This window comes from Sciurus carolinensis, unplaced genomic scaffold, assembly GCF_902686445.1.
Source record: "Sciurus carolinensis unplaced genomic scaffold, mSciCar1.2, whole genome shotgun sequence".
NCBI lineage: Eukaryota > Metazoa > Chordata > Mammalia > Rodentia > Sciuridae > Sciurus > Sciurus carolinensis.
The window spans coordinates 1486256-1558344 of record NW_025920139.1 but is presented as its reverse complement, the minus strand read 5'-3'; the positions used below and the strand labels follow the sequence as shown (position 1 = coordinate 1558344).

General features: G+C 35.9%; 1 pseudogene; it reads right to left on the bottom strand.

The window, feature by feature from the left end:
* Positions 1–27053: 27053 nt before the first annotated feature.
* On the bottom strand, positions 27054–68410 carry LOC124974237 (coiled-coil domain-containing protein 138-like; annotated as a pseudogene).
* Between the last annotated feature and the right edge of the window lie 3679 nt (positions 68411–72089).

Sequence of the window (72089 nt, the reverse complement as noted above, 5' to 3'; positions counted from 1 at the left end):
CCCTAATCACCTGAGGAAAACCTGTGTACTCACCTCAGTAAAACCTCATAATACACCACAGAGAGCCATTACAACATTTCAGAGATCCATTTAAACACAGCACAGAGGCCTTCCCATTACAATCCAAATACTCATTTGGATCCTAACACTAACACTGAACTGAAACTTAACCCTCTAACTCTAACACTAACCACCTAATGCTAATGCTAACTCTAAATATAAACCTAATCCAAGTCCTAACCTCAAAAACTAACCTTCAACCTAACAGTAACCCTCCCTTCTCAGCTAAGAATCATCTCCATACAAAATCACAGAAGCCTCCATACACATCTGAGTGCTTTCCTGACACATTAAAAATGTCCTCACTCTATGTCTCAAGAGAAGTCCCTACACACCTGAAATAGACATACCCCTATATAAATAAGTGGGTACATACAATACTCCTTTTCAAGTCCTTCTAATCACCTGAGTGAACCTTTCTATTAACCTCATAAACTCCTCACTACACTCTTCAGAAATCCCTTTTGACTGGCCTTCCATATACACTAAAACTAATCCTACTTCCTTAAGTGAGCACTCACACTCACATCAATTAGCCCTCCTATGAACCTCATATAGCCCTCCTACACCCCTCAGAGACCCCTCCCATGATACCTCTTAGAGCCCTCCTTCCTCAATTAAAACAATCCACCTCAGAGAAATTTCTTATATGCCTCAAACATATCTACCTATTCATCTAAGGATTTCCTCCCTACTCACATTAAGAATCCTTCCTACACAACTCTAAATCCAATCCATACACAAATTAGGGACACACCATCCACACTTCATTGAGCCAACCCTAAACAACTCAAAAAGCCATCTTATACACCCCAGACAGTAATCCCTAAAAATGCCAGAGAAAGGTTATTTCAAACCTCATAAATCTCGTGCTACATACCTCAGCAAACCCTACCCACACATCTCAGACAGACCTCAATATTCACCAAAAACTCTCCCTACTCACCTCCAAGTGCCTTACATACACACCTCAGAGTTTCCATCTACTATCTTAAAGAAGAATCTTCCACCACAGGGTGTTCTCCTTCCTTGTATCAGATGGATCTCTGCATTTACTTCACAGGGCCCTCAATACACAACTGAGATAGCACTCCTGCATGGGCAAAAGCCATTTTATACACCTCATAGATAGCTTCTGCAACAACTAATGGAGACTTCTCTACACACCTCAGAGAGCCCACACAACAAACCTCATAGTCATTCCCTTTCTACACACCTCACAGTCACCTTCCTCCACATCTCAGAAGGCCCTCCACACTCAAATCAATCACACTTGCTACACAACAGAGGGCCACCCATTCACACTATAGAAGCCCATACTACACATATCATTTATTGATCCCTACACAACTCAGAGAACAGTTGCCAAATACTACATACCACCTCTCTACACTCCTTTTACAATTCAGAGGACTCTGTTACACACCTTTCAAACCTCAGTTTGTCCTCCTTATTAACATCAGAATTCTCCTCTTACTCACCTTAGAAATACATATCTACACCCCACAGAGAGTGCATACCTCTCACCAAAAGGACACTCCCTAAACATCCCATTCAGCTATCCTCTCTACAAATCTCAGAGAGGCTTTCATACAAACCTCAGAATGCCATTTCATTTAACCTAAAACCTCAAAAAACACTACCTGTGCATCTTAGGTAGCCTGCACTACTCATGAAAAAGTCCTCTCTATTAACTGCCAAAGACCAGAACTACAAAATGCAGAGTCCTCTTCATACTCCATTGAGTCCCCGCCAAAACACCTCAGAGATTCCCTATACTATCCTCAAAGGATCCTCCCATCAAACTTTAGTATGTTCTCCATACTCAAATCAAAGATATCATAGTATTCACTTCAGAAGGCCTTCCCTACACAACTGAGACAGCATTTCTCCTCAGATATAAAGCCCTCTTACACCCCTCATTGATTCTTCTGCACACCTAATAGGGACCAACCTACAAACCCTTGAGAGACTTCCCTATTCTTATCAGAGTGCCATCCCTATGTATTTCAATGAATGCTCACTAATAAACCCCTCAGGGAACCTACACAACAAAGCTCAGAGTGCCCTCCCTATTCATCTCAGTGAATACTACCAACACACCAAGGAGATATCCCACTCCATACCTCATATTGCCTACCTTTCTGTATGAATTTGCCCTTCATACTCATCTTAGAGAGCTCTCTCTGCTCACCTCAAATGTTTCTCTGAGCACAACTAACTAGAGTTCTTTCTACTCATTTCACTAAATAATCTGTATAGATCTGTGTGAGTCCTCTCACTCCATCTAAGTTGGATCTCCTATACATGTCTAATAGCCCTCTGACATGTCATAGAGTTCTACACACCTCATAGCGTATTCTACACAGTTCAAAGACCATGCACTATTAACCTCCTTGACCCCCCCAAAAACAACTTAGAATATCCTCCATGCACATAAATAAAAGCACTCCCTAATCACCTCAAAGCAATCTCTACACACCTCAGAGAGACATCCAAACAAACATCCCTCACTGAACTCAAACTATTCTTGTTTTAAAGCCCTTTATGCTAACTATACTTCTTTGCAAGACCTCTCTAAATACCTCAAATAACCTATCTATGCACCTCAGAGAGCCTTCAATGCACACCTCAGAGAACACTTTTGAGTCACTACATAGGCTTTCTATGTACACTACAGACACTGACTCTTATCCTGAATCAAACCTTAAACCTAATCCTAACTCTAACTCCAAAATCTCTCTACATAGAATAGAGGGCCCTCCCTGACCATGATACTGACCTTGATTATGACCTTTACCCTAAACTCTAACTCTAAACACAACCCACACCCTAACCTCATAGTTTTCTCCTTTCTACATCAATTTGCCCTCCCTACTCATCTCTTAGAGATCTTGTTCTTCCCTCAAAAGGCCCTACAAACACAAATCACTGAACCCTTCCTACACATCACAAAGCACCTTTCCTCTGCACTACTGTGTGCCCTCCCAACTCACATCAGTGGTACATCTACACATGTTAAATTGTCTTATGACTCACATCATGGAACCCTCCTCACACCTCATAGAGCCCTTTTTACACAGCTCAGAAACCACTTGCTACCAACCTCAGAGGGCACTTGCTACACACCTGAGTGTACACTCAAACACATCAAAAGTAGCCATCCCCACCCACATCAAGAGTAGTCCCAAAACACCTCAGAGAACTATCCCTACACACCTCAGTGAGGCATGTCTACATAACTCACTGTGTACCAAATATACTCCTTTCCAAGCACTCCCTACTAACTATTTTCCTTGGCAAGTCTTTTTTAAACACAACAGAGAGCCTGTCTACTCAGAAAACTTTCAATACACACCTCAAAGAGTTTTTTCAACTCACCACTGAGTCATTCTTTATACACTGAAACTACTGACCATGACCCTTAATATAACCCTAATCCTAACCATAACCATTAACACAATCCCTCCCTACATACCACAGAGGGCTCTCCCTGACCCTGACACTGAGCAAGATATGGATGCTGACCTAAAACTGTAAGCCACACCCTAACTCAAACAAAAAATTTGTAGTTCTTTCTCTTTTCTATCAGTTTGTCCTCCCTACTGATCTCACAGGGCTCCCAATACTCACCTCAAAAGACTGTGTGTAAACAACTTACTGAGGTATTTCTACCCAGCAAAGGATACCATCCCTATGCACATCTGTGAACTCTTTCAACTCACTTCAGTGAGCCCTCCCACACACATCAAGAGGTACTCCTACAACCATCAATGGGTCCTCCCCATTGCAATGAAGAGAAACAATAGAACCTTTCCTCCACACCATAACACACCTCCCTACACATCTAAATAATCCCTCCCTATTTAAATCAAGAAACCTTTATGCACACTTAAAAGTTTTATACATTCACACCATATGGATGCTTCCTGAACATGTTTTTGAGCAACACCTAAATAAAGAAATCCCTCTTTATACACCCCAATGAGTACACCTTAGAGATTCCAGAGAAATGTTAATTCAAACTTCAGAATGCCTTTGCTAAACACCTTAGCAAACACTGCCTACACTTCTCAGATAGACCTCACTACACACCAAAAAGTCCTCCCAAATTACTTCCAAGTGCTGTACCTATGCAACTCAAAGATGACTTGTGATACTCCTTGGATTGGCCTTCCTAAACAGCATTAATATCCCCTGTAGCATCCTCAAAGAACACTCCCATCACACCTCAGTGTATTCTCCCAACTCATATCAAACGGATCTCACTATTAACTTCAAAGGAACCTTGTAAACAAACAAGATAGCTCTCCTACACAAACAAAAGCCTTTTAAACCCACAGAGATTTCTTCTGCACACCTGATACCTACCAATACATATTGGAGCACCTGAACTACAAACCTCAGGGGAATCTCTGCCCATACAGTATCCTACCTACACACATTACAAACACCTCCCTATAAAACTGAGAAAGCCCTCCCTGCTCACAATAGGTGCCCTTACACCTCAGGGCCTTTCATACACATTTCAGAAATACTTCCCACACACCTCATTGAGAAATTTCCACACATCTCAGAGAACTGTCACTGAACACCACACAGCACTTTTCTGCACACCTCACAATGCCCTACTTTCAAAATTCAGTGGGCCTTTAACCCACTTCATAGAGCTCTCCTTTCAAACCTCAGTTAATTCACCCAATTCATTTCAGAGATCTCTTCTTATTCACATTAGGGGGACATTCCTACACAACTTGGGAGTTCTTAATATTCAACTAATGCCGGGGTCCAGCCCTAGCAGGAGTCCATGGGTTCCACACCGGTAAACCGGGCACAGGGAGACAGCATCAGCGATGGATGGAGAATGAAAGACACAGACTCTAGTTCTGGTGCAATCAATCCCACTTTATTCTGGGGAAGGCTGGGTTTATATACTTTTTTTTTCAAGCTATAATGGCAGTCTTGTGGTTAATATTAAAGAAGTTTCCAAAGCATAGGCAGAAATTGTTTTTAACAAGGAACAGAAAATTATGTGAAAACAGTAACCTTACAGATTATCCTTACCTAATCACAATTGTTGTAAGAATATCTAACTATGTCGATGAACTAATACAATATTTACTTCCTTAATATCTAAACTCTATGTGACCTAAGACTATTCTTATTATTCTCACGGTTAAAACAATAGACAAGTACTCTCATGTGACCATCTCTATTAGGTCCATCTGGTTAATATCTAAATTGCTGAGTTAAGGGTTACAGTAGGGCAGAGGTCCCAATTGTAATTGTGTACCAATGTTTATTATGGGGTGACATATTCTTTGTAGGAAGGAAGGAATGTTGTGAAACCTTATTCTCTTACCTCACCACCACACATGAACAAAACCATCGTTAAAATTTAACCAGCCTGTTGGAGACAAAGGCAGATCTACAACTATTTTCTCCAGAGGCTTTCAGGGACTCATTGTATGGTTGCAAAATTATTTTTAATTTTGTTAGTGGTAAAGACCCATTGTTTTTCAGATTGTAGGTAATAGTTTCTGGAATTTTTGTTGTATTCCCCTCATCCCCTTAAGCAATGCATTCAGACTGAAATGAGTAATATATTATCAGAGAAAACACCATGCTTCGGAGCAAAACATCTGGCAATTCCTTTTAGGATGAGCCTTTGCAATCATCCTCCAGAGGATCTTTGTCAAGCACTGGATGGAATTCCAGATGCCCCCACAGTTCCCCTTTTTTATTTTGTAAAGTGAAGAGGCCTTCTTGAATTTTTATTTTCTTGACTAGTCTGAGGATTATTCGGAGGATGACTGGAAGACAAAGAATTAAAATTAAAATACATACTCCAATCAAGCCATATTGTAATATTGTATTTAGGAATTTACTATTAAATATAGTTGTTTTTATATAATGAAACATTTGGGAGGCCAAATTATCTGCTGGAACAACCGAGAGATGAGCCTGACTCAACATTCTTATTTGTAGTTGTAAAGCATTGATATCTGGTGCTATATTAGTATTATTCCAAACTCCTCTAAGGTGAGTTTTAACTTGTTCCCAATTAGTATTATTATCAACCTTTAAAGGAGTAATACAAATCCATTTATAGTTAGCATGACATCTAGTGGTCATTCTAGTTTGAATATTTTGAATCTCATTTCCCATAAAGAGAATAGCTTCTTCAAGAGCATTAATTCTAGTTTCTAATTTTTTATCAATTTGTTCTTGTGCCACGAAAGCCACAGAGACATTATGAGATAAATTATTTATGTGTGAAGCAGTTTGAATTTCCTGTACAAGTGCTGTGGTCGAGAGAGCTAAGGAAGTGATTATACTGATTAAAGCTGTTATTCCTAGGATCAAAGCTGCAACAAATCTTTTTGGTCTTAAAAGTTCATTAACTGTTTTTAAAATTTCAACACCTGGGTCATTCATACCAAGATTCTGTAGGATTTAGTGGAAATATAACATAATTATGCTGATGTACAATTAAAAACACCTTTAAATCTTTAGACATGGTTGAATTAATATAATTAGTAAGAACACAATCATGGCAATAAATGTTATAATCTTCCTTATTTTTAGTGATATTGAAATTATTTATGGTAGACATAAGAATAGCATGAGGAGCATTTATACAAGCATGTACTGCAAAGTCATTAGGTTTACTTAACTTAGGTCTTTGTAGTTATACTATATTAGTAGCCGCTAATAGTTTATACAAGTCAGGAAAGTAAGAGAATTTACCATTTATACGGTCACTCCGATAGATGGGTGTTACCCATCCAGGAGTAAACCATCTATGAATAGGCTCATTGGTAAGAAAAGGGTTAAAATTAGAATGTACTGTTTTATTTCATCTTATCTTTAACCATAGTTTATAATCAAAATCAGGAGAAGACACAGAATAATCTGTAATAGTAGTAGCAGAGCCTTGTGGCTTAAACTGTAATGCAGTATGATGAAAACCACATTCAAACCATTTTGGGAAATCTGTTTCTAAATTGAGTAGATTCCAAGAGCTGTCTTTACGACTGTTAAAGTCGTCAAACAGTTTAAAAGGAGGCGGTAAAGCCACTGAAATATTTGTATCATTATAATTAGCATATCCAAGTGAGATTATCTCTAGGGACCATATATCTCTTTCGTTGTCTTCTTCTCCTGGAGAATCAGTAATGTAAGTCCTATAACTTAAAGGGAGACATCCCAATGGCACATGTAGATTATCTGTACTAAAGCACATTGGTGTCTCTTCAGTAATTCCATGAAATGTAATTGTAAATGCTATTTTATGTGGTATTAAAGAATCTGAAATCCTTCCAAGTAGTTGAGGCTCATTAGTAAATACTTTAATATTAGATCTGCTCCAAGTAGTTGGATGCAGTAAGGGAGGATTTGGAAAATAGGTCCAGTAAGCTTTCCCTTCATTATCATAAGCATGAATAGGCAGTACCTGAGTCGAAATGAGAGCAATCAAAGCAAAAAACAAAGCTTCTGGGGTTTTAGGTTTTCCAGAGCTGTTCACCATGTGTTCAGCAGTGGCAGTCAGGCATTTCACTTGTCCCCAAGTCGGCAGGTCTGAGTTGGGAGTTGGGGATGATTGTGCAAGACGCAACCGTCTTATCTTAAATACTAGCCCATTTTTGTCTGTCTGATTGGGTTGGTAAGGAATCCAATACTCTTTGCTCTTCCTCCTTTGAATAGGGCTCATTGTAGTGATGTATCAATCTGTCTGGAATACACAAAGGTGTTTCAGCATCCTGTGGAAATACACAAGCATAACCTCAACCAGATGTCAGCAAGACATCAGGTCCTCTCTATTTACCAGATAATAAATCTTTCCATTTTACTAAACTTTGTTTTGACCTTTTACTTTCCCAATGTCTCATCATTGCAGTATTTCCCTCCTTGTCAGTATTTAGATGATTTAAAACAAATAAAGCATGTCATAAAATATGATGTGGGGAAGAGTATTTAAGCTCTCCCTCCTTTAGCTTATTTATTTGTATTTTTAATCTTTGGTGGCTCCTTTCTACTATTGCTTGTCCTTGTGGGTTATAAGGAATTCCTGTAGAATGAGAAATATTAAACCTGGAACAGAAATCTTTAAATGGTTTTGATGTATAAGCAGGAGCATTATCAGATTTTAATTTTTTAGGCATTCCTAAAACAGAAAAACAAAGGAATAAATGTTGAATCACATCCTTTTAGGCTTCCCCAGTTCTGGCTGAGGCCACAATAACATGAGAAAAGGTCTCAACTGTAACATGAACATAAGACAATTTTCCAAATTCTGATATATGAGTTACATCCATTTGCCATAAGACATTAGGTAAAAGTCCTCGAGGATTAACTCCCATCTGTGGAGAAGGAAAAAATTTAGGACAAACATGACAATTTTTAACAATAGTTCTAGCTTCTTCTCTAGAAATATGAAATAGTTTTTGTAAGGTAGATGAATTTTGATGATGATTTTTGTGTGATATAATAGCTTCTTCTATAACTGTTAAAATGAAATTTTTAGTTAAGTGATCAGCATGGGTATTCCCCTGAGCAAGGGGACCAGGTAATCCGGAATGTCCCTGAATATGACCTATAAAAAAATGTGAAGTTCTGTTATGAATTAGATATTGAAGTTCTTGTAACCTATGTATAATTTTAGATGAAAAGGAGAGCATTGCTGTTTCTATGGTTGGAAACAGTTTAACAATGTATAGTGAGTCTGTGTACAAGTTAAAAGGTTGAGCAACAGTCTTGAAAGCATAGATGACTGCTTCTAATTCAGTTCTTTGTGCAGAACTTTCTTGTGTCCATAGAACTGTGGGTTGAGTATTAATTATTGTAACTGCTTTTCCATTTGATGACTCATCTGTAAATATTAACATAGCATTGTTAATTGGAGTTGAGGAGCACCATTTAGGAAATATTATTTCTGTTTGAAGTAAAAAATGTAGTAAAGGATTATTGGGCAAGTGGAAAGAAATTTTTCCTGTAAAATTGAGAAATGCAATAGCCCATTGATCATCAATTTGTAATAATTGGTCAAATTGTTCTCTTGTGTAAGGAATAATTATTTCATGCATTTCACAAGCAAACAATTCTTTACTTCTAAATCTGGCCTTTAATACCAAAGAAGCTACCATAGTAGGATAAGACATTAATATTTTCTTTCCTGATACTGGTAAGTGTAGCCATTCAAGTGGATCATTTTGCCATAAACAACCTGTTGGAGTATGTTTCATTTTTAGCACAATAAAAACCCAAGGCAAGTTATAATTAACTTGTTGAAAATAATGTTTTTGAATTGCAGTTTCAACAACTTGGAAGGCTTGTTCTCCTTCTTTAGTTAATACTCTACTTGAGTTAGGATCTGATTCACCCTTTAGTATTTCAAACAAAGGTTTTAAATCATTAGTTGAGAGTTTTAAATAAGGTCTAATCCAATTTATGTCTCCCAATAATTTTTGAAAATCATTTAATGTTAATAGTTTGTCTTTTCGAATTTGTAACTTTTGAGAGTTGACACAATCTGTTTTTATAGTTATTCCTAGATAATTATAAGGAGGTTCCTGTTGAACTTTTTCAGGAGCCACTATCAGACCCCACCTCTGTAAATCTTTAATCAAATCCTGTAATATTATTTGTAACAAATGGCTTTGAGAATGTGCAATCAATATATCATCCATATAGTGAATCATATAGCAGTCTGGATGCTTTTGTCTACAATTAATTAAAGCTTGATCTACAAATTTTTGACATAATTTAGGACTATTTTTCATTCCTTGAGGTAATACTTTCCATTGAAATCTTTGATAAGACCTTTGTAAGTTAGGCGATGGTAAGCTAAAAGCAAAATGCTGTCTATCTAGTTTAGCTAAAGGAATAGTAAAAAGCAATCTTGTAAATCAATGACTATAATATGATAGCTTTTAGGGACAGCCACAGGAGAAGGGAGGCCAGGTTGAAGTGCCCCCATAGTCTCCATTGTATTATTAACTGCTCTTAGATCCTGCAGTAATCTCCATTTTTCTGATTTTTTCTTTATAACAAATATAGGTGTATTCCATGGACTATTAGATGACTCTATATATCCTAACTGTAATTGTTCCCGTTCTAATTTTGTGGCTGCTTTGAGTTTTCCTATTGATAAGGGCCACTGTTCCGCCCATATTGGTTGGTTGTCCTTCCAGAAAATTGGGTCAACCTGCCTGGTAACAGAGGCCCCTATGAAAAATGTGTACTTTCCTCCTGTTCATCAGTTAAAGTAATATTAAGTTGTTCCATTAAATCTCTTCCTCATAATGTAAAGGGGAGAGAAGGAATAACATATGGTTGAAAAGTCCCAGTTTTCTCTTTGTCTCTCCATTGTAACATAACAGAGCTTTTTGCCACATTGGAGGCTAATCCTAGCCCCATCAAAGTTGAAGGGGATTTAGTAGTTGGCCAGCTAGGAGGCCAATCATGAGTTGCAATACAAGTTACATCCGCTCCTGTGTCTAGCAGTCCTTTAAATCTTTTGCCCTTTATTTCTATAGCTTTCATAGGTCTTTGTTCTGAAATATTTTGTACCCAGGCCACAGTAGTAGTTGATCCAAAACCCCCTTTCATTTCTGGGGCTAGTACTTGATTTGGAAATTTAAGATAGGGTATTAACAATAACTGAGCAATTCTCTGTTGAGGAAAAATCTGTACTGTCTTATATGGTGGATAGACCATAATTTTCATTTCTCCTAAATAATCTGAATCTATTACACCAGGTAATACCTGGATTCCTGCTTTTGCTATAGAACTTCTCCCTATTATTAGGCCCATATGTTCCTCAGGCAAAGGGCCAAATATGCCTGTTGGGATTAAAGTAACCTCTGAGTCTGGAGTAATAATTAAATGCTGAGAGGAAGGTAGATCTAATCCTGCACTTCCTGGGGTTCCTCTGGCCAGGTCATTAACTGTTGTCCTACAAATGGATTGGGGGATCCCCAATTGTTTAGAGGGGCCTGAGGAAGGTCCCTCATCCCATTTTTTGGATAAGATTTAATGGCTTGAAATCCTGGATAATTTTGCCATGACTGTTTTATAGGAGGTGTGTTTGAACCTCCTTGTCCTAGTCCATTAAGCAAATGGCCATCTTTATGAAATCTGGATCTACATTCATGAGCCCAATGAATTCCTTTTTGACATTTAGGACAAATTGTTTTAGGAGGATCTCCAGTTCCCCCAGCAGTATTCTGAGGGGCCACTGGAGCTGGCACAATTGGATTCTTAAGATTAGGACAATCTTTAGCAAAATGCCCAAGTTGTCCACAAGAAAACCAATTACCTTGAGGCCTGCCAGAACAACCAGCAGGCCTAGAAGCATTAACATTTTGATTAATACCTTTAAGATATTGTGAATAAGTTTTTCCTTGTAAGGCAGCAGCCATAGCCATTCCTTGAATATGAGCTGGGCTACTGTCCATACAGGTTTTAATATAGTCTGAAAGAGAGTCAGTTCTTCTAATTGGTCTTAATAGATCCTGGCAAGTAGGATTAGCATTTTCAAAAGCCAATTGTTTCAGTAATATTTCAGCCGCTTCTGAATTAGTAATGATTTTAGAAATATTTTCCTCTAATTTTGCTAAGAAGTCTTCATAGGGTTCCATGCTACCTTGTTTAATATTACTAAGAAAGGTTGTAGGAGCATCAGCAGAAGGCAATTGCCTCCATGCCAACTGAGCAAATTTAGAAATTTCCTCTAAAACCTTTCTAGGAAGTTTAATTTGTTCTGCAGGAGTAAGCCAATTCCCTGTTCCTGCTAACTGTCCTAAGGTTATTCTATTTCTTTTTCTGTCCATCTGTGATTGTACAGAGGCTTTTGCTAATTCTTCATATTCTGTTTTCCAAAGTAAATATTGCCCTGGTGTTAAACACGACTTTGTGGTTTGTTGCCAATCAAAAGGCGTCAGCCACTGTGAGCTCACATTCTTCACTAGCTGCAGAGTATAAGGGGAAGTAGATCCTAAATCTTTTACAGTTGCTTTTAGTTCTTTTAATATTTTAAAAGAGAGAGGCTCCCAATGAGGCTCTCCTCCCTCATCTATAGCCCATACTACAGGGCAACAAATACTAACATCTCCCTGTTTTTGTGCCTCACGAATAGCACCTAGAAATACTACCTTTTGGGCTGGGGAGATAGCTCAGTTGGTAGAGTGCTTGTCGTGTAAGCACAAGGCCCTGAGTTCGATCCCCAGCACCCAAAAAAAAAAGAAAAAAAAAGAAATACTACCTTTTGAACTTTCCTTTTTATTTTATCTGGGGGTTTAGGAAGGGCTGGCACAACAGGAGCCACCAAAGGTGGATCCTCATTATGATATCTGAAAGCGGCTTCTTCCAAGTCCTCCTCATCAGACAGGGAGAGCTGATCAGGTAGACCTTTCTCCTTTTCCCCATCTTCATCATCATCTGATTCACTTTCACTTTCACTCTGAGTTTCCTCTGTATATTTTTTAACCGAGGCTGTCAGCAAAGGCTCCTTTTCTGACATTTCGTCTGGTGATCTTACCCTTTTACTTAGCTGCTCACTTTCATGTCTAGGGTCTAAACAGTCCCTAAAAATATTCCCCAATGCAAAAGCATCCATGGGGACTCTTTCATTGCCATATAATCGATGATGTGCATGCATAGCATCGCCTACCTTTTTCCAGGTTTTAACATCTAAAGTACCCTTTTCAGGAAACCAAGGTGCACATTCTTGCACAAAATGAAAAAATCTTTTTAATTGAGTTGTTCCTACATGCGTTCCTCTTTTAGTTAATAAGTGCTTGGCAATATCAATAAATAATGCTCTTTGCTTTCACTACCTCCCATGGTAGCTGTTCTGTCTATCCCTGCCTATCCTTTCTCGGCCTTCTCTACCGAGGGGTCTGCAGCACCCCAGGCAGGATCCTAACTGTCTCAAAAAGGAAAGATATTAATATTAATAAAGGGGGGCTTTACCAGAGTGCCCCACATTGGGCGCCACTTGCTGGGGTCCAGCCCTAGCAGGAGTCAATGGGTTCCACACAGGTAAAAGGGGCGTGGGGAGATAGCGTCGGCAATGGATGGAGAATGAAAGACACAGACTCTAGTTCTGGTGCAATCAATTCCACTTTATTCTGGGGAAGGCTGGGTTTATATACTTTTTTTTTCAAGCTATAATGGCAGTCTTGTGGTTAATATTAAAGAAGTTTCCAAAGCATAGGCAGAAATTGTATTTAACAAGGAACAGAAAATTATGAGAAAACAGTAACCTTACAGATTATCTTTACCTAATCACAATTGTTGTAAGAATATCTAACTATGTCGATGAACTAATACAATATTTACTTCCTTAATATCTAAACTCTATGTGACCTAAGACTATTCTTATTATTCTCACGGTTAAAACAATAGACAAGTACTCTCATGTGACCATCTCTATTAGGTCCATCTGGTTAATATCTAAATTGCTGAGTTAAGGGTTACAGTAGGGCAGAGGTCCCAATTGTAATTGTGTACCAATGTTTATTATGGGGTGACATATTCTTTGTAGGAAGGAAGGAATGTTGTGAAACCTTATTCTCTTACCTCACCACCACACATGAACAAAACCATCGTTAAAATTTAACCAGCCTGTTGGAGACAAAGGCAGATCTACAACTATTTTCTCCAGAGGCTTTCAGGGACTCATTGTATGGTTGCAAAATTATTTTTAATTTTGTTAGTGGTAAAGACCCATTGTTTTTCAGATTGTAGGTAATAGTTTCTGGAATTTTTGTTGTATTCCCCTCATCCCCTTAAGCAATGCATTCAGACTGAAATGAGTAATATATTATCAGAGAAAACACCATGCTTCGGAGCAAAACATCTGGCAATTCCTTTTAGGATGAGCCTTTGCAATCATCCTCCAGAGGATCTTTGTCAAGCACTGGATGGAATTCAGGATGCCCCCACAACCTAAGAGCATCATCTCTCTTCATCCCAATCAAGAGTCCTCCCTACATATCTCAGAGAGACTTTCATACAAACCTTAGAATACCCTTTAAACAAACCTCAAAAAACTCTACCTGTACATCTACATAACTCTCACACCCAGCAAAATACCATTCATATTCACCTCCAGACACCATAAGTACAAACCTCAGATATTCCTTTAAGCACGCTCCCAAAATGCTTCCAATTCCATCCACTATCCTCAAAAAACAATTGCATCACACCTCACTGTATTCTGCCTATTCATATTAGATATATCTCACTGTTGCTTTGACAGAACCCTTCCTACACAACTGAGATAGCCTTTCTAATCAGTCATAAAGTCTTCCTACACCTCTCATATATTCCTCTGCACACCCTAATAGGGACATATTTAGACATCTCTGAAAGCCCTCCCTACACATATCAAAGTTCTGTCCCTATGTATTTCAATGACTCCTCCTTTTACACCTCAAAGAAACTACACTACAAATTTCACAGAGTCCTCTCTACTTATGTCAGGGAGTCCTACTTACACACTATTTAGATCACCCAATCAACAACTCATAGGTTTCTCATTTCTATGTCATTTTGTTCTCCATATGTATCTCACAGAGCTCTCACTACTCACTTTAAATGGCCTTCCAAACACAACCAAGTCTTCTCTACTCAACTAAGTATGCATTCCCTATGCACCGGGATGAACCATCAAATCGCTTCTTAGAGGTCCCTCCCACACACATCTAAGAGACCTCTGACACACGTAACAGAAACCTGCTACACTCCTCATTAGTTCTTTTTACTCATCTCACAAAATACAAGTCTGAAAGCCATTCATACAACACAGTACCCTCCATATACATTAAAGAAAGTCTTCCCTATTCAACTCAAGAGCAGTCCCTACATGCCACACAGAGTCATCCCTACATACTTCAGTGTGAACAAACTATACTGCTTTAGAAGCACTCTCTACTACCTATACTTCTTCACAAGCCCACTCTAAGTAACAGAGGGCCTATTTATGCACTTTTGAGAGCTCTCAATACACATCACAGAGAAGTCTTTCAACTCACAACAAAGGCTTTTTCCATACATTACAAATGCTAACCCTGATCCTGAACCTAACACCCTAGGTCCAACCATAACACTAACCCTCAACTCATAGTGCCCTCTCATTTACATCAGGTTGTCCTCTCCTCTCAATTCAATGAGTTTTCACTAGTCACATCAAACAACCCTCTGGAAACAACTCACTGATCTCTTTCTATCATTTACAGAGCACCATACCTCTGTAACTCTGTGAGTCCTACCAAGTCACCTCAGGGGTTCTTCCCAGAAATGTAAAAAGCATTCAGAAAAATATCATGAATCCTCCTAAATACCTCATCAAGTTCACACTACACAAACCAGAGGACACTCATTACAAATATCAAGGAGTCCACCCTCTAAACATCAGAGTGCATTGTTTACACATAAAAAAGCCTTCACTACTTATATTGCAATCTGTACCTACAGATTTCAGAGAGAAAACCCTACAGAGCTAAGTAAGTACACACCTTACTTCTTTTCATGTTGTACATACATACCTTAGCAAACCCTAACCAAACATCTCAGATCAACCTCACTGCTCACCAAAGAGCTCTCCCTACTTACTTCCAAAGTCTATACCTAGACACCTGAGAATTCTCATGATTCTCTTTTGACTGGCCTCCCTAAACACCACAGTGATTCCCTCTACTATCCTCAAAGAAAACTCCCAGAACAACTTGGTGTTCTCCTTACTCATATTGTATGCACCTCTGTGAGACATTCCAACTCAAAACAGTGGGCCCTCCCACATACATAAAGAAGCTTTCCCACACCTTTCAGAAGGCCCTTTATACATGGCTTAGAGAGACCTCACTACACTATGAAAAGAAACCACTTTTCCACCTCAGAGAACCTTCCCTACTCAACACACATTTCCCTACATTTCTAAGTAATCCCTCCCTAATTAAATCAAGAGACCTTCCTACACACTTGAAAGTGTTGTGCTGTACATACTCACTTTAGAGACACTCCCTCCACACTTCTTTGAAAAACACCCAATCATTTCATAAAGTCCTCCTTACCCTCCATCCAATTGATAAATTAATCCCCTGATGGGATTAACTGAGTGGTAACTGAAGGAAGAAAGGGTGTTACTGGCGGAGTTGTTTCTTTGGAGGCATGTGTTTGTGGTATACATTGTGTATCTGGTGAGTGTCTCTGCTTCATTCATATTAGCCACTTCCCTGCACCACACACTTCTGCCATGATGTTTAACCTCATTTCAAAGCCCAAAGAATGGGCCAGCTATCTATGGATTGAGACATCTGAAAATGTGAGCTCTCAAATAAAATTTTCCTACTTTATATTTGGTCTGGTCAACCTTTTAGTCACAACAGAGAATAAACTGACATAAACACAGTTATAGCCCTTTTTATAGGACCATTTGCATAAAGTACAAAGAAGGCACACTGAAAACACATTATATAAAGGTTAATGCACATGCTCCAAAATTAATGATTGGGACTGAATCAGAATGTTTCTGCAATTGACTAACCACAACACAGTGAATCCCCAGCCCTGACTACACAATAAAAGCAAAAATTAGGGCAGTCTCATAATATTTTCTGCCAGCTTTCTAAGCAAGGGAGTCTTGGTAAAGCTATTTTGAGACTGCACCAACAGTGTGATGGAGTTTTATTAGTAAAGTCTATAAATTATAACAGTTGTGCTTGTCTAACTGAACTACAGACACATAATGATCCCTTTCTTTGGATACTGTATTTTCCATATTTTATACCTGACTCTTACTCACTCCCCTGACATTGTTACCTTTGAGAATTTTTTTGACTTACAAGGTGCACCTCCAATAGTGTCCCCTATTCTAATGGCTGAAGAAAGTTACCCTGTGTCCGGATCCATGTGGGCCATCAAGTGTCTTGACCAGTGCAACCAATCTCCCAGGTCCAGTCAGGAGCAAAGGAGAATTGGAAAAATATTCACAGATACAGATCTTGAAGATTAAGCTGGGATCAGGTGGAGCTCTGCTCTCTGATGGAGATGCAGATCTAAAAAGTTATGCCAGCAATCTTTATTTACATATGTCTCTTTATGAGGTTAAATACTATGCAACATTTATTCTTTGTATTCAAGAAAGTTAAAGAAACTAGAGCATCCTATGTTGCTTTTCTGTAGTTGCAAGCCACAGTTGAAAAGTGCAATGTTAGGAGATTTGTGTAGCTCTCAAGAAAGTCTATTGCTAAAAATTACTATAAGGTAGGCAGAAACTGTAGAAGTGCAGCTGGTGAAACAACATGGTTATCTACCATAAGAATTCCTTTCTTCCCAGGAGCTGTGTGCCTGAGGTCAAGGTCAGAGCTGATAGGACTCTTGCAGAGAGCCTGCTCATAAAGGGCATTGACACAGCAGCTAAGCATCCTCTGCCCTTTCACAGAAACATTCCAAAGCACCAGGTATGCCACAGCCATGAGGTCATCAGAGACACTCAGTCTCAATCCCTGCGCTCCCATCCTCTGTCACCACTGTCCACACTCCAGTTCACAGGAGACAGGGAATATCAGGAGACACCCCTAGTCTTCCCTCTGTCTCATAGATTGGATGCAAGGTTACACTTCTCTGGAAACACCTCCCCAAACTTTAAGGAACAAATCCTAGGTTTATTATGCACCTGAGACTGGCTTGACTACCAGCCAGGGAATGGAAAAAAATGGTCTCTGAAGAAAAACATAAATTATTACCCTACCTTATAAAAGAACTTGTTTTACAAAAATGGAGGAAAACTGTGCTATGTTTAATTTTTCTGAGAGTCATGTTCAAAATGTTATATTCCCTTATTTTTTGCTGCCTGCCTGATATCCTTATGTAATGAGAGCTCCATCAGCTAATGCCAAAACTGATTCAAAAGCAGATTAAATATGATGTCACTTTTAATTCAAAGTTTCTGTAGGTCTTAAAAGATTGATTTCTCTTTTTCTATACTCTGCAATTCTGTTCTTTGAGTTAGTTCCACATTAAGGACTAAAGAAAAGAATGAGAAAGAAAGAAAGAAAGAAAAAGATAGAAAGAAAGAAAGAAAGAAAAATCTGGATTGGCCAGGTGCACCAGGCCTGAGAATGTCAAGGAATTCACTAATTTTCATACATTTTTTATTCTTTCCAGATAATTCACAGCAAGGAAAAATTAAAGGGATTTCATATGTACATGTGTTCCTTGCAAAAAGTTTTCTGAGGACCTCATGTTCTCCCAGTATTTTTCATATCTGAACTGACTCCAATCTGATCCAGTTGTGTAATATTTCATACTGTGTCATGTTTCAAAGCTTCTATCTTCTTCTGAGCTCTAGGATATTTTTGTGAATTCAGTTTTGGTCCTGTATCAGTTGGTCTTGTTTTGTGTTCCTGGAGTTTCTTGCCTAATGTTTTCTTCTACTATCTTTACTCAGAGTCCAGTTATTCAAAAGTTAACTCATAAATACACTGGAAAGGAAGAGATTCCTCTTAAAAAGACCTAAGGATGGAGAATATACAATGGTGAAAATGAGAGTACATCTTCCACCTTGGAGAATGAGTAGTCCACATGAACCTTTGATTTTACTCTTCCCCATAGCTGGAGGATTCTACACCTTATTTCTCCAACTGCACAGGTCCTACACATGTTGTATAAAAATTTGTCATGGATTTATTTTAATTTCCCAGTGATTAAGTATGACATTCTGTGCAGTAAACATCTGAAGCTATTTTGTTTCATAACTGGGAATAAAAAACTATAAATCCTTTGTTTTAAATAAGTTGTATGCATATCTGTGCATAACTCTTTATTGTATTTGTATCTACATATATGCTTTTGTCTATATATTTTGTATATGGTAACAAAATTGGCATATATATAAAAAATAAGTATTACTAAATTTACAATAAAATGGATCCAAATGCCTTTCAGTTCACATGACTAAAATGGGTTAAATAGAATGTCTTTAAATTTACTTAACTATTCATTTCTCTAAGTGGTCAAGTAATCAATATAGTGTTGATTTCTCTAAAATGGTTAAAGTGTAATATCTATTTCTTATAGTATGTGTCTTCAGCAAAAAATAAAGACTTAAAATGTTAGGTAGGTTGATCTAAAATCTTGGATGTCATGTATACCATAAGTTAAAATTAGATGAATTAGGTTTAACAGAAATAGAATAAGCATTTATAAAAGTACATGTTAAGAAGAAAAGTCAATACCAATGAATCTATCATGATAAATCAATATTCATGAATTTACCCTATCAAGATAATATCAACAAATCTATATTGACAAATTGATATTGCCTAATCAATATCAATGCATCTACACTGATGTGTTGATTTTGATGAATCTACAATGAAGTGTTGATGTCAATCTATCTACCCAGAATAGTTAAAATAAATGAATCTGTACAATGGGTTGATATAGATGAGTTGACTCCAATGAGTCAATATTGATGAATCTACATCAACAGGTAGATACTGTCAAATATACCCAGAAGAGTAGATATCAACAAATATAAAAAAGAATTGATATCAAGGAATCTACATTGATGAATCCATATCAATAAATTGATATTGATGAATCTACCCCTAGGAGTTGATATCTACAAATCTCCACCAATGAGTCAATATTGACAAATCAACCAAGTCTTTATCATCAAATCTACATAGGTTGATATTGATGAATCCACCCTGATGAGTTGATGTTGATGAATCTACACCAAAGTATTGATATCATTGAATCTACATCAAACCATTGCTATTGATGTATCTATTCTATTGGTTGATATTGACAAATCTATCCTAACAGGTTGATATAAAAAAATCTACACTGGTGAGAAGGGTAGGTATTGATTAAAATACCCAGAAGAGGAGATATCGAAAAATATAATCCAATGGGTTGATATCAATGAATCTACATTGACAAATCCATACTGACAAATTAATATTGATGAATCTACCCATATGAGTTGATATCTACAAATCTCCACCAGAGTCAATATCAACAAATCTACCCAGACACATCAATATCAACCAATGTACGTGGACTAGTCGATATTGATGAGTCTACATTATCAAATTGATTTCAACAAATCAATATTGATAAATCTACCCATTTTAGTTGACATCAGAGAATCTACCATGACTGGTTGATGACAAATCTACCACAATGGTTTGATATCAACAAAAGTATACAGAATTGTGGATATCAAGAATCTACCATGGTGATTCAATATTGATGATGTACCTTGTTGAGTCAATATTGACAAATCTACATTGATGAATCAACATCAACCCATTGATATCAACAAATCTTTCCACTGATTGATATTAACAAATATACCCCAGAGTCAATATTGATGAATCTACATCAATGTGTCAATATCAACAAATAAACCCCATAGAGTCAATATTGATGAATCTACTTCAATGTGTTGATATCAACAAATCTACACCAGTGAGTAGATATTAATGAATCTAACCTGATGAGTCATAATCCATGAATCTACACCGATGGTCCAATTTTGACAAATTTACACAGGTGAGTAGATATTGACAAACTTTCCCCATTAAGTCAATATTGACATATCTACTTTGAAGAATTGATATCAGCAAATCAATATTGAACACTATACCCCAACAAGTTGATATCAACAAATCTACACCAATGAGTTTATATTGTTGAATGTATTCCTATGGGTCAATAAAATAAAATCTATGCTGAAGGGTCCACATAGAGGTTTCTTCACCAATGTATTTGTTGATGAATTTAAATCTTTCAGTCAATATTGATGAATGTGCACTGACAGGTACATATTGATGAATCTGCAGCGTTAAGGTAACATTGATGAATTTACACCTTTGAGTCAATATCAATGAATGTAGACCAATGGGTCAATATTAAAGAATCTGCACTGATATGTTGATATTGTCAAACCTACCCAATTGAAACAATTTTTATGAATCTACCCTAATGGGTAGATATGAAAGAATCTACACCAATGATTCAATATTGATGAATCTATACCAACAAGTCAATATCAGCAAATCTACACTTAGTTCAATAAAAATGAATCTATCCAAAGAGTTGATATTTATGAATATACCCTGATGATTCAACATAAATGAAGTTACATTTTTTAATCAATACTGTTAATTCAATATCTGATGAATCTTTTTAATATATATTTGTATGCAATTTGCTAAAATTTTGTTGAGAATTTTTGCGTCGATGTTCATTAAGGATATTGGTCTGAAATTTTCTTTCCTCAATGTGTCTCTGTCTGGTTTAGGTATCAGGGTGATATTGGCTTCATAGAACAAGTTTGGGAGGGTTCCCTCCTCTTCTATTTCATGGAATACTTTGAGGAGTATTGGAATGAGCTCTTCTTTAAAGGTTTTGTAGAACTCGGCTGAGAACCCATCTGGTCCTGGACTTTTCTTTGTTGGTAGGCTTTTGATGACCTCTTCTATTTCATTGCTTGAAATTGGTTTATTTAAGTTGTGTATGTCCTCCTCATTCAGTTTAGGTAATTCATATGTCTCTAGAAATTTGTTGATGTCTTCGAGGTTTTCTGTTTTGTTGGAGTATAGATTTTTGAAATAGCTTCTAATTATGTTTTGTATTTCACTCGTGTCTATTGTGATGTTTTCTTGTTCATTCCAAATTTTAGTAATTTGAGTTTTCTCCCTCTTTCTCTTTGTTAGTGTGGCTAAGGGTTTATCAATTTTATTAAAAAGATAGTGCACCACGATCAAGTGGGTTTTATCCCAGGGATACAAGGTTGGTTCAACATTCGGAAATCAATAAATGTCATTCACCATATCAACAGACTTAAAGTTAAGAATCACATGATTATTTCAATAGATGCAGAAAAAGCATTTGATAAAATACAGCATCCCTTCATGCTCAAAACACTAGAAAAAATTGGGGTAGTGGGAACATTCCTTAACATTATAAAGGCAATCTACGCTAAGCCATGGCTAATATCATTCTAAATGGTGAAAAACTGAAAGCGTTCCCCCTAAAAACTGGAACAAGGCAGGGATGCCCTCTTTCACCACTTCTATTCAACATCATCCTTGAGACTCTAGCCAGAGCAATCAAGCAAACCAAAGAAATTAAAGGGATACGAATAGGAAAAGAAGAACTCAAACTATCCCTGTTCGCTGATGACATGATTATATATTTAGAGGAACCTGGAAATTCCACCAGAAAACTTTTAGAACTCATAAGTGAATTCAGTAAAGTAGCAGGTTACAAGATCAATGCTCATAAATCCAATGCATTTTTATACAGAAGTGATGAATCTTCAGAAAGAGAAATTAGGAAAACTACCCCATTCACAATAGCATCGAAAAAAATAAAATACTTGGGAATCAATCTCACAAAAGAGGTGAAAGACCTCTACAATGAGAACTACAGAACACTAAAGAAAGAAATTCAAGAAAACCTTAGAAGATGGAAAGATCTCCCATGTTCCTGGATAGGCAGAATTAATATCGTCAAAATGGCTATACTACCTAAAGTGCTATACAGATTCAGTGCAATTCCAATTAAAATCCCAATGATGTACCTTGCAGAAATAGAGCAAGCAATTATGAAATTCATCTGGAAGAATAAAAAACCTAGAATAGCTAAAGCAATCCTCAGTAGGAAGAGCGAAGCAGTGGGTATTGCAATACCAGATCTTCAACACTACTACTGAAGCCAAAATTGGGGACAGGCAGTTAGTGTAGAAATAGGAAATCGGGTCAGATCAAGAAAATAAAGGCCATAAAGTCATCTGCCTCTGGAAATTGGAGACTGCAATGGGAGAATGGAATATCAAGGACATGCAGAACCCATTGATAACCAAATTTACCTGCCCTTGCCAGAGACTACAGGCAGGAAAGTGCTGATTAATGCCCCCTGGGCCCTTGCCTGTCTGAATCACTTTGAACCTCCCCCTGCCCCATCCGTCTCTCACCTTTTACATCTCACCTGCAAACCAGGCCTAATCCCGCAGGCAGGAAGGGAAGAGATAAGGGGAAAAAATGGGAGAATGAAACCCATAAAAAGAACGAGATTTGCTCATCCCACGGATTCTGCCTTTGGGTCCCCTTCTTCCACCCGGGAGAAGTCTGCTTTTACTTTCCTTTAATAAAGCTGCATTTTCCACTCTACATTTTCCTCGGCGTGCTTCTCCGGCATTATACTTCAACACCTGAGGAAGCAGGACTCGTCACCGGGTAAAAAGCGGTATCACTACAAAGCAATAGTAACAAAAATGGCATGGTATTGGTACAAAAATGGACAGGTAGATCAATGGTACAGAATAGAGGACATGGACACAAACCCAAATAAATACAATTTTCTCATGCAAATATGCAATGAAGAAAAGATAGCCTCTTCAACAAGTGGTGCTGGGAAAACTGGAAAACCATAAGCAATAGAATGAAATTAAACACTTCTCTCTCACCCTACACAAAACTCAACTCAAAATAGATCAAGGACCTTGGAATCAGACCAGAGACCCTGCATCTTATAGAAGAAAAAGTAGGTCCAAATCTTCAACTTGTTGGCTTAGGATCAGACTTCCTTAACAGGACTCCCATAGCACAAGAAATTAAAGGAAGAATCAACAACTGGGATAGATTCAAACTTAAAAGCTTTCTCTCAGCAAAGGAAACTATCAGAAATGTGAAGAGAGAGCATACAGAGTGGGAGAATATCTTTGCCAACCATACCTCAGATAGAGCGCTAATTTCCAGAATCTATAAAGAACTCAAAAAACTCTACACGAAGAATACAAATAATCCAATCAACAAATGGGCTAAGGAAATGAACAGACACTTCACAGAAGAAGATGTACAAGTAATCAACAGATATATGAAAAAATGTTCAACATCCCTAGTAATAAGGGAAATGCAAATCAAAACTACCCTAAGATTTCATCTCACCCCAATTAGAATGGCGATTATCAAGAATACAAGCAACAATAGGTGTTGGTGAGTATGTAGTGAAAAAGGAACACTCATACATTACCGGTGGGGTTGCAAATTAGTGCAGCCACTCTGGAAAGCAGTGTGGAGATTCCTCAGAAAGCTTGGAATGGAAACACCATTTGACCCAGCTATCCCACTCCTTGGCTTATACCCAAAGGACTTAAAATCAGCATACTACAGAGATACAGCCACATCAATGTTCATTGCTGCTCAATTCACCATAGCCAGATTGTGGAACCAACCTAGATGCCCTTCAGTTGATGAATGGATAAAGGAACTGTGGCATATTTATACAATGGAATATTACTCCGCAATGAAGAATGATAAAATTATGGCATTTGTAGGCAAATGGACGAAATTGGAGAATATCATGCTAAGTGAGGTAAGCCAATCTCAAAAAACTAAAGGACGAATGATCTCGCTGATAAGCATATGAGGATATATAATGGGGGGTGGGAGAGGTTAGCATTAGGTTTAGGGTTAGGTTTAGGGTTGGGGATAAGGAGAGCGGTGAGAATGAAGGAAAGAAGGACTGTATAGAGGGAAAAGAGGGGTGGGAGGGGTGGGGGGGAAGGGAAAAAAAACATTATTGCCCTATGTAAACGTATGATTACACAAATGGTATGCCTTGACTCTATGTACAAATAGAGAAACAACATGTATCCCATTTGTATACAATTAAAAAATAATAATAATAAAAAAAATTAAAAAAATAAAAAAATATCTGATGAATCAACAGAGATAGTTCAATAACAAAAAATCTACATTGATGAGTCAATATAGATGAATCAACATACACAGGTCAATGTCAATGAATCTACCCCATCAAGTTGATATTGATGAATCTAACCCAATGTATTGACATGGATAGATCTACACTGAAGAGTCGATATCAATGAATCTGTCCCAATTGGTTGATAATAAAGAATTTATAGCAATGAATCAATATCAATGATCAACACCTATGATTGACATCAGTGAATATATCCCATCAAGTTGATATTTACTGTTATAACACAATGGGTTGGTGTGGAGGAATCTACACAGGCAAGTCAATAACAATGAATATGCACCAAAGGGTCCATATTGGCAAATATACTTCAAAGGGTCAATACAGATGAATCTACCTTGATGGACTGATATTGATGATTGTACACCAAAGCGTCAATATTGATGATCTACACTGACAAGTTGATACAACAACTATATATAAAAAAGTGTACAAATCTTGAGTGTGCAGTACCATGAGTAACCAGATTGTAACATGTATCTAATCAATGGGAAGAATAGACATGTTTACAACACTGAATCTTCTCATTCATGAATATAACATATCCTTCAATTTAGGTTTTATTCTTAATTTACTGTTTGTAGCTTTCACCATAGATGGCCTACACATCTTTCTTTAGATTTATTCCTGGGTAGTCAATTTTTTTTTTGATACCACATATGGGATCTTTCAAGAAATAGCATTTAATACTTCATTGTTGCTGTTGGCATATAGAAGTACACTTGATTTCTGTATGGTAATCTTACATCCAGAGTATACTAAATTTGCTCATTCTTTTGGAGTTTGTCTATATACTTCTTTGGATATCTATCTTATATATATAAGTATATAATCATGTCAACTGGGAATGACTAAATTTTTTCTTTCCAATCCTTTCTTCCCTTTACTGGATCAACAAGGACTTTATTAAAATGTTCAACAAAGTATTAACAGCAATAACCTTTATTTTGTTCTCATTTCAGAAAGAAAGTTTTCAATAATAATTTACCATTAGGTATTATTTTGTTGTTGGATTTAACTTTTTGTAGGTACTCTGTGAGAACTTAAGAAATCTCTTCTATTACCATTTTTTGTTGCTGAATTTCATATCAACTGAAATTATCATATGATTTTTTTTCCTTTAATCAATGTTAATTTTCAAGTGTTAAACCACCCCTTTTTTCTTGAACTAAATCATATTTAGCTGTATTATTCTTTGTATGACTGGATTAAACTTTGTTAATTTAAAACTTTTTTGCATGTATGTTCTTAAGAGACTGGCTGTATTTTTTCTTTCTTATAATGTCAAGATTCAAGTCTATGCTGGCTTTATAATTAAGGGAGATTGCCCCTCTTCTTGTTCTAGGTTTAAGATAAGTGGTATTTCTTCCTTAAAAGGCAAACTTTGGTTTTACAGCTTTTTATTTCTCCCCCTAACCTACATCTAAAGTTTCTGGCAGTTTTAAAACAGTGTGCATATGTATGATTTCTTTAAAATTTACCCTTGTCAGTAGTAATAGTTTCTTGAATCTTTCACCAGTTTTGGAAAATTCTTGATATCATATTTGACTTTTACCCTATTCTCTTGTTCCTCTCTTCCTGGAATTCCCATATGTTAAACTTAACTCTTTCCCACATATGTCTTTTCAAATTTTCTATTCTTTCTTTACTTAATGCTTCAGTTTGAAGGCTTTTTGTGAAAGTGTCCCTGTTCCCTAATCCTACCTACTGCTGTGCATTATGTCTTAGGTGTAAAATTACAGTTAAATAGTATTAAAGTCAGAAATCAGTGTCTAAAATTTAATTATTTCAGCTTATCAGAATTTTTTCTTCCACTTGTTTTCAATCTAGTAATGTAATAACTACAAAAAATTTTAAAACTTTAAAAAATTTCAGAATTGGGCACAGTGGTACTCCCAGCTTACTCAGAAGGCTGACATAAGTAGATCATAAATTTCAGGCTAGTCTGGGAAAAAGGAAGACACTGTCTCAAAGAATAAAGAAAAAAATTTCAAATTGTCAAACATCTAACTTGCTTTCCCATATAGAAGAAAAGGATACAAGAGCAGTTTGACTATTTTATTTATATTTGTAAGTGTTTCAAAATAAAATTAACATAAATCCAATCAAAATTTTCTCTAGCCAAAATATTCTAATATTGACTTATATGTTAAATAAAAAATATAATTTTTAGATGGTCTTATCACCTAAAATATATTAAAATAGGTCTTATCTTTTTTTAAGTTATCATTCAATTCTTTCAATGCATCAAAAGAGAATCTTAGTCTCTTACTTTTATTCCTTTTCTTAAGAATTTCAGTTAAGTGTTCAACCTCTCATCATGTTGCTAGGAAGGAAAAAAATACAATCAAATGATCAGATAAGGAATGCATATCACTCTTGCTACTGAACATAAATTAATTAAAAGAAGAACACCTTAAATCACAAAACTGTTAATCAGTGGATTTAAGCATAGATGACTATTGTGGCAAATAATTTATAAAAATTGTAAAATAAACCAAAGTAACAGTAAAACATCAAAAACATTTGTGAAAGACCCAAACATATTATCATGTAAATTAAGAAACAGTCTATTTTTTGATTCTGCTAAGATAAATCCACCCAAAGTCATCGATGTATTTTCTTTTCATATCAAGGAATAATAAAAAAACAAAGGATTTGTGATTTTTTTTCAGGAGACTAATAGAGAATTGATTGCTCTATAGATTAAAATGTAAATTTTAGCTTGTATGTTACCATAAATTAGTTAAAATTTTTATGTCAGTTTTACATTTCACACTATGTTAAATACATAATTTCTTTGAGTCCCAACTATTTCTCTCCTGAGTCACTTTCATAAATGATAAAAATCAACTTCCCTCTAATTACATTTAAGTAGGATAAAATGTTTTAGATTTAAGATATAAAATACTTTCATTTATTCATAAAAAATCAAAACAAGAAAGTATCTACAGGAAATCAAGAAACTAAATTTCCTTCTAAGTAGTTATGTAAATAAGATTAAAATAAAGCAGTTATTCTTATAATTAATAAAAATAGTAGACAAATCTAAAGAGAGAAACAAGAATAAAATTAGCATGGAAGGATCTGAGAATTTAAGCATTCTTTCCTTAGCCCTATGAAGAAATTCAATGGGAACAAATGAGGGGTTTTTTTGGAATTTTTTACTATATTGTTATCCCTTAAATAACTGAGGATACAGTCATATGTAGTTACTTTTAAAACTAGTTTAATATTTCTATTATATAATTTTTCTACATCTAAAATTTTCTAAAGACATATGATATGATATGGCAGGATAAACCCACTACACTCTGCTTTTCCTACTGATGTCCACTAAAAACCCTAGACAAAACACAGGAAGTAGCTACCTGATGGCTGTGAAAAGGAAACAAGGGTCAGGAATTAGAGAAGAAAGTAAAAATTTGGAGAAACAAGGTCAAAGGGATGAAGTTTCCTGTTTTGCTGGTTTGTTCTTTTTAATCTCAAACTATTGGGACTAATGGCACATTAACTAACTCAGGCTGACTCCTTACTCCCTGGTGGGTGAGCAAGATCAAGGCCTCAAAGGCAGTTTCAATAGTTAATGATGATGGGTCTCCATCAGGGATTGGTTAACAACAGTTCCGCGAACATGATCAGCTCATGCTTGCTGTATAGTCCTATGGGACTCTCACCTGCATGAATCCTCCATGCCTTGCTGACCTTTAAGCTAATTGGTTTCTGCCTAGCCCCCACCCTACATAAAAGCTGTGTTACTTCCTCAATAAATGAGTTCCTGCTCTTACTGGTCTCCCTGATGCATCTGATTTTCCTCTGCCCAGAGGGCTGGGAGCAAGCGGTGAGTCAGCCCTACCTATCCCAGTCTGACCTTGTTGGTGAGTGTCCCCTTCCCTTGTCACTGGACAAGAAGAGCAAGGGGGTTTAAGACCCCAACATAAAACTTCTGTGCAAGGGCAGAACCCTGGATGAAAAGTGGAGCTTTCTACTTCCCTAAAAGCTCTGAGCTAAAGAAAGTCAAAGAAACCAGGAAGAGGGGACCTTGTGATCTGGATTGTGGGGAGAATATAGGAGAAGAAATCTGAAAGCATCCTCTCACTTTGGTGTACATTAAGATGTACAAATTGGGCTCATTCTGAGTTGTCCAGACACAGGACAAACCAAGCACGGGAGGGTAAATACTTGTATTGCTGAAGTAAGATTTTAAACTGTTGCCAAGTCTCAAACTATCCTCCAAGTGGCATATGCACAACACAATAATGAAGCAAAACTGCAAAGGCTCTGAAAACCAAACTGAAATGAGAACCACAGCCTATAGAAGGTCAGAAAGAGCTAAGACCTTAATATCACTGGACTAAATTAACACTTTAAATAAATATTATTCTCCAGAGAATTATAAAAGGCTCAGAATCTATACAATATGTTTCAAATACAATCCAAAAATCACTGGACATGCTAAGACACAAGAAATGTAATGAAGTTTCAAGAAAAAAATATAATCAACAGAAGCCAATCCTGAGATTACCCAGATGCTGGATTTTTAAGTATGTTCTATGAGGTAAATGTAAATGTGAAAGTAAATGTAAAGACAGAAATTGTTATGAAAAAAAATTAAAGAAAATAATTGGCAGTTTTGGAACTTCAAAATGTCAGAAATATAAATTTACTAAATGGGCTTGATTTAGTTGGGTATTTCACTGCTGTAATCAAAAGACCTGATAAGAACAATTTCAGAGTCAAGGTGTATTTGGGGCTTATGGTTTCAGAGGTCTCAGTCCATAGTTGGCTGACTCATTTGCTCTGGGCCTGAGGTGGGGCAGAACATCATGGTGGAAAGGAGTGGCAGAGGAAAGCATCTCAGCACATGATACCAGGAAGCAAAGAAAGAACCAGTCCAACTACCAACCTTCTCTAGCCACACCTTACCTGTCTATAGTTACCACCCAGTTAAAAAATATCAATGGATTAATGTACTGATTAAGTTAATGCTTTTGTAACTCAAAGATTTCACCTCTAAACTTTCTTATGCTGTCTCAGACATGAGTTTTAGGAGACACCTCATATTTAAACCATAACAGGGTTCAATAGAAACATAGAGATGAAAAAAGAAAACAGCAAACTAAAAGATATATTAATAGAAATTATCCAGCTCAAAGAACACAAAAGGAAAAAAATGAGGAAAAGGAAACATAGCCTCAGAAATCTTCTGGCTAACAGTAAAAGGACTAACATATGAGTCTGGAGACACAGAGAAGAGGAGAAGGTGATTGAAGCATATAAAATAATTAAAGAAATAGTTGCTGCAAATTTCCCAAATGTGGCAAAAGACATAAATTTACAAATTCAAGAAGCATAATAAACCACAAATTGGATAAAATCAAAGAAAAGTATGCCAAGTTAACATCATAAATGAGCTGCTAAAAATCACAATTGAAAGAAAAAACAAAATAAACCTATTTACATAACATTCTGGAAAAGACAGAACTAGGGACAGGAAATAGACAGTGGTTGTCAAAGACTAAGGATGGGAAAAGGAATATTTATAAAAGAATATAAAATTTTTTGAATACTGGAACTACATTTTATCTTGTGAATGGTGGCAATTCAAAAATTAAAAGATTTTTTCAAACTAATAGAAATGTAAAACAATAAATTTTACTCTGTGTAAATTACATGTATAAGAGATAAGCTACATGGCACCAAGAGGCATTATTGTACATGTTAATATTATCAAGCAAAGATAAATTATACTAACTATAGTTATTAAATTATATTAACTATATAAATTTTTTTCCAAAAGTATTTAATCCAAATTTCACTGTTATGAAACATTCAGGCAAATCTAGGACAAAATATATTTATCAAAACTGTTGACCCAGACACTAAAAAAAGTTTCATGAACAATTAAAAATGGTAATGATTAACTACTCTGGATTCAAAGAAATCTAAGATATTGCATAAAGTTTGTGTAGGTCCTTGATTAGAGAACAACAACAAAAAAAAAACAAAAAAGTAACAAAAGACATTTTGGAGACCAAATGGGAAAGTGAATGTGGATTATATATTAAATTTTATTTTTCAATTACCATTAATTTTTTGATATATAATGATATACAGAATGTACCTATTCTTAAGAGACACATGATTAAGTATTTAGGGATACGATATATTGATTTTTGCAAACTAGTTTAAAATAGTTCAGAAAATAAGGTGTGTGTGGATCTGTGTGGGTTTGTATACAGGGGTGTGTGTGTGAGAAAGGGAGGGAGAAGGTTAAATGAGCAAATGTGACAAAATAAAAAAAGAAGTTATATTACTCTAAAAATTAATACTTTATAAGTACATCCTTTAGAATTTGAAATCTTATAAGAACCCCTTTTTTAACACCTTTAGTTTTACTCAAGGCAATTTTATATCTGAAAAGCAGTGGTTCTCTTTCAACTAAAAAATGTTCTCACTTTTGAAGTTCTGCAGCAAAATTATGTTGTGCTGCAGTTTCACACTATATCAAAAAAAACCAGATATGAGTTACTTTTAAAAAGAACATTCACAAAATCTGCAAATTATATTTTTATCCACTGACACTGTGGTTTAACCAAGTGGTTTTTGAAAATGCATTGGTACATAAAATAGGGATTATAGTAGTTGCTAGACATGGTCCATTATTTTGCCTATATCCTCCACTCCCTTACTTTGTTGTCCTTCTATCACCAAGGGCTGAAAGACTCCAGGCCTGGGCTGACACACTTACCATCTTCCCTGTCCTAATGATAACACAGATTAAAAACCACCAGAAAAAAAATCACAGACCATGTGAACTTGTATTTTTTTGAGTTCATGGTCTCAATCCTCTATTAAGTTATCAATGTTGTTCAGAAAACTTCCTATGTTTTCATGGTCATCTCTTTATTCTGTTCTCCACAGTGTCTATTTCAAACTTTATTATTTTTTCCTAATTTTAAACACAACACCTTAGAACTTTGTCTGTGGATGGCCTGGTAAATTCATAGGAAAGACCACAGAAGGGAACATCAGTTTCATGCCCTTCTCTTCTGTACACAGATAGGTTCAGGATCTCATTGCCCTAAGCCCCTTTGTGAAAACTGATCTGATTATCTCTAAACATTTTCAATCTCTCTTATCACATCTGAAATAAAATCTTTTGCTCCTTCCCATTTTCCCTCCCCAACCAAACCTCCTGAAATATTGTCTACATTTGCTGAACCTTCTTTACCTCCAAGTCATTCCTCAATTCATTTTTAATCTGGCTTCAACACACATTGCCCTACTAAAATGACTTACCTATTATGAAATTTAAAGATAACTTCTCAGTTCTTATTTTACAAAATCTCTCAGCAGCATGTTATATGACTTTCTCTTTCCTTCAACTTAAAATACTTCCAGAGGCTTACATGATATCATGTTCTCCTGGTTTTCTAATACCTTCTCTGGTCATGGCTTCTCAGTCTCCTTTGCAGGCTCCATGTCTCCACCATCCTGTAACTACTATGGTTGCTCAGGATTTGGGTTTAAGTTATTTTTCTTCTCATTCTTCATACTCTCTGCTTGATTATATCCATTCAATGGCTAAAATTACCATATGTTCCCAACCTGCAACTGTTCAGTTGATTTTCTCAAGTGCCAAACTCAAGTCTAAACAGCCTATTTAACAGTTCCACCTTATACTTTCAGGTAGCACAAAATAAGCATGTCCAAAACTGAATTCAGTTAGACATCACAGAAATATATAAAGCAAAACCACAATAAGACCTAGAAAAATAATGTTTTTTTCAAAAACAGAAAAAATAACTGATGGAAAAGATGTGGAAAAAAATGGAAGCCTTGTACACTGCTGGTGGAAATGTAAAACAGTCTGCCAGTTCCTCAAATAAGTTAAACACAGTTATCCTATGACTCAGCTATTCCACTGTAGGTATACACCCAAAAGAAATGGAGTACATGTACACACAAAACTTAAATACAAATATTCATAGCAGCATTACTCATGATAGCCTAATAGTGGGAAAAACCTGAATGTCCAGAAATTAATGAGAAAAATAAGAAATGTGATATATTTATATAATGGAATATTATTTAGCAATAAAATCATGTGCTAGCCAGGCACCAGGAAGGATACATGTAATTATATCTAGTCAGGAAGCTGAGGCAGGAGGATTGTAAACTCAAAGTCAACCTGGCAACTTTACAAGACCTTGACTTGAAGTAAAAACAAAAGAGTTGGGAATGTAGCTCAATGATGTAACTTCCCTGGGTTCAATCCCTCAGTACTAAAAGGAAAAGAATAAAACACATGTACCGATACATGGTATAACATGAGTGTACCTTAAAATTACCATGCTAAGAAGTCAGTTATTTGTAAAAGATCAGATATTACATGATTCCAGTAATATGAAAAGTTAAGAATAGACAAACTTAAAGAAACATAAAGTAGATTAGTGATTGCCTAGGGCTGAAGGAATTTTGGAGGACATAAAGAATGACCTCTAATGGGTTGGGGTTTTTTTTTGGGATAATGAAATATTCTAAACTTGGTTACAGTGACAACAGTACAACACTGTGAATAAAATAAAAAATAATTTAACTATACACTAAAAGTTATTTAAGTTATGAATTAAAAAGAAAAAAACTAATCTCTTCTTCCTCCAGTTTTCTATATAAGCAAAAGCAGCACGATTTATCCAACTGTCCAAAAACTAAACTTGCATTTTTGCCCTTGATAAAACTTCTAGCATATCTCCTACATCCAAAAAAATCTCTAAGCCTATTTAATCCACCTTTTAAATATTTCCAGAATCCAACCACTTCTCTATATCCTTGAGGTAACCATCCTAATATAGAATACTTCACACTATTAACATTACTTCACACCAACTTCTCTAACCTCTCATTCTGGTGACAACATTAAACACTAACACATTTGGATGCTGATTGCCCCCAAAAGTCTATGCATTAAAGGCATGGTCCACAGAATGAAACTAAGTGGGAGGTTTAGAAATCTTTACAAGATGGGTCCTAAAGAAAGATCTTTAGGTCACTGGGTATGTGCCACTTAATGGGAAGTGGGACCCTGATGCCTCTGTCCTTTGATTCCTGGCCATGAGGTGAGCAGTGTTTTTTGCCCCATGTCCCTGTCATATGTACTGTCTTGCCACCCACCCAAAGCAATGGAGCCAATCAATCATGAACTAAAATCTCTAAAACTATGTGCTGAAATAAACTTTTTCCCTTTATAAGATGATTATTTCTGGTATTTTGTAACAGTGATAGAACACTAACACATAGATGACTCCCAAGTTAGATAATCACCCACTATCTATTTTCTAATAGCCAGGTAAATATAATTTACTACCAAACCTGACTCATTTCAAACAGAAATATTGTTCTTCTTCCTGAAATCCATTATTTCTCCACACCAACCAGAAATGTGAGTATCAACTTTCTTGCTTTAAAGTAAGTTGCCTTGAAGATACTTCATTGAATTCATCATGCCAAGTCCAGAATATTTTACCTCTACAATAACCTTTATTCTATTTCTCTGCTACCATCCCAGTCCAAGTCACTCTTCTTTCTCACCTGGGATCCTGCAGTAGAATGCTTTCTCATCTCTCAAATTTTACCCCTGTCCCTCTCTAAGACATTTATGTAAATACACATTAGATTTTGCAACTTTCCTGCCTTAAAAATCTTCAGAACTACCTAGAGCTATTATTTTCTCTGAATAAATATGTTAACTTACCATGCCTCAGGAACTTCTCATACTGGAATGTCTCAGTGTAGAATCTAAATCTTTCACTGGGCTAACCTCTACTCATTTTTCAGGATTTAACTTAAATATTAATTTCTCAGAAAAACCTTACCTTAATCTCCTCCAATCTTGATCACAATCTCCCCTATCAGGAACTTACAGTATTATCTATCATTCCTTCATTTAAGTTTATACAAATTATAATTATATGGGTACTTATGACTGCTTCCAATAAGCTACATGTATCAAGAGGCATATATATTTTACTCAGCACAAATGCATATTAATAGGTGCTCAAATATTAATTGAATAAATTAAATCAGTAGTGTAACAAAAATGTATATGCTTGGAAGCCACAATTCCACTTCAAAACATCTCTGAGTCTGTTGAATAGACAATATGAGCAAAGCTTACCCTCACAAGCTGAAAAAATTTATAGCCAAAAAATTATCACTGAAATTAAATGGTGACAGATGTGATCAAGAACTATTACAGGGATGTGGCTGGTTAAATATTGGGATGAATGTGGGGAGATGACAACTAGTGGGTAACACAGCAAGACTGGAATGGTGACAGCATGAGGAAAAATACTGTCAAGTTAGAAGCCTTAGATAAGTATGAATAATGACTCTTCAGAGAAATCCATGTACCCTCTCTAAGGTGCCTGAATGTTGCCTATTCTACTATGGCATAAAAATTGGATCATGTACATGTTCCTATTAAACTTTTGTCAAAAAAAAAAAACATTTTTAATAGTAAAAACCAAAAAGGACATGCAACAACAGTTAACACTACAAAGTAAATTTTAAAATCAGTCTAAAGATTAAAGAAATCAGATTAATCCTTGTACTTTACTTTTTTAAAAATATTTTTATTATTTTTTATGCATGAAAGATCTATTCTTGCATCCTTGCTTTTTTTATTCTACAGAGTATTATCAAAAGTCTTTCTAATGTCATTTCTTTGATTAAAAAACCTATAAAACAGCTAGTCTCAGTTTTTGCTATTTTATTTCCCAGACAGGCAGCTAAATTCACAATATGAAAATCACTCCTTTTCATACAACTCTTATCTCTTAATTCCTTGTACCTGGATTGACCTTTCCATTGTTCTCCTCTCTAAATTCTACCTCTGGGTCAAGGACCAGATTTTGTCTTTCTCTAAAGTTTTTCCTAGTGATTCAGGCTAAGAAAATGTTTTTTTCTGAAATGCTACATTATTACAACATGAATTAATTAAACAAAATGAACTACTTGTTTTTAAAATGTTTTGGAAATTTCAAGTGTATATAATGTTTCCAATGAAAAGAATAGCAAACAGAAACTATTACATGTGTTTCTTTCTGTACTGCTAGTGAAAATGTGATAAATATATAAATTACACCCTTTAGAAGCAAACACCGAAGAAAAGATAAACTGCAAGAAGGTTCAAAAACTCATTTTAGTTAGAGTTGACAAGGAAATTTCTTATTTGTACTATTTAAAACAAAGAATCTCAAATATATAATTCAAAGTGCACACTTTGCCAGCAGATTTGTTTCTGGAGAATGGGATGGTATGAAGATAAACACAAAACAGGATAACATAAAGCCTGAGATACATGCCTACAAATAAAATTACCACTACTAATCTTTCAGTCTCTACATTTTCTCCCTCAACACCTCCTACTTATTGAGTTTGTTCCCTTCTGATCTTGCCTTAACCCAATTATCTATACTAATTAAAATTGTATTAAAATTTTGCAAATACTTGTTGCCTAGAATATAAATATTTCTGAATTTTCAAATCAGTATTTAGATCCTACCTGCAGTTTCAAATGTATTTAAAACAACTCATCATATATCTGATTTATCTGTTGTGAAATTAATGTCTGCTTGTTTGACACTTTGAATTTTGGACAGCTGGCACTTTTCAAAGAAGAGTCACTGACATCACAACATTTAGTCCAAGGTCTTGATGAGGCCCTATCTATTGTCAGGTCAACTACAAAGAAAATAAAATTTTAATTATAAACTTTATTATAGCTCCAAACATCTCAGAGTAACCTTCAAGAAAAACTATTTTAAGTATAAAATTACAGTATTGTGAAAAATTTCAAGAAAGAAAGAAGAAGAATATAGCAAATACAGTAAAATGTTAGCATTTAGAAAATTCGGGTTAAAACTATACAGAAATCCTTCATGCAACTTTTCTCTAAGTATAAAATTATTTCAGATCTAGTTATTTTAAAATGCATGAGAACACTACTTATTAACTGCCTAGGATATAAAATGGAATATCACTTCAGAAGCTTACCACATTCCCTTCTCTGTAACCAAACTAACAACAAGTCCAAATACAATGTTAATCATTGCCTTATTTTTCTTTTTAATTTCTATCACTTATATCTAAAAAGTCTTTATTTATGAGGTCAAAAAAAAACCTCTGCAGTAAAAATTATAAAATTTATAAGAAACTGAAGGCACTAGAAGATAAAGATGAAAAGACATCCCATGTTCATATACTATGAGAATTAACATTATTAAAATGAACAAACTATCAAAAGGTAATCTACAAATTCAATGCAATTCCCATGAAAATACCAATGACATTCTTTACGGAAGTAGAAAAAAAAATCCTGAAGTTCAGATGAAAGCATAAAAGACCCAAAGTTGCCAAAGCAATCCTGAGGAAAAATTAAAGAGCAAGACTACAGGCATCATGATTCCTGATTTCAAATATGCTAGAGTGTATTTTGATGGTAACAAAAATATGGTTTTGACATAAAAATAAATACAAAAACAATGGAATTAGAGGACTCAGAAATAAACCCACACCTCTATAGCTATCTGATTCTCGACAAAATACCCAAAAATACATTGAAAAGAAGATAGCCTCTTCAATATATGGTACTGGGAAAATTGGATATTCAAATGTAGACAATTGAACCTAGACCCCTATGTCTCACCCTGTACATAAAACAACTCAAAATAGATCAGGAAATGGTAGCAAAAATTGACAAATGGGATTACATCAAATTTTAAAATTTCCACACAATAAAAGAAAGAAGAGAGTAAAGAGAGATCCTACAGAATGGCAGAAAGCATTTGCCAACTATTCATCTGACATAAGATTAACATCCAGAATTATATACTCAAAAAAGTTATCAGCAGTCATGAAGCTAGCTACTGGGTGAGTCAGGCCACCTGCACCACGAAGCCGGCAGGTGGACACCCAACCCACCTGCATTGTGGAGCTAGCCAGCATACAGCCAACCTGCCCAACCACCAGGCCAAAGTTGGAAGCCATCACTGAGCAACCCCTCCTGACCCCTGCACCGTTTTTGGGTGCCATCAATGAGCAACCCTACCTGAACCCTGCACCGAGATTGGGTGCCATCACTGGTTGGTCACAGTAGCAGAGCGAGCTACCACCGTCTTTATAGGCTGGTGCAGGCATTTGGAATTATTTCGGAGGGTGTGGCCATCATCATTGGAAGGGCAGCTCCCTTCCTGAGACACCTACAGGAGAATAGAGGACCTTTGACAGGACCCAGGAGTCAAGAAGAGGAGCTATTGAGACTCTCGGGATCAACTCAGAGCCACCGGGTGAGTCTCTCCCACTGGCGGGCTCCCTGGATAGGGCAGTAGTCCTGGAGTGCAGGAAACTTTGTGGGATAGAGTGGCCCAGTGAGAATTCCCCGCTGGAGCTGTGAACCCAGTCATTGCAGAGGAGGGTTGCACAGCAAGAGGCTTCAATGCAGAGTGAGGGTCTGAGAACCAGGTGGTAGCTCTGGTCACCAGGGAACATAGCAGAGTAGGACCACTCAGTGAGGTAGTCCCTCACAGGGCCAGGCTCCCCAGCCCAGGAAGTAGGTCAGGACCCCTGGGAATGTCAAAGAGGAGGGTTGCCCAATCCAGGTGGTAGTTCTGGACAGAAGAAAACTTCTCAGAGGAGAGCTACCCAGCGAAACTTCTGCATTGGCGAGTCTTCCCCACTGGGCAACGTTTTCCCACCAGGGTGGTAGAACCAGAGACACAGGCTCAAATCAGATATGCCCCAGTCTTGCAGTCTAGACCCCATGTCCCTGACCATCAGTCAATAAGTGGAGGCACCTCTGCCCACTAGCACGGAATATACCCCAACTGAAGGCTACTATCCCTAGAGGGGCAACTTTCTGTGGAGCACTGCATTATCAAGGTCCTCCAAGACTTCAGGCTACTGAAGGTTAAGAGGTCAGTTATTGGAAATCTATAGAGACAATATTAATCAATAGAGGAAATCTGCAATATCTTAGAGTTCCACTACTAGAGGAGTAGATACCTGAGCATTATGAGAAAACAAGGGAAGTAAATGTCCCAAACAAACATAGATGGTACAGCAATAAAATCCAAGGACAGCATGGCAGAAGAAATGTCAGAAAGGGAGTTCAGAATGTACATAATTAAAATGATCAGAGAAGAAATCGATGAGATGAAAGAGCAAACGCAGGTTTTGAATAATTGCACCAGACAACAGTTAAAAGAACAAATGCAAGGAACAAAAGATCATTTCAATAAAGAGTTAGAGGTACTGAAAAAACACCAGACAGAAATCCTTGAAATGAAGGAAACAATAAACCAAATTAAGAACTCCATAGATGTTGGGGGCTATGCCATGTGAACTGCACTGGGATGGTAGCTGGCAGTCAGCCAGAGGTTGCTTTGATCACATCAGCTGTGAGGAGGTTGATTAACATAAGCACACCCAGGTGATTTATCATTGGCCGTATCCAATTAAGTCCATGCACACAACACATGCACAGGTGTTACTGAGTGCCCCTGATCGTGCCTGTTCATTTTGACCTTTACCATGATTGGACAGCTAGCTCCTCGCCTACTCTTCACATAATTGGCATCAGCCCTACCCTTTGCCTCCTGGAGGGGATATAAGCTGGCTCTCCTTGAGCATGGGGATTGGAGGTTCCAGGTTCCAGGTTCAGGGTTCCCGGGTTTCCTGAATCTACAATAAACCATTCCGAATTCAAGAGCCTCACTACTTGTCTCCCACACCAAATTGACTCTGCTGGACGGCATCACATAGAAAGCATAACCAATAGGATAGAACACCTGGAAGACAGAACCTCAGACATTGAAGACAAAATATTTAATTTTGAAAGCAAAGTTGACCAAACAGAGATGGTAAGAAATCATAAACAGAATTGAAAAGAATTATGGAATATAATGAAAAGACCAAATTTAAATATTATTGGGATAGAGGAAGGCACAAAGAAACAAACCAAAGGAATGAAATATCTATTCATTAAAATAATATCAGAAAATTTTCCAAATCTGAAGAAAGAAATGGAAAATCAAATACAAGAGGCTTATAGGAGTCTAAATATACAAAATTACAATAGACCCACAACAAGGCACATTATAATGAAAATATGTAACATACAAAATAAAGACAGAATTTTAAAGGCTGTCTAAAGAAAAAAAATCAAATTACATTCAGGGGGAAACTATTACAATTATCAGCAGATTTTTCAACCCAGACCCTAAAAGCTAGAAGGGAAGTTAGAACAACATTTTTCAAGGTCTGAAAGAAACGGATGCCAACCAAAAATCTTATGCACAGCAATACTTACATGCAGGATTGACAACGACATAAAATCCTTCCATGATAAACAAAAACTAAATGAATTTGCAAAAAGAAACCTGGCATTACAGAACATTCTCAGCAAAATATTCCATGAGAAAGAGATGAAAAGCAATGATGCAAATCAGCAACAGGAGGAACTGGCCTAAAGGAATAGACAAATAAAGGAGAAACCAAATCATGTCAAAAAACATAAATGAGTCAAATGACTTGGAATACAAATCATATCTCAATAATAACTGTGAATGTTAATGGCCTAAAGTCATCAATCAAAAGACATAGACTGGCAGTTTGGATTAAAAAGAAAAATCCAACAATTTGCTGCCTGCAAGAGATTCTACTAATAGAGATACCCAAACACTAAAGGTGAAAGGATGGGAAAAAACATACCATGCACATGGACTCAGCAAAAAAGCTGGAGTACCGATCCTCATATCAGATAATGTGGACTTCAAGTCAAAGTTAGAAGGGATAAAGAAGGACATTTCATACTGCTTAAGGGAAGCATAAATCAGCAAGACATAAAAATCATAAATATCTATGTCCGAAACAGTGGCACATCCATATATGTCAACAAATCCTTCTCAACACCAAAAATCAAATACACCACAGGACAATATACTAGGTGATTTTAACACACATCTCTCACCACTGGACAGATCCTCCAAACAAAAATTGATCAAAGAAACCATATTTCTCAATAACATAATCAATAATTTAGACTTAAAGGACATATATAGAATATACCATCCAACAAAAGAGAATACACTTACTTCTCAGCAGTACATGGATCCTTCTGTAAAATAGACCACATTTTATGCCACAAAGCTAATGTTAGCAAATACAAGAAGATAGAGATACTATCTATTATTTTGTCAGATCATAAAGGATTGAAATTAGAAATAAATGACAGTAAAAAACAGAAACTACTCCAACACCTGGAGACTACATAATATGCTATTGTATAATGAATGGATAACAGAACACATCAGGAGAGAAATAAAAAAACTCTTAGAGATAAATGAGAACAAAGATACATCATATCAGAATCTCAGGGACACTATAAGAGCCATACTTAGAGGAAGATTTATTTCATGGAGTGCATTCAATAAAAGAAGAAAAATTCAACACATAAATGACCTAACACTACAGCTCAAAGCCCTAGAAAAAGAAAAACAGAGCAACACCAAAAGTAGTAGAAGATAGGAAATAGTTAAAATCACAGGTGAATCAATGAAATTGAAACAAAAGAAACAATTTAAAAAATTGAGAAAATAAATAGTTGGTTCTTTGAAAAAAAAAACAATATTGATAAATCCTTAGCCACACTAAAAAAGAGGAGAGAAAAAACTCAAATTGCTAAAATTCGGAATGAACAAGGAAATATCACAAGACATGAGTGAAATAGAAAGCGTAATTAGAAGCTATTTTGAAAATCTATACTCCAACAAAATAGAAAATCTCAAAGACATCAACAGGTATCTAGAGACATATGAATTACCTAAACTGAACCAGGAGCCATACACAATTTAAAAAGATTGATTTCTAGGAATGAAATAGAAGAAGTCATCAAAAGCCTACCAACAAACAAAAGTCCAAGACCAGATGGGTTCTCAGCCGAATTCTACAAAACCTTTAAAGAAGAGGTCATTCCAATTCTTCTCAATTACTTCATGAAATAGAAGAAGAGGGAACCCCCCAAACTCATTCTATGAAGCCAATATCACCCTGATACCTAAACCAGACAGAGACACATTGAGGAAAGAAAATTTCAGATCAATATCATTAAAGAACATTGATGCAAAAATTCTCAATAAAATCTTAGCAAATTGCATACAAAAATATATTAAAAATATAGTGCACCATGATCAAGTGGGTTTTAACCCAGGATTGCAAGGTTGGTTCAACATTCAGAAATCAGTAAATGTAATTCATCATATCAACAGACTTAAAGTCAAGAATCACATGATTATTGTGATAGATGCAGAAAAAGCAATTGAGAAAATACAGCATGACTTCATGCTCAAAACACTGGAAAAAATAGTGATAGTGGGAACATTCCTTAATATTGTAAGGGCCATCTATGCTATGCCCATGGCTAATATCATTCTAAATGGTGAAAAACTGAAAGCATTCCCCCTAAAATCTGGGACATGGCAGGTATGACCTCACCACTTCTATTCAACTTTGTCCTTGAAACTCTAGCCAGAGCAATTAGACAGACCAAGGAAATTAAAGGGATATGAATAGGAAAAGAAGAACTCAAACTATCCCTAGTTGATGATGACATGATAATATATTTAGAGTAACCAGAAAATTCCACCAGAAAAATTTCACAACTCATAAGTGAATTCAGTAAAGTAGCAGGATATAAAATCAATGATAATAAATCCAATGCATTTTTATACATAAGTGATGAATCTTCAGAAAAAGAAATTAGGAAAATTACCCCATTCACAATAGCTTCAAAAAATAAAATATTTGGAACCAATCTCACAAAAGAGGTGAAAGTCCTCTACAATGAAAACTACAGAACACTAAAGAAAGAAATTAAAGAAAACCTTAGAAGACAAAGATCTCCCATGTTCTTGGATAGGAAGAATTAATATTGTCAAAATGGCATACTACCAAAAGTGCTATACAGATTCAATGCAATTCCAATTAAAATTCCAATGACGTACCTTACAGAAATAGAGAAAGCAATTATGAAATTAATCTGGAAGAAAAAGAAACCCAGAATAGCTAAAGCAATCCTTAGCAGGAAGAGTGAAACAGGGGGTATCACAATACCAGAACTTCAACTATACTACAAAGCAATACTAACAAAAATGGCATGGTACTGGCACCAAAATAGACAGGTAGAACAATGGTAGACAATAGGGGACACAGACACAAACCCAAATAAATACAATTTTCACATATTAGACAAAAGTGCCAAAAATATGCAATGGAGAAAAGATAGCCTCTTCAACAAATGGTGCTGGGAACACTGGAAATCCATATGCAAAAGAATAAAACTAAATCCCTATCTCTCACCCTGCACAAAAATCAACCCACAATGGATCAAGGACCTTGGAATCAGACCAGAAACCCTGAATCTTATAGGAGAAAAAGTAGGTCCAAATCTTTAACATGTCAGCATAGGATCAGACTTCCTTAACAGGACTCCCATAGCACAAGAAATAAAAGTAAGAATCAATTACTGGGATAGATTCAAACTAAAAAACTTTCTTTCAGCAAAGAAAATGATCAGCAATGTGAAGAAAGAACCTACAGAGTGGGAGAAAAATCTTTGTCACTCATAATTCAGATAGAGCAGTAATTTCCAGAATATGTAAAGAACTCAAAAAACTCTACACCAAGAATGCAAATAATCCAATCAATAAATGGGCTAAGGAAATGAACAGACACTTCACCAAAGATCTACAAGCATTCCACAAATATATGAAAAAGGTTCAACATCTTTAGTAAGAAGAGAAAAACAAATCAAAGCTACCCTAAGGTTTTTCAAGATGGCCAACTAGAGGGCAGCTGCATTTCATGTTGCTCCAGGATGCAGGACTCAAAAGAGGAGATAGTGAGAGACTTGGGACCAACTCAAAGCCGCCAGTTCTCTCCTGTTGGGGAGGCATCCCGGATGGGGTGGTAGCCCCAGAATGCAGGGAACTTTGTGAAGTACAGTTACTCGGTGAGATGCCCCTCCCCCCAGCTGAAGCGGTAAACACGGACCACTGAGATCATCGTAGAGGAGGTGGCTCAGCACAGCGCTAGGACTTGGAGAGACCACTGGGGCTCTGGGAGGCTGCCTGAGGAGGAGCTGTGTGGTGAGCTGTTTGGATTCAGAGCAAACGCTCCTGAACACCGGGCAGCTGTCAGGAGGAAGAGGTGTGTGGCGGGTCTCTGGGTCTCGGAGCTATTGTATGGGGCTCCAGGTGGTGGCTCAGAGGAGGGGCCACATAGCCAGGCAATTAGGTACAGAGCAGGGTCGCAGGACCTAGGCGGCTTCTTGCTGGAAGAGTTGCACAGAGACACGCCTAGGGGCGGAGCGAAGTTTCCAGGACTGCGGGCAGATTCTCTGAGGAGAGGCAGCCTAAGGAGACTCATCTGCGAAAGGTGAGGCTCCCAGGCCCAGGAGGTAGGTCCGGGTCCCTGGGAACCCTGCAGAGGAAGATAGCCCAGCCCAGGAGGTAATTGCAGATTGAGGGGAAGCTCTAGGAGGGGAACTGACCAGCGAGACCTCCCCACTGGGTGAGTCTTCCCTGCGGGGTGAGGTTTTCCCACAAGGACGGTAAAACCAGAGACACAGGCTCAAACAGGCCTTGCCTCAGCCCGCAGCCTAGTTCCCCTTTAGATGACCATTGGTCAACAAGTGGAGGCACCTCTGCCCACTATCAGGGAATAAACCCCACCTGAGGATCACCAACACTAGAGAGGCCAGCTTCCTTGTGGAGCACCGCATTATTAACTTCCTCTAAGACTGCAGGCTACAGAAGGATAAGAGGGGATATACTAGCAATCTTCAGGGACATTATAAGTCAATAGAGGAAATCTGCTATATCTTAATGACCCACTGATTCCTGAATAATATGAGAAAACAAGGGAAGAAATTACCCCAAACACATCTAGATGTTACATCAATAAAATCCAATGACAGCATGGCAGAAGAAATGACAGAAAGGGAGTTCAGAATGTACATAATTAAAATGATCAGGGAAGCAAACAATGAGATGAAAGAGCAACTGCAGGCATTGAAGGATGAGATGAAAGAGCAAATGCAGGCATTGAATGATAGCACCAATGGACAGTTAAAAGAGCAAATACAGGAAGCAAAAGATCATTTCAATAAAGAGTTAGAGATATTGAAAAAAAACAAACAGAAATCCTTGAAATGAAGAAAACAATAAACCAAATTAAGAACTCCAAAGAAAGCATAACCAATAGGATAGAACACCTGGAAGACAGAACCTCAGATATTGAAGACAAAATATTTAACCTTGAAAACAAAGTTGAACAAAAAGAGAAGATGGTAAGAAATCATGAACAGAATCTAGAAGTACTATGGGATATCATGAAAAGGCCAAATTTGAGAATTATTGGGATTGAGGAAGGCTTATAGAAACAAACCAAAGGAATGAACAATCTATTCAATGAAATAATTTCAGAAAATTTCACAAATCTGAAGAATGAAATGGAAAATCAAGTCCAAGAGGCTTATAGGACTCCAAATACACAAAATTACAACAGACCCACACCAAGGCACATTATAATGAAAATACCGAACATCCAAAATAAAGACAGCATTTTAAAGGCTGTGAGAGAAAAGAACCAAATTACATTCAGGGGGAAACCAATACAGATATCAGCAGATATTTCAATCCAGACCGTAAAAACTAGAAGGACCTGGAACAACATTTTTCAAGCTCTGAAAGAAGATGAATGCCAACCAAGAATCTTATACCCAGCAAAACTTACCTTCAAATTTGACGATGATATAAAATCATTCCATGATAAACAAAAGCTAAAAGAATTTACGAAAAGAAAGCCAGCATTACAGAACATTCTCAGCAAAATATTCCTTGAGGAAGAGATAAAAAACAAAGAAGCAAATGAGCAAATGGAGGAATTATCCTAAAGGAACTGTCAAATAAAGGAGGAACCAAGTTGTGTCAAAAAATAAATAAATAGGGACTGGGGAGATAGCTCAGTTTGTAGAGTGCTTGTCCTTGTAAGCACAAGGCCCTGGGTTCAATCCCCAGCACCCAAAAATAAATAAATAAATAAATAAATAAATAAATAAATAAATAAATAAATAAATAAAATTTTAAAAATGAACCAAATGACCGGGAATACAAGTCATATCTCAATAATAACCCTGAATGTTAACGGCCTGAATTCATCAATCAAAAGACATAGACTGGCAGATTGGATTAAAAAGAAAGATCCCATAATATGTTGCCTGCAAGAGACTCACCTCATAGAAATAGATACCCATAGACTAAAGGTGAAAGGATGGGGAAAAACATACCATTCACATGGACTCAGCAAAAAAGCTGGAGTTTCCATACTCATTTCAGATAATGTGGACTTCAAGCCAATGTTAGTCAGAAGGGATAAGGAAGAACATTTCATACTGTTTAAGGGAAGCATAAATCAGCAAGATATAACAATCATAAACATCTATGCCCCAAGCAGTGGCTCATCCATGTATGTCAAACAAATCCTTCTCAATTTTAGAAATATAATAGACCATAACACAATAATACTTGGTGATTTTAACATGCCTCCCTCACCACTGGACAGATCTTCCAAACAAAAATTGAACAAAGAAACCATAGATCTCAATAACACAATCAATAATTTAGACTTAACAGACATTTATAGAGTATACCATCCAACCAAGAACTAATACACTTTCTTCTCAGCAGCACATGGATCCTTCTCTAAAATTGACCATATATTATGCCACAAAGCTAATGTTAGCAAATACAAGAAGATAGAGACACTACCTTGTATTCTATCAGATCATAATGGATTGAAGTTACAAATTGATGAAAGAGTAAAAAACAGAAACTACTCCAACACCTGGAGATTAAACAATATGCTATTATATGAGGATTGGATAACAGAAGATATTAGGAAGGAAATTAAAAAAATTCTTAGAGGTAAATGAGAACAAAGAAACATCATATCAAAATCTCTGGGACACTATGAAAGCAGTACTTAGAGGAAAATTTATTTCAAGGAGCGCATTTAACAAAAGAAGTAAAACTTAACAAATCAATGACCTAACACTACAGCTCAAAGCCCTAGAAAAAGAAGAACAGAACAACACCAAAAGTAGTAGAAGACAGGAAATAGTTAAACTCAGAGCTGAAATCAACAAAATTGAAACAAAAGAAACAATACAAAAAATTGACAAAATAAATATTGGTTCTTCAAAAAAATAATCAAATTTGATAAACCTTTAGCCACACTAACAAAGAGAAGACGAGAGAAAACCCAAATCACAAAAATTCAGAATGAACAAGGAAATATCACAACAGACACGACTGAAATACAAAACATAATTAGAAGTTATTTTGAAAATCTATTCTCCAACAAAATAGAAAATTTCGAAGACATCAACAGGTTTCTAGAGACATATGAATTGCCTAAACTGAACGAGGAGGACATACACAATTTAAATAGACCAATTTCAAGTAATGAAATAGAAGAAATCATCAAAAGTCTACCAACAAAGAAAATTCCAGGACCACATGGGTTCTCAGCCGAGTTCTACAAAACCTTTAAAGAAGAGCTCATTCCAATACTTCTCAAAGTATTCCATAAATAGAAGAGGAGGGAACCCTCCCAAACTCATTCTATGAAGCCAATATTACCCTGATTCCTAAACCAGACAGAGACACATCAAGGAAAGAAAATTTCAGACCAATATCCTTAATGAACATTGATTCAAAAATTCTCAACGAAATTTTAGCAAATCGCATACAAAAACATATTAAAAAGATAGTGCACCATGATCAAGTGGGTTTCATCCCAGGGATGCAAGGTTGGTTCAACATCAGGAAATCAGTAAATGTAATTCACCATATCAACAGACTTAAAGTCAAGAATCACATGATTATTTCGATAGATGCAGAAAAAGCAATTGATAAAATACAGCACCCCTTCATGCTCAAAACACTAGAAAAAATAGGGATAGTGGGAACATTCTTTAAAATTGTAAAGGCCATCTATGCTAAGCCCATGGCTAATATCTTTCTAAATTGTGAAAAACTGAAAGCATTCCCCCTAAAACTGGAACAAGGCAGGGATGCCCTCTTTCACCACTTCTTTTCAATATCGTCCTTGAAACTCTAGCCAGAGCAATTAGACAGACCAAAGATATTAAAGGAATACGAATAGGAAAAGAAGAACTCAAACTATCCCTCTTTGCTGATGATATGATTATATACTTAGAGGAACCAGGAAATTCCATCAGAAAACTTTTATATCTCATAAACGAATTCAGTAAAGTAGTGGCAGATAAGATCAATGCACCTAAATCTGAGGCATTTTTATACATAAGTGATGAATCTTCAGAAAAAGGAATTAGGAAAACTACCCCATTCACAATAGCATCGAAAAAAATAAAATACTTGGGAATCAATCTCACAAAAGAGGTGAAAGACCTCTACAATGAGAACTACAGAACACTAAAGAAAGAAATTAAAGAAAACCTTAGAAGATGGAAAGATCTCCCATGTCCTTGGATAGGAAGAATTAATATTGTCAAAATGGCCATACTACCAAAAGTGCTATACAGATTCAATGCAATTCCAATTAAAATCCCAATGATGTACCTTACAGAAATAGAGCAAGCAATTATGAAATTCATCTGGAAGAATAAAAAACCCAGAAGAGCTAAACAATCCTTGGCAGAGTGAAGCAGGGGGTATCACAATACCAGATCTTCAACTCTACTACAAAGCAATAGTAACAAAAATGGCATGGTATTGGCTCCAAAATAGAAAGGTGGATCAATGGTACAGAATAGAGGACACGGATACAAACTCAAGTAAGTACAATTTTCTCATACTAGACAAAGGTGCCAAAAATATGCAATGGAGAAAAGATAGTCTCTTAAACAAATGGTGCTGGGAGAATTGGAAATCCATATGCAACAGAATGAAACTAAACCCATATCTCTCACCATGCACGAAATTAAACTCAAAGTTGATTAATGACCAATTTGTGGCTTGAGCACTCCTTACATTTTTGGCCAACTTTCATATATATTTAGCTTTTAAGATAGTTAATCTATGTTTTTAGTGGGAAGACCAAAGGCCAAGCTGAAGGAATCTTTATTGTCTTCAAACACTGAGATCCATATGACAAAGGGGATGAAGGAGAGGGGAGAAAGGGGAAAATGAATATTTATTGTGTGCAGACAACATATTTGCAGGAAAAAAGAAAGCATAAGCAACAGTGCTGGAACTGTTACAGCCAAAAGGCAAAAGACTTCATCACTGGTTGCCTCTTTGCATGAAATCCTGACAAAGTTATGAAAGGAAGACAGGTACATAGAGAGTTGCTACTAGTTCAGTGTCAAGGAAGTCATACTATAAGTAATCTGCACTGTTTTGTCAAAATATTAGGTTTAGGAAAACACTACCACAATCATTTCCTCACTTCTGAATAAACACTGAAACAAAAAAGAAAAGAAGTCACCACATTTATTAACTTATCTTGAGAAGTTTTGAAAACATGGGCATACAACTGGAAAATAATGAAGTTCAATTTTCTCTTCTCTAGTTAATAACAAGCACAGTAACCATCTCATGGTTTATGAAAATTCAGAACACAGAAATACACAGAACACAGAAATACTACTAAGGACCAGTGTTATTATTAAGTGGTAAGTTTTATATGTACTAACAAAATTACTATTTAAAAAAATATTTTGTAGTTGTAGATGGATAGAGTGCCTTTATTTTATTTGTTTATTTTTAGGTGGTGCTAAGGAGCAAACCCAGTTCTCATACATACTAGGCAAGCATTCTGCCATTGAGCAACATCCCCAGCCCCAAAATAACTATATAAATTAAAAAAAAAATTCCCTTTTTTTTTTTAGCCTTTTTCCATTTCATTAAAAGACTGGTTATTTTGGAGGTACTAAGTCTATGATCACTCTCAATTACTTCTTCTGTTTCCCAAATCTTCAAATCATAAAAAGAATCCAGTTCATCATCTAGGCTTTAAAAAAAAATCTGTCATGGAAATCTGGAAGTTTACTGTAGCATTTGAAAAGAATTAAATTTCTTAAATATTAGCAGCATAATGAATGAGGAAAAATGTGAAAAGCAAACTTTTTTAAATGCAAAAAATAAATATGTAAAAGAGAAAAATGTAAAAATGAACCATTATTGATTTTGATGATCCATTAAGCATCCTTCAACCTTTTCTAGTCATTACATAGGCCTGATTCAAAATGACATATACTTGTAGAATGTCTAGAACTGCAAATTATTTCTGGTAATTCCCAATAATTCAGTGAGAGAGATACAGAGCATACTGTTATCTATTTTAGGTAAAGAAATAAAGTTTACCATGAGGAAATTAAACTCTAGAGAAGTTAAGTAACTGACAGTGACATAACTAGTAAAGACTGAAACAGAATTAGAATCCCAGGTTTCTTTTAAAAGATCATCTGAGACTAGAAATTTCTAGAACAGCGCAGTTCACAGGGAATACAATGCAACACACAGGTCATTTAAAATTTTCTGGCAGAACACTAAAAACAAACAAAGAGGTAAACTTTAAAAATATATTCTATTTAATTCAGTATAACTACAATGTTACTACTTCAAAATAAAATCAAAATAAAATTATTATGAAGACATTTTACTTTTGGTTATCCTTGATGTCTTTGAATTCCAATGTAGTATTTTAGACTTACAGTATCTCAATTCAAACCAGATTCATTTGAAGTTCTCAATAGGTACATGTGATCTGAGATCACTGTGCTGGACAGCACACTTCTAGATACATTTTGGACAAGGACTGTGAAAATTGTCCAAGGTGTGAAAACCCTCATAATCCAAAACCTTCAAATTATAACTTAGAATTATACCCATGTCATTTATATAAATGTGAAATGAATAAAATATCAGTTAAACATAAGAACATAATTTCTATGAAGCTATAATTATTAAAGTATTTACTACTTTCCTTATTCTACATTTGATCTACTTCATGTCCTGGTCTTGAATTATTTTGTGAATGACAAATGAAAGAATAATAACAATAATGATAATAGTTAATATTTGAATAATTTACTGTGTCCAGCAATGTTCAAAGTGCTTTACATAAATCAACTCATTTAAGGAGAAAAATAGGTAATTTATTTAAAATATTCAACCTCCCAAATATGGTTATGTTAATAATACAGAGATATTTAAGCACAATTGTTATTTCAACTTTTCATTTTCTATATGCACACATTTTTATAGTTTTACATTATTTTAAAATGTTTTTCTTCTTGATACCTACAGTATTTCTTCTAACCACAAACTGTTAATATTAAATATTCAATTTAACATTCATTTCACCGTTATCTCCTTTATAAAACTATAACCCTGTTTAGCACAGTATTCCATGATACATTTTTGGTTGCTACATTCCCTACAGTGGTTCTCCCAACTATTGCATGTACAGTGCTTAACATTATTAGATGTACAATAGACACTGGCTTGAATGTCACCACCCCAAAATCTTATACTGCAATTTTTTTTCTGATTTTCTTTTTTTTAAAGAAAAGAAAACAGTTTCATTTACTTATTTGTGGGTGAATAAACACATAAGTAATTTTTTATCCACTGAGCTGCAAGCCTATTTTATATTTTACTTTTAAGACAGAGTATCAGGTCTGGGACTGTAGCTAAGTGACAGAATGCTTGCCTAGCATGTATAAGGCACTGGGTTTGATTCTTAGCATCACATAAAATAAATAAATTAATTAAATAAAGGCATTCTGTCCATCAACAACAAGAAAGAAAGAAAGAAAGAAAGATAGATAGATAGAAAGACAGGGTACCATTAAATACCCAGGCTAACATCAAACTTGAAATAGTCCTGCCTCAGCTTCCACAGTAGATGGGATTATAGGTGTGAGTCAATGTGCCCAGCTATTTCAGTATTAATTTTACTTTCATTAAGGTCTAATTTTTAACCTATTCCATATTATGAGTATCCCTTTCTTCTCTCTGGTTAGTGGGGTTGTAGAGGTTCTTTTTTATATGTTTTTTATTGTATCTTGATATATGATTTGCTTTCAAGTTGTTGTTACTGGTGGTCATTTTCTCCTCTCAAATCAGCACTATGGATTAAACCCAGCACCTGGAAGGCAATGGATAGATGTTATGACATTGAGCTTTAGCCCTGACCCAGCTGAGAGAAATTGTACCTTAGTCTATCCAGGACTGAATCTTCCACAAACTTTGATGGCTCCTTCAACTTAAAAATAGGGTGGATAAAAGCACCCAACAGACAACCTGGCTGCAAGTATGCACAGATGACAGGGGTGGGCTGAAGACTACTACAGCTCCTGAGCAACAACAGAGAAATAACACAACTGTTGTACCATGCCACTAATAAGGGACCCTAGTATGGGCTGCACACAAGTCCTCTTACACCATACAGTGCAAACAAGTACTGGAGAAACAGCCATGCAAAGTGTACTTTGTATACTCCATTGTCTATATCATACTTGCCTGAACTAGTAGAAGGACTCCACTCACAGAAGGTCTACAAAGAAAGCTAATCCCTTGGGTTCTGACCAAGTACTCAGAGTCAAAATCCACCACAGTCTAAGGAACTTCAGGGAAACTACAACATAAACTCCATTTGCAATGAATCTCAACACTACACAACAAACCAATATTCCAAGACACAAAGTAAAAAGAAGTTTACTCACTATTAAGACCCTCACATGATACTAGAAGAGATCACCAGTTCAACAGATGTGAAAATCTCAAGACAGAAACACAAAAATATGAAGCAAAGCAACATGACTCCTCAAGTTCATAACTCCCCAGGAACCAAAATCATAAGTACCAATGGAGAAGAAGTGCTGGAACAAAGAAATTTAAAAACTGATTACTAAAATGATCAAATGAGGGTTGAGGTTGTACATAGATCAATGGTAGAACACTTGCCTCACACATGTTAGGCACTGGGTTCAATTCTCAGTACCACAGAAAGATAATTAAGCAAAATAAAGGTATTATTACCATCTACAATTAAAAGTATTTTTAAAAAATGATTCAATGAATTCAAATAAGGTACAAATAAGCAGATGAATAAATTATGGAAGATAATGCAATATGAAAGAGCAATTTAATAAAGAAAGATTCTGGGAAAAAAATGAACAGAAATCTTGGAAATAAAATACTCAAAAATTCAAGATGAAAACCCCAGTTCCAAGTCTCACCAACAGATTAGACAAAGTTGAAAATGATTTTTCAGAGCTAGAAGACAGGGTAGATGAATTACAACAGTTGGATTTATTATTAAGGAAGGGTTACCAAGAAACTATAAACAGTATGTGCATATAAAAATTCTGGAACAACATTAAAAAGATCGAGCTTAAGACTCATATGGCATTTGTTGGTAAATGAATGAGTTGTAGAATATCATGCTAAGTAAAATATGCCAAACCCAAAGAACCAAAGGCCAAATATTTTCTCTGATATGCAGAAGTTAATTCACAATAAGCAGGGAGGGATAAGGAAGAATAGTTACTCTATATTAGGTAGAGGGGAGTGAAGGAAGGGGAAGGGGTATGGGAGAAGGAATGATAGCAGAATGAAACAGACATTATTACCTCATGAACATGTATGACCACATGACTGATGTGATCCTGCAATATGTACAATCAGAAAAATGTATGATCTATCAAAATGTATAAATGCATTCTACTGTCATGTACAACAAAATAGAACAAATAAAAAATTAGTTTAAGAAAAAAGACTCGAGGATGGAGATATAGCTTAGTTGATAGAGTGCTTTCCTCGCAAACACAAGGCCCTGGGTTCAATCCACAGCACTGCCAAAAAAAAAAAAAAGTAGCTCTAAAAAAAAGAGACTCATAGTTCTAGAGGAAGGAATAGAGATACAGGTTAAAGGCACACAAAAATTATTCAGTGAAATAACAGGAGAAAAATTCCCAATCTTGAAATGATAACAGAGTGCCAAATAGAAATGACCAGAAAAGAGACTCTCCATGAACATTATAGTTAAAATGCTCAAAATAAAGCAGGAGAACTATTAAAAACTGCAAGAGAGAAGCACCAAATATTTTTTAAAGGAAAACCCATCTGAATAATAGATTTCTCAACAAAAACTCTAAAGGCCAGGAGGGCATGAACTGATAGATTTCAAGACCTGGAATTAAAAAGCTGCCAAGTTAATTATTTTATCCAGCAAACTTATCTTTCATAATCAAAGAAGAGGTAGGTTTTCCAAGAAAAGCATGAATTAAAAGAATTCATGACTACTAAACCTACATAATCCTACACTCAGTTGAGAAACCAGACAGCACAACCAGAAAAGAATATGAAAGAATAGACCTCACTAGAAGGATAGTTAAGCAAAAAGGAACAAGTAAAAATCAAACATGATTGTATCAATAAATCAACAAAAACTTAAGATGAATAAGAAAAAAAGAAATGAACCTAAAATTCTCAAAGCAACCAGAAACTAGTATATTTCTTTCAATATACTTTCAATATTACCTGTAATGAAAATGATGTAAATTCTCTAATTAAAAGACAGACTACCTAATAGAACTAAAAACAAGGTTCATCTGCTTACTATTTGCAAGAACTCCACCTCACTACCAAAAACATTCATTCATAAACTAAAAATGAAAGGTTGGAGAATGAAATTCCCATCAAAGGGAATTCTAAAGCAAGCAAGAGTAACCAGACTTATATCCAACAAAACTGACCTCAAATCAGTCATGAGACAAAGTAGGTCTTTATACTCTGATAAAAGGAATAATCCATTTCAAGAAGATTAATGGTTGTAAATATAGATGTACCAATGTCATAGAATCCAATTTTATAAAACATATTACAGGACTTATAGGGAGAGACCAGTCTGAATTCAATAATGGTGGGTGACTTCTATACCTTAATGTTAGCAAGAGATAGATCTTCCAGAACTGCCCCACCCCCAAAATCAACTGAGAAACATTAGGATTACAGTATAGATCAAATGGACTTAACATCTCAGACTGTTTCATTTAACAGATGTAGAGAACACATTCTTTTCTTCAGTAAAAAGAATTTTCTCTAAAATAGACTATACTTTCAACAAGGAAGCAAGCTGAACAAATACAGACATGTTGAAATATTTCTTGCATCTTGTAATAGCAGAAGGAAACTACAAATCAATGGCAAAAATAACTGCAGACATTATACAATTACATAGAGACTGAAAATTACACTTCTGAACAAGTAGTGGGTCATTGAAGAAATCAGGGAGCAGATTTAAAATTCATAGACTCAAATAAAAGTGGAAACACAACCCACCAGAATCTATGGGACACAGAAAAAGTAATTAGAAGAGATAGGTTTATAACAATAAGTACATAAATTAAAAAAAAAAAAAACTAGACAGACCTCAAATAAGTAACCTAATTGTGCATCTCAAGGTCTTTAAAAAACAAGAGCAAAACAAATCCCAAATCAGTACAAAGAAATAATAAAAATCAAAGCAGAAATAAACAAAACAGAGACTAAATGTACAAGAAAATGACTAATAAAACAGTTGGTTTTTGAAAAAATACACAAAAATAACAAACCCCTAGCCGAATTAAGCAAAATGAAGAAAGCATCTAAAATAAATAAAAATTAAAGTTGAAAAGAGATATATTACAATAGATACCAATGAAATCCAGAGGATCATGAGGGAATATTTAGAAAACTTCTAACCAATAAACTGTAAAATCTACAAGAAATGGAAACATTTCTAGACACAAATAACCTACAAAAATTGAACCAAAGGATATAAAATGTCTAAATAGATCAATAACAAATAATGAAATTAAAGCAGTAATAAAATGTCCTAACAAAAAAAAAGTCAAGGATTAGAAGAATTCACAGTTGAATTTACAAGATTGGTTAAATACCACCAATACTTCTTTAATTATTCTATATAACTGAAAGAGAAACAACTCTTCCAAACTCATTCTACAAAGCCAGTATTATCCTACTACCAAAATCAGTTAAGAATACACACACACACACACACAAATATACCCAGGTGTGTTGGTGCATGCCTATAATCATAGCATCTCAGGAGGCTGAGGCAGAAAGAACAAGAGTTCCAGATCAGTCTCAGCAACTTAGCAAAGCTCTGTCTCAGAATAGAAAATAAAAAGTACTGTGGGTGTGGTAAAGCATGCCTAGCTTCAATCCTTAGTACCAATAAATAAACAAAGAAAAATTTAAAATCACATGATCAATTCAACAGATACATAAAAATATTACATAAAATTTAACATCACTTCATGATAAAAACACTCAATAAATTATGACCATACCATAACATAATAAAGGCTATATATCACAAACCCATTGCCACCATTATTCTGAATGAGGAGAAATTTAAAGCATTTCTTCTAAATTTAGGAATGAGACAGGGTGTCCACTGTACTATTCTTATTCAATAGAGAACTGGAAAGTTTATTTTTATTTTTTGCAGTACTGGAGATAGAACCCAAAGGTAATTTACCACTAAGCTAAATCTCCAATGATATATAAAAATGTTATATGTATATATATATATATATATATATATACATACACATGTTATATATCATAAAATGTGTATATATAATATGCAGTGTTATTTGATATATAATCATATTATGCATAGTTTTATATATATATAATATATATATATATATATACATTATAATATATATTCTAAAGGGACACCAGGGATTGAACCCAGGGTTGCTTTAGTACTGAGCTACATCTCCAGGCCTTTTTATATTTTATTTGAGCCAGGGTGCATCTGGCTTCAAACTTGTTATCCTCCTGCTTCAGTTTCCTGCGTTTCTGGGATTACAGGCATGTTCCACCACACCTAGCTGAGAAGAGAAAACTTTAACCTATGAAGCAAGGCAAAAGAAATGAAAAGAAATTCAAATTATTCCTGTTTGCACATGATTCTATTTTCAACTTAGAAAATCCAGATGAGTCCACCAAAAGTCTTAAACAACTGATAAATTCATGAAGGTAGTAAGGTAAAAACCTGGGAAGTGAAAGACCCTCTACAATAAATATTATACAACACTTGAAAAAGAAATTGAAGAAGACACTAGAAGATAGAAATACCTCCCATTTTCATGGGTTGGGAGAAATGGTCATATTACCAAAAGTGACTACAGATTCAGTGCAATCCCCATTAAAATAAATAAGAAATTCTTAACAAAACTTAAAAAAAAGACATAAAATACAGATGGGAGGATAAATGATCTTGAAGTTCCAAAGAAATTTTGAGCAAAAAAGAATAATGTTGGAGGTATCACAATTCCCATTTTTGAAATGTTCTATTGTGCCTCAGTAACAGCTGTGGTACGGGCATGAAAACAGACATGTAGAACAAGTGAATATAATAGAGAACACAGCACCAAACCCAGGCAGCTACAGTCAACTGATTTTCAACAGAGCCAAAAATATGTGGAAAAAGACAGGCTTTTTAGCAATGGTACTGGAAAAACTGGACTTACAACTAAAGAAGACTGAAATTAGATGTCTCTCTCTCTCTCTCATCCTGTACAAAAATCAACTCAAAATTTGTCAAAGACCTTAATGTATGACCCAAACTTTGAATCTCAAGGAAAACATAGGGAAACTCTTTAAGACATAGGTGCACACACAATGATTTCATGAACATGACTCCAATAACTCAGGAAATAATAACAAAAAATAGCAACTGAAGTTACATCAAGTTAAAAATCTTTGACCCAGCAAAAGAAATCATCAAAAGAGTGAAGAGATAAGCCATTATGGAAAATATTATGGAGGTTCCATAAAAAACTAAAAAGATAATTATCATATAATCCAGCTTTATCAGGGTATATCAAAGTCAGCATAGTAAAACCTGTATACCTCTTTATTGTGGCACTACTAACAGTAGCCATGTTATGAAATTGACCCAGGTGACCATCAGCAGATGCATAAAGAAAATGTAAGAACACATGATAGAGTATTATTCATCCATAAAGAAGAATGAAATAATGTCATTTGTAGGAAAATGGAAGATAAATCCACTACAATTTAGATGTATGCAAAAACAAGCATTTCAAATTGGCATCAAAGCTTGTATTTAGTGACAGCCCTTTACTGATTACAAAAGTTTTTTTTTCCATCATAGTGGAAACATAACCTTATTTGATCCTGCCAACAACTCTGTAAGGTAAAAAGAGTAAGTGTCTTCAACCCTATTCTACAATTCAGGAAGCTAAAGATTATAGAATTGATGTGAATTTTTTTCCAATAGGAGGTGTACTGGAAATTCAGAATGCAGAAATATTCAAAATCTAGCCTTCTTTCCAGTTAATGTGATACTTCATGGGACCTAGATCATTTGTTTTAATAAGCTGTTGGCCAACATCTAAATCCAGTGAATAAAAGGAAAACTTCAGTGACAAAGAAACAGAATTTTTTTAAATACATGAGTCTTTTGCTAACAGTCATTTTCACACCAGCAGAAACTTAATTGGTTATGTTTTAATTATCTCTCCATCACTTTGACAAAATTTGCAGGAGTAAAGATTTATCTTGGCTCATGGTTTTATACCCTGGTCACTTGGCTCCATTGCTATGGATCAATGGCAAGGCAGATTATCCTTGTGGAGAGCACATAGCAGAGCAGACCTGCTCATTTCATGGCAGCTGGGAAGTAGAGAGGGCAAGAGAAAAGATATAGGGACAAAACAAGTCCTACAAAGGCAAACTTTCAGGGACCCACCTTTTCCAACTAGACCCTACCTCCTACAGCTTCCATAGCTGAGAACCAAACCTCCAACGCTTAAAGCCTTTAAGGGTTATCTCAGATCCAAACTAAAAAAGAGCTATATTTTTCATTGTTTTTTGCTTGTTTCTTTTTTGAGTAGTGGAATTTTTGTAGGAAAAAATTTCAAAATAATTTTAAGATTTTTTTAAAGCTGATACATTAATTATATCTGGACTTCTTTTTCATATTGAAGGAATGTTTCAGAAGAGTATTTTGCAAAACCAACTGACTTCAGTTTAAATAAAAGATTTTACTGACCCAATTAGCTGATATAGTGCACCAAAACAAACAATAATTTCCATTTCCCCAAAATTCAAAACCTTATGGAAAAAAGAAATGAGCTAACAAACTTTTAAAGATATGATTATTTCTGATGCATTATTCCAAAAATATCACAAACACACTTATAAAAATACCATTTTAAACTTTGAACAAATCATTAGGCTAATGGTTAATTCAAATTACCACAGCTATATTATCTGCAGAGTACAAGACTTTACAACCCATTCAATCCCATAGTATAAGTATTTTTTCCAAGTATATTTATTTGATAAATTCCTCCTACAGTATAATAATTACTATCCTAACAAATCAGAACAGTTTATGCCCCAAAAGTAGCTACTAGTTTTCTTTATTCAACATAGTCTGGTTAATTCTTAAAATCTTCAGTGGTAGACATATGGTTATACTGAAATATAAAAACAAAACTCATTTGAATTTTAAAGATACATACATATTTACTTAAAAATTATTATTACTATTATTAGTTCATTATCAGAGGTAATGAAAAAAATCTTAGCATCACAAGGTATCGAGCACGAACCAGAATTCTAAACAACATTTTTTTTTAAAAACCTCTAATTTAATTTGTTAAAAACTGTAAATATACAAACTATTTTACTGGCTTACCTGGGGAAATCAGAGATTTTCTCTTATATTTAGCCTGATCAAAATTTAAAATATCTTACTAAAACAGGAAAAAAGAAAAAAGACAAACTTAATTTGTATACTAATAATCAATTTAATGTCTTAAAATATTTCAAACAGCCTAGAGCACTGGCACACACCAGTTACTCAGGGGATACAAGAGGATCACAAATTCAAGGCCAGCCTTAGCAATTTAGCAAGGTCAAAAGCAACTTAGTGAGACCCTGTCTCAAAATAAGAAAAAAAAAAGAGCTAGAATGTGGTTCAATGGCAAAGCAACCCCAGGTTAAATTCCTAGTTCAAAAGAAAAGAATAGAAAAAATATTTACCTACATATTATATGTTAATTATAAAAGTAAGATTTGCCTTAGTGTTCTGTTATCCCAGTGACTGTGGAGTCTGAGGCAGGAGGATCCAAAGTTCAAAGCCAGCTTCAGCAAAAGTAGGAACTAAGCAACTTGGTGAGATCCTGTCACTAAATAAAATACAATAGGCCTGGGGATGTGGCTCAATGGTTAAGTGTCCCTGAGTTCAATTCCTGGTACACCCCCCACATATGATTGTGTGTGTGTGTGTGTGTGTGTGTGTGTGTGTATATATATATATATATATATATATATATATATATATATACACATAAATATTATAGAGGTTAAAGTGGAGAAATCTAATAGATACCACCCTAACTAAATTATCTAAGTTAACATCACCAATGGACAAACCAACATAATTTACCTCTTCATACATCTGAGCAGCCCACACATCAATCATGTTCTATTGTTTCCAGAAATGTAAAATGGGAAGCTAATCAGGGGGTATACAGCAGACATATCAAAAACTAAGGGACATTCTAATACACAATGGTCTTAAAATTTTCAAAAGCATCAATGTTACATAAAGCAAAAGCTGGGAACCTGTTCCCTGTGAAGGGCAACCACCACCACCAAATGCCATGTTCATTCTTAGATTGACTCCAACCCAAAAAAAAAAAAAAAATCTGCATAGGACAGAATTGCATAGTGAAATTTGAATATGAACTACAGATTAAACAGAATTATTGTAGCAATGCTACATTTTCTGAAAATACTACTATGGGTTATAAAAAAAGAAAGTCTTTGGGGCTGGAGTTGTAGCTCAGTGGTAAAGCAATTGCCTAGCAAGTGTGAGATACTGGGTTTGATGCTCAGCACTGCAAAAAAAGAGAAAAAAAGTCAAATAAATGTATTGTGTCCATCCACACTTAAAAAAAAATTAAAAGAAAAAAAGAATGCCGTCACGCACAGGAAAATCCAAACTATATTTAGGGGTAAAGGAACATGATACCAGCAAATTGCCCTCCAAGAGCTCCTGGGGAAAAATGTTTATGTGAGGAGGCACAGAGGAGAAGAGAGGAGATGAGAGAATGATAAAGAAATGTTGCAAAATGTTAATGGATTAATTCAAATGAAGGTCACAAGAATTCTTCGCACCACTCTTGAAGAATTCTTTTTGTAAATTTGAAAATACTTCAAAATAAGAAGTCTTTTAAAATTGTTTATCCCTGTTTCACTCACGTCACTGCAACGAAAGTTCAACAATGCTTTCAATACACTTTGTAGAACATAAACCTTGCAAATCTACAGTGACTTTTTTTTAAATTGTAAACAAATGGGATACATGTTGCTTCTCTGTACATGGCGTAAAGGCATACCATTTGTGTAATCATAAATTTACGTAGGGTAATGTTGTTTGATTCATTCTGTTACTTTTTCCCTTCCCTCCCACCCCTCTTTTCCCTCTATACAGTCCTTCCTTCCTCCATTCTTGCCCCCCTTCCTAACCCTAACTCTAAACCTAACACTAACCCCTCCCACCCCCCATTATGTGTCATCATCCACTTATTAGCGAAATCACTCGCCCTTTGGTTTTTTGAGATTGGCTTATCTCACTTAGCATGATATTCTCCAATTTCATCCATTTGACTGCAAATGCCATAATTTTGTCATTCTTTATGGCTGAGGAATATTCCATTGTATATATATATACCACAGTTTCTTCATCCATTCATCAATTTAAGGACATCTAGGTTGGTTCCACAATCTGGCTATTGTGAACTGAGCAGCTATGAACAGTGATGTGGCTGTATCTCTGTACTATGCTGATTTTAAGTCCTTTGGGTATAGGCCAAGGAGTGGGATAGCTGGGTCAAATGGTGGTTCCATTCCACGTTTTCTAAGAAGTCTCCACACTGCTTTCCAGAGTGGCTGCACTAGTTTGCAGCCCCACCAGCAATGTATGAGTGTACCTTTTTCCCCACATCCTCACCAACACCTGTTGTTGCTTGTATTCTTGATAATCACTGTTCTAATTGGGGTGAGATGGAATCTTAGGGTGGTTTTGACTTGCATTTCTCTTATTACTAGAGATGTTGAACATTTTTCCATATGTTTGCTGATTGCTTGTAGATCTTCTTATGTGAAGTGTCTGTTCATTTCCTTAGCCCATTTGTCGATTGGATTATTTACATTCTTGGTGTAGAGTTTTTTGAGTTCTTTATAGATTCTGGAGATTAGTGCTCTATCTGAAGTATGATTGGCAAAGATGTTCTCCCACTCTGTAGGCTCTTTCTTCACATTGCTGTGGTTTCCTTTGCTGAGAGAAAGTTTTTTAGTTTGAATCTATCTGAGTTATTGATTTTTGCTTTTATTTCTTGTGCTATGGGAGTCCTGTTGAGGAAGTCTGGTCCTAAGCCGACATGTTGAAGCTCTGGATCTACTTTTTCTTCCATAAGATGCAAGGTCTGTGGTCTGATTCTGAGGTTCTTAATCCATTTTGAGTTTTGTTTCATGTATAGTGAGAGATATGGGTTTAGTTTCATTCTGTTGCATATGGATTTCCAATTCTCCCAGCACCATTTTTGAAGAGGCTATCTTTTCTCCATTGCATATTTTTGGCACCTTTGTCTAGTATGAGAAAATTGTATTTATTTGGTTTTGTGTCCGTGTCCTCTATTCTGTACCTTTGATCCACCTTTCTATTTTGGTACCAATACCATGCCATTTTTGTTACTATTGCTTTGTGGTAGAATAGGGGGTATTGCGATAGCCCTGGCTTCACTCTTTCTGCCAAGGATTGTTTAGCTCTTCTGGGTTTTTTATTCTTCCAGATGAATTTCATAATTGCTTGCTCTATTTCTGTTAGGTACATCATGGGGATTATAATTGGAATTGCATTGAATCTGTATAGCACTTTTGGTAGTATGGCCATTTTGACAATATTAATTCTTCCTATCCAAGGACATGGGAGATCTTTCCATCTTCTAAGGTTTTCTTTAATTTCTTTCTTTAGTGTTCTGTAGTTCTCACTGTAGAGATCTTTCACCTCTTTTGTGAGATTGATTCCCAAGTATTTTATTTTTTTCGATGCTATTGTGAATGGGGTAGTTTTCCTAATTTCTCTTTCTGAATATTCATCACTTATGTATAAAAATGCCTCAGATTTAGGTGCATTGATCTTATATGCCACTACTTTACTGAATTCATTTATGAGATATAAAAGTTTTCTGATGGAATTTCCTGGTTCCTCTAAGTATATAATCATATCATCAGCAAAGAGGGATAGTTTGAGTTCTTCTTTTCCTATTCGTATCCCTTTAATATCTTTGGTCTGTCTAATTGCTCTGGCTAGAGTTTTAAGGACGATATTGAAAAGAAGTGGTGAAAGAGGGCATCCCTGCCTTGTTCCAGTTTTAGGGGGAATGCTTTCAGTTTTTCACAATTTAGAAAGATATTAGCCATGGGCTTAGCATAGATGGCCTTTACAATTTTAAAGAATGTTCCCACTATCCCTATTTTTTCTAGTGTTTTGAGCATGAAGGGGTGCTGTATTTTATCAATTGCTTTTTCTGCATCTATTGAAATAATCATGTGATTCTTGACTTTAAGTCTGTTGATATGGTGAATTACATTTACTGATTTCCTGATGTTGAACCAACCTTGCATCCCTGGGATGAATCCCACTTGATCATGGTGCACTATCTTTTTAATATGTTTTTGTATGCGATTTGCTAAAATTTTGTTGAGAATTTTTGCGTCGATGTTCATTAAGGATATTGGTCTGAAATTTTCTTTGCTCGATATGTCTCTGTCTGGTTTAGGTATCAGGGTAATATTGGCTTCATAGAATGAGTTTGGGAGAGTTCCCTCCTCTTCTATTTTATGGAATACTTTGAGAAGTATTGGAATGACCTCTTCTTTAAAGGTTTTGTAGAACTCAGCTGAGAACCCATCTGGTCCTGAGCTTTTCTTTGTTGGTAGGCTTTTGATGACTTCTTTAATTTCATTACTTGAAATTGGTCTATTTAAATTTTGTATGTCCTCCTCGTTCAGTTTAGGCAATTCATATGTCTCTAGAAACCTGTTGATGTCTTCGAAATTTTCTATTTTGTTGGAGTATAGATTTTCAAAATAGCTTCTAATTATGTTTTGTATTTCAGTTTTTTCTGTTGTGATATTTCCTTGTTATTCCACATTTTAGTGATTTGGGTTTTCTCTTGTCTTCTCTTTGTTAGTGTGGCTAAAGATTTATCAATTTTGTTTATTTTTTTGAATAACCAACTATTTATTTTGTCAATTTTTTGTATTGTTTCTTTTTTTTCAATTTCATTGATTTCAGGTCTGAGTTTAACTATTTCCTGTCTTCTACTACTTTTGGTGTTGGTCTGTTCTTCTTTTTCTAGGGCTTTGAGCTGTAGTGTTAGGTCGTTTTTTGTTGAGTTTTACTTCTTTTATTAAATGCGCTCCATGAAATAAATTTTCCTCTAAGTACCGCTGTCATAGTGTCCCAGAGATTTTGATATGATGTTTCTTTGTTCTCATTTACCTCTAAGAATTTTTTAATTTCCTTCCTAATATCTTCTGTTATCCATTCATCATATAATAGCATATTGTTTAATCTCCAGGTGTTGGAGTAGTTTCTGTTTTTTACTCTTTCATTTATTTCTAACTTCAATCCATTATGATCTGATAGAATATAAGGTAGTGTCTCTATCTTCTTGTATTTGCTGACATTAGCTTTGTGGCATAATATATGGTCTATTTTAGAGAAGGATCTTTGTGCTGCTGAGAAAAAAGTGTATTCGCTCTTGCTTGGATAGTATATTCTATAAAAGTCTGTTATGTCTAAATTATTGATTGTGTTACTGAGATCTAAGGTTTCTTTGTTCATGTTTTGTTTGGAAGATCTGTCCAGTGGTGAGAGAGGCATGTTAAAAACATTGTTTTATGGTCTATTTGGTTTCTAAAATTGAGAAGGACTTGTTTGACATACATGGATGAGCCACTGTTTGGGGCATAGATGTTTATGATTGTTATATCTTGCTGATTGATGCTTCCCTTAAGCAGTATGAAATGTCCTTCTTTATCCCTTTTTACTAACTTTGGCTTGAACTCCACATTATCTGAAATGAGGATTGATACTCCAGCTTTTTTGCTGAGTCCATGTGCATGGTATGTTTTTCCCCATCCTTTCACCTTTAGTCTATGTGTATCTCTTTCTATGAGGTGAGTCTCTTGCAGGCAACATATTATTGGATCTTTCTTTTTAATCCAATCTTCCAGTCTATATCTTTTGATTGATGAATTCAGGCCATTAACATTCAGGGTTATTATTGAGATATGATTTGTATTCCCGGTAATTGGTTCATTTTTTAAATTTTATTTATTTATTTATTTATTTTTGGGTGCTGGGGATTGAACCCAGGGCCTTGTGCTTACAAGGCAAGCACTCTACAAACTGAGCTATCTCCCCAGCCCCTATTTATTTATTTTTTGACACAACTTGGCTCCTCCTTTATTTGACAGTTCCTTTAGGATAATTCCTCCATTTGCTCATTTGCTTCTTTGTTTTTTATCTCTTCCTCATGGAATATTTTGCTGAGAATGTTCTGTAATGCTGGCTTTCTTTTCGTAAATTCTTTTAGCTTTTGTTTATCATGGAATGATTTTATATCATCATCAAATTTGAAGGTAAGTTTTGCTGGGTATAAGATTCTTGGTTGGCATCCATTTTCTTTCAGAGCTTGAAAAATGTTGTTCCAGGCCCTTCTAGCTTTTAGGGTCTGGATTGAAAAATCTGCTGATATCCGTATTGGCTTCCCCCTGAATGTAATTTGGTTCTTTTCTCTCACAGCCTTTAAAATTCTGTCTTTATTTTGGATGTTCGGTATTTTCATTATAATGTGCCTTGGTGTGGGTCTGTTGTCATTTTGTGTATTTGGAGTCCTATAAGCCTCTTGGACTTGATTTTCCATTTCATTCTTCAGATTTGTGAAATTTTCTGAAATTGTTTCATTGAATAGATTGTTCATTCCTTTGGTTTGTTTCTATAAGCCTTCCTCAATCCCAATAATTCTCAAATTTGGCCTTTTCATGATATCCCATAGTTCTTGGAGATTCTATTCCTGATTTCTTACCATCTTCTCTGTTTGTTCAACTTTGTTTTCAAGGTTAAATATTTTGTCTTCAATATCTGAGGTTCTGTCTTCCAGCTGTTCTATCCTTTTGGTTGTGCTTTCTATGGAGTTCTTAATTTGGTTTATTGTTTCCTTCATTTCAATGATTTCTGTTTATTTGTTTTTTTCAATATCTCTAACTCTTTATTGAAATGATCTTTTGCTTCCTGTATTTGCTCTTTTATCTGTCCATTGGTGCTATCATTCAATGCCTGCATTTGCTCTTTCATCTCATCCTTCAATGCCTGCATTTGCTCTTTCATCTCATTGTTTGCTTCCCTGATCATTTTAATTATGTACATTTTGAACTCCCTTTCTGTCATTTCTTCTGCCATGCTGTCATTGGATTTTATTGATGTATCATCTAGATTTGTTTGGGGCATTTTCTTCCCTTGTTTTCTCATATTTTTCAGGAATCAGTGGGTCATTAAGATATTGCAGATTTCTTCTATTGACTTATAATGTCCCTGAAGATTGCTAGTATATCCCCTCTTATCCTTCAGTAGCCTGCAGTCTTGGAGGAAGTTGATAATGCAGTGCTCCACAAGGAAGCTGCCTCTCTAGGGTTGGTGACCCTCAGGTGGGGTATATTCCCTGATAGTGGGCAGAGGTGTCTCCACTTGTTGACCAATGGTCATCCAAAGGGGAACTAGGCTGCAGGTTGAGGCAAGGCCTGTTTGAGCCTGTGTCTCTGGTTTTACCGTCCTTGTGGGAAAACCTCACCCGGCAGGGAAGACTCACCCAGTGGGGAGGTCTCGCTGGTCAGTTCCCCTTCTAGAGGTTCCCCTCAATCTACAACTACTGCCTGGGCTGGGCTGTCTTCCTCTGCAGGGTTCCCAGGGACCCGGACCTACCTCCTGGGCCTGGGAGCCTCACCCTTCACAGACGAATCTCCTGAGGCTGCCTCTCCTCAGAGAATCTGCCCGCAGTCCTGGAAACTTCGCTCCGCCCCTAGGCGTGTGTCTGTGTGGCTCTTCCACCAAGAAGCCAGTCCTGGGACCCTGCTCTGCACCTAATCACCTGGCTATGCGGCCCCTCCTCTGAGTCGCCACCTGGAGCCCCATACAATAGCTCTGAGACCCAGAGACCCACCACACACCTCTTCCTCCCAACAGCTGCCCGGTTTCCGACGCAGTCACTAGGAGTCCAAGCAACTCACTCTGCGTCTCCTCCTCCTGCCAACTGCCCATAGCCCTAGGCAGTAACTCTGAATCCAAGTGACCTGCCCTGTTCCTCCTCCTCCTTGGGGAACCCCCCCAGGTGTTCAGGAGCGGTTGCTTTGAGACCCAGCCACCCACCGTGCTCCTCCTCCAGGCAGGCCACCGGTGTTGAGGAGCAGTCACTTTGAATCCAAACAACTCACCACTTGCCTCCTCCTCTGGCAACCACCTGTAGCTCTGATGCAGTCACTCCTAGACCAAGTGACCCACCACGTTCCTCCTCTTCCTTTGGGCAACTTCCCAGTGTTCAGAAGCAGTTGTTCTGAGTCCAAACAGCTCATCAGGCAGCCTCCCGGAGCCCCAGTGGTCGCTCCAAATCCAAGTGCTGTGCTGAGCTGCCTCCTCTACGATGATCCCAGTTGTCCGTGTTTACCACTCCTGTGGGGGGAGGGGCGTCTCGCTGAGCAACTCTACTTCAGAAAGTTCCCTGTGTTCCTGGGCTACCGCCCCATCCCGGACACCTCCCCAACAGGAGAGACTCACCCGGCGGCTTTGAGTTGGTCCCAAGTCACTCACTATCTCCTCTTTTGAATCCTGCATCCTGGAGCAACATGAAATGCAGTCGCCCTCTAGTCTGCCATCTTGAAATCTTCTACAGTGACTTTTTTTAAGGAAACCTTCTCTCTCCTGTGTGTGACTGGCCCCAGCCCTAGTCTGGCTGACCATGATCAAGTCCTCCCTCCTCAGGGCACGAGGAGGCCTGGCACAGACCACCATGGTACCCCTGGGCCTTCCTAGGCAGAGGCCTGTGCCCCAGCGAATCATAGGCAATTCTGGGCTGTGGTTTCACAGCAGCGGAATGACGTGCGAAGCCCATGAGTGGACAGATGGAAAGTGCCCTCACCTGACCAGAACAGCTGCCTCCAAATCCATATCGGCTTTTGAGGCCCTCTACTATAAAATCCTGCCCTGGTGGCATCAAGAGCCAGCGCTCCATGGCATGCTGCTGCATTAGCGGTCTCTGCAGGAAATACACTCAAACCTGTGGCCCAGCACTGGGGTGGGGTTCATGCACTGCATATGCATCTGATGCATCAGCCCTTCCTCCAGGGCACACTAGGCATCCAGGCTGTTCTTTAGAAGATTAGGCATGGAACCACCACATGACACAGCTATACCACATCTCAGCATTTATTCAAAAGAATGGAACTGGAGACCCTTATATTAAGTAAAATAAGAAGTTAGAGAATAAAGAAAGGAAGAAAGAAAGAAAGAAAGAAGGTGGGAGGAAGCTTCTAAAAATCAAAGGGAGGTCAATAGAGAAAAGGGATCAAGGAGTGGGAGGTCGAGGGGATGGGTGTGCTGGGAAGTGATATTGGTCAAATTACATTAATATATTATATGCATCTATGAACATATAACAATAATTCCCATCATTTACAAATTATAATTCACCAATTTTTAAAAATATGGGAGAAAATAATCAATATATAAAAAGAATTATATACCACAACCAAGTAAGGTTTACTCCAAGATTGGAAGACTGGTTGAACATGTGAAAACTGATTACAGCAATGTATTTATACAACAGATGAAAGAAGAATTCTAAGTTCATGTTAATAGTTGCAGAAAAATTATTTGCCAATATCCAACACTATAATAAAAACTCTCCATAAATTATGAATAAGGAACTTATTAAATTTGATAAAGAACATCTACCAAAAAAATTGTAGTTAACATGATATTTAATGGTGAGAAACTAGCTTTTTTATTAAGAACATTAGCAAGGTATAAATGTTCCCTCATATCAGAAAATATATTAGAAATTCACAAGATACACTGAAATAAAAGGTATAAAGATATAAATATTGGAAAGGAAAAAATAAAACTGTCAATGTTTACTGACGATATTATTGTGAATGGAAAAATAAAAAAACACAAAGAATACACTATTTTCTGGAACTGCTAAACAATAACAAGATTATAGGTTAAAACATGAATACACAACAGTAAATTTCCAACTGTGTATGGTGTCACACACCTGTAATCCCCAAATGACTCAGGAAGCTGAGGTAGGATTGCCTGGGTGATTTAGCAGGACCCTGTCTCAAAATAAAAGTTTAAAAAGCAACATTGATGTAGTTCTGTGACAAAGTCCTTGCCTAGCCCACACAAAGCTCTTTTCTTTTTTCAATCCCTAGTACCACAACAATGGTACAACAATAAAATTTAAGAGAATCATGAAGAATATTAAAATAATTTAAAAAAAATAAAAACAGTAATGAAAAGTAAAAGGGATACATGCAACTAAAAAGAAAATGATAAAAGTCTAACCATGACAATTACATTAAATAAAATGTAAATTGTTTAAACACCAATAAAACATTATCTAATTAAATTTTTAAAGAAACTGCCAAAATTCAGTCCAAAGAAAATCATTATGATATAAGTGGTTAAAAAGAGATTATATCACAAAAATACATATACTTAAACACAAAACTATGATTGAGTTAATCTTTTTTTATCAGTAAAGCAGATTCAAGCAAAGTAAAAAGAGATAAAGAAAAATGATCAAGTCAAAGGGATCAATTTGTCACTTCTGAAATGGTAGAGAGAGGGCTGTTATAAATACGGCCCTTTGTAAAAAAAAAAAAAAACCTTAATAAATATGATCAAAATCAAGTCAACTTGTTAACCAACCCTATAAATTAACCAAAGAGGGGCTGGAGTGGTAGCTCAGTGGTAGAGGACCTGCCTAGCACATGTGAGGCAATGGCTTCAATTCTCAGCACTGTATATAAATAAGTAAATGTCCATTGATAACTAAAAGATATTAAAAAACACAGCCGAACAACCATGTGATTAGTGGCAAATAGAGATGAGGATCAGGGATGTAAGAGAGGACTTTTCAGGACAATGAAATCAGGCTGTAGGACACTATAATGGAGTACACAACATTCATTAAGTATTTGTCCAAACTCATAGAAAGTACAAGACAAGGGGGAAACCTAATGTAAATTATAAACTTTGGGTGGTGATGCATGAATATAGGTTTTATGATTGTAACATATATGCCCCCATGGTACAGGGTGTTAATGAGGGGAACATACCTATGTTGAGGGCAGGAGATACATGGATATCTCTGGTACCTTCCTATAAACCTAAATCTTCTCCAGAAAGTAATGTCTACTTAAAAAAAAAAAAAAAAAAAAAACACTAGAAGGGTCAACAGCAGATCTGACTGGCAAAAGAAATCAATAAGTTGGAGATAAATGAATTGAGATTATCCAATCTGAGAAATCTAAAGAAAAACAAGTGAAGAAATCTCAACAAGGTTTCAAAGAACTACATGATAACCATTAAGCATACCAACATATGCATAATGGGAAACCCAGGAGAGAAAAGGATAGAATATTTGAGTAATGTCCAAAAACATCCAAAAATCTTTATGAGCTCCAATAAAAATACACTATAAAAGAAACACACTTAAATTCATCACAGATAAACTATCAAAGGCTAAATATTAAGAGAACTTCCTTGAAAGCAGAAATCTCACTTCAGACAAGGGATGCTCAGTAAGATCAATAGAAGGGCTAGAGTTGTAGCTCAGAGGTAGAGGGTTTACCTAGCATGTATGAGGCACTGAGTTCAAATCTCAGAACCACAGATAAGTAAAATAAAGATCCACCAACAAGTAAAAAAAAAAAAATAAAGAATTAATAGCAAAGCCCTTACAGAAATCAGAGTCAGAAAACTGGGATAGGGCTGAGATTGTGGCTCAGTGGTACAATGCTTGCCCTACCATATGTCAGTCACTGGGTTCAATCCTCAGCACCACACACAAAAAAGTAAATAAAGTTATGCCTACCTATAACTAAAAAAATAAAAAGAAAAGAAAACAGTGGGATTACATATTCAAAGTGCTGAAAGAACATAAACCAAGTGTTTTATATCCAGCAAAATTACCATTTAAAAAAAGAGAGAAATTAAAGCATTAGAGATGAACAGAAACTGAAAAAGCACTTGCTAGCAGTCCTGTCCTATAAAAAGTACTAAATGTGTCCAGTAGGCTGAATTGAGAGGACATACAATGTAGATGGTAACTTGAATCCATATAGAGCTATAAAGTATGTAAGTAATAACTATAAGCAAAAAAAAAAAAAAAAAAAAACAATTTTAGTAACTCCTTTCCCTGGCATTTTATGTCATAATTTGTAAAGATGCATTTTATAACAGTAATAGCAAACCAAACATTACTGTTTTAACAGGCTAAAAAACAGAAAGCAGGGCTGGGGATATAGCTCAGTTGGTAGTGTGCTTGCCTTGCAAGCACAAAGTCCTAGGTTTGATCCCCAGCACTACAAAAAAAAATTAATTAATTAAAAAATAAAAAATATATTAGAAAACAAAAATTAACAAACTTACTGAATGCAGTTAGAGCAATGCTTAGAGAAAAATATAAAGCTGCATACATTAAAAAACAAAGATCATAGGCGAATAATCTTCACAACTTAAGAGACTGAAAAAAGAGCAAACTAAATCCAAAGTAAGCAGGAGAAAGGAAATAAATTAGAAAAGAGAAAAAGAGAGAATTTTGGAAAATCAACAAAGTTAAATCAAGAGATCAAAAAAGTATGAGGGCTGAGGTTGTAACTTAGTGGTGGAATGCTTGCCTAGCATGTTTGAGGCAC